A 72,089-nucleotide genomic window follows, 5' to 3' on the forward strand; every position below is an offset into this window, starting at 1 on the left:
CTGGGCTATCATCAAGATTCTTCCCTATCTTACGATGCAGTTCCTTTGGCTCTGGAGATTTAAATTTATTCAAAAAAGTAAATATTCCCTAAGCACGTTTCTGCCCATCTCTGGTTTCAGACTTTATCTTATTCTTCACAATTTCCTGGTGTTGTTGTTGTAGCACACTGAAGCAAAATAGCAATAGTGCTTAGACTTATATACCACTTCATAGTGATTTACACCCCTCTCTAAGTAGTTTACAGAGTCAGGCTATTACCCCCGACAATCAGGATCCTCATTTTACTGAGCTCAGAAGAATTGAAGGTTGAGTCAACCTTGAGCCAGCCAGGACTGAACTCCCAGCAGTGAGCAGAATCAGCCTGCAATACTGCATTCTAACCACTGCTCCACCACGGATGAACAGTTATGTCTGTTACCTGAGTGTTTGGTCCTCTCTACTGTGCAAATGGTATATTTATTATTATTATTTATTTCTGTTACTCTGAGCACACCTTAAGTCTTGTTTGTGGTTCTTAGCATCCTTCAGCTTATTCTGATAGCTTATTCTCAGATTTTGCTTCCTGATTACAGTTCCTCTCTAGATAATAGATGATAATAGTTAATAGTTAATAGATAAAAAGGTAAAGGTAAAGGTTCCCCCACACATGCGTGCTAGTCGTTTCCGACTCTAGGGGCCGGTGCTCATCTCCGTTTCAAAGCCGAAGAGCCAGCGCTTGTCCGAGGATGTCTCTGTGGTCATGTGGCCGGCATGACTAGACGCCAAAGGCGCACGGAACGCTGTTACCTTCCCACCGTAGTGGTCCCTATTTTCCTACTTGCAATGAGTAACAGGCGCTCACTCTGTTGCGTGGCACTCGGGATTCGACCCGCCAAACTGCTGACCTTCTGATTGACAAGCTCAGTGTCCTAACCCACTCAGCGTCCTAACCCACTGAGCCACTCCGTCTCTCAGTTAATAGATAGTAGATAGATAATGGATACCTCTTTCAGATTTTCGGTACTGGAGTTTTCCTTTATTCATTGGAATTGTTTGCAGTCCTGTTTTTTTTAGTAGGGCTTTTTGTCTGTCTGTCTGTCTGTCTGTCTCTTTACTTACTTATTTACTTACTTACTGTCCTACCTACCGACTTACTTACTTACTTTATAGTTTATTGCAGTGTTTCTTAAATTGTGATTCTAGGCTTACTGGGGGGTCCCCCAAAACAGACTTGGTGGTTCCCCCAAATCAAAATTATTTGCCAGTCTATGTTGAATATTGACTGATTGATTGATTGATTGATTACAGCCCATCAAGTTATTGTTGACTCCTAGCGACCACATCTCCAGGATGATCTGTCTCTAACCTGATCTGTCAGGTCTTCTAATGGTGCCACCATCAGCCCTGTAACTGAGACCATCCACTTTGCTGCTGGTTGTCCTCGCTCTTTTCTTCTATCTTTTTCCTACATAAGAGACTTCTGTAGAGAGTTGGGTCTTGGCCTATGTCCAAAGTTCCAATATCTATGGGGCTGCCACAAAGAAGAGGGAGCCAAGCTATTCTCCAAAGCACCTGAAAGCAGGACAAGAAGCAACGGATGGAAACTAGTCAAGGAGAGAAGCAACCTGGAACTAAGGAGAAACTTCCTGACAGTTAGAACAATTAATCAGTGGAACAACCTGCCTCCAGAAGTGGTGAATGCTCCAACACTGGAAGTTTTTAAGAAGAGACTGGACAGCCATTTGCCTGAAATGGTATAGGGTTTCCTGCCTGAGCAGGGGGTTGGACTAGATGACCTCCAAGGTCCCTTCCAACTTTATATTATTATTATTATTATTATTATTATTATTATTATTATTATTATTATTATTATTATTATTATTATTATTATTATTATTATTATTTTCGTCTCAAGCAAAGACTCTGGATTGATCCATTCGATAATTCATTGGTTGGTTTTCTTGGCTGTCCATAGTATCCTCAGGAGTATAAAATTATATAAACGACAAATCATGTAAAATCAATGAATTGATAAATAAACCTCATGGTTTCTTTTCTGCTGAACCATTATACTCACTGGTAGTTTACTCAGAGTGAAGGACCAGTGATGTCATAATACCCCAAAGATACTCATTTTCCAAACTGGACAGGGTCCAGTTGAGGATCAACTATTGTCAAGCTGTCTTTCCACTCTCTCTTTGAGGTGATTTCCCTTCCAGATTCTTCGCCGGTGACACGTTTTAGGCAGATCAGTGCATGAAAAATTGATTTTTTTCACTTTGTGCTTTAGCCTTTTGGTTGACCTTTACATAGACAATAAAGCACGAATGGAGCCAGGCACCTTTGCAAGCTGACTACTGCCTCTTACGATCAAATCTAACTGTATAATTTCAATAATATATTTTGGTTGGTCCCACAATCAGCCAGATGTTGCAACTGGATTCGGCATTTTTGTCCATCTATCGATTCCTTCCCAAGGATTGGGATAGGCAGATGTTGTTTCACGGTATTGATGGCATTGTCGCAGGATGTAAGCTGTTCCAAGTAAATGAAGGAGATGACCAGGCTCAGCTTGAGGGAGGGGTCAAATGCATCATCAGTCATGAGTCCCTTCATGCCCACAGGAGATCTAAGTCCAGCCTACCTTGAATTCCATTTATTCTTATCTACCGCCAATTTGCTTTGACCATTCTTTTTTTTTAATAAATATTTTATTAATTTTCCATTTTTACAATCAAGTACTTAATAGGCAACGTGTTGCCTGGGTCCATGAATAATTCGGTGGTGTATATTAACTTCTTCAATCTAGACCCAATATTGCACCATCAAATATTTCCTCTCTTCTTCGGGTAGTACCTGTTTTCCCACACTAAAGGTAAAGGTAAAGGTTCCCCCGCACATGCGTGCTAGTCGTTTCCGACTCTAGGGGCCGGTGCTCATCTCCGTTTCAAAGCCGAAGAGCCAGCGCTTGTCCGAGGACATCTCCGTGGTCATGTGGCCGGCATGACTAGACGCCAAAGGCGCACGGAACGCTGTTACCTTCCCACCGGAGTGGTCCCTATTTTTCTACTTGCATTTTTACGTGCTTTCGAACTGCTAGGTTGGCAGAAGCTGGGACGAGTAACAGGCGCTCACTCTGTTACGCGGCACTCGGGATTCGACCCGCCAAACTGCCGACCTTCCGATCGACAAGCTCAGCGTCCTAACCCACTGAGCCACCGCGTCCCTTATTCCCACACTAGGCAAATACAATTCTTATTGTTATTAACAAATGCAATTTAATATTTTTTAATTTGGTTTTTTAACTTTTGTATGGTGGATTTTTTAATTTCCTGTAAACCGCCCTGAGTCCTCAGGGAATAGGGCGGTATATAAATGTAACTAAATAAATAAATAAAAATAAATAAATATACAATTGAATGTCAACATCTCTGTTACATTTTTCTCATAATATCAATAATGTCAGTTTTTGATAACTTTCCTAACCAAAACATATCTTACTTGCATTTGCACTTAATATCCGCATGTTCAGTGTCCTGTTTTTGCTTTTTTTTTAAAAAAAATTGTAATTTCCCATCAGTGCTCAAAATGTCTCTACTTTTTATAATTTCAAAGTAAGTTATATTTGGGTAACCAAAAGCTTCCCTTACTCAAACTTCTTAGCATTTTCCTGCTTCCCTTCTCATACCAAAATCTAGTATTCTAATTACAAATCTTATCTTTCTAGTTATGATAATACTTCTATTTCTAGCAATTATCTATTCTCCAACAGGGCTTTTCATAGAACGCTGAGAACGGAGTTCCGGCACCTTTTTGGGATGGAACCTTGTAGGGTAGGCAAGGCGGGTTGTATGACATATGTGAGTTCCGGCACCTTTTTCTTTTACAAAAAAGCACTGTTCTCCACCATATTCAGATTCTTTACAACATGGTTGTAATGTAGTTCAAATTCTTGTAGAGCTCTTAAGCCTGCAATAAACCTGCATATTCAGTTGGTGGTGATTTTGTCAATGCTGATGGAATACAAGTAGTGCTCCAATTGTTTTGGGATTGCATCCCAGTTGTTTATTACTATTTGTACTATTTTCCTTGCTTTCGTCACAGCTGTTTTACTCCTGTTTGCAGTTCTTTGTATTTTGCAATCTCCTCCATTTTTTAAATCTCTTCTGTTCTGCTATTTCCAGATATTGCATTGTCCACTATTCAGACTTTTTTGTGTTTTTATTGTTGACAGTTGTTAAGTCTGAGGCGTTGACATGGCAGATGCTGTTCATTTCTGCTTAATTTGTCGCTCCCACACCCTCTGTTCTCTCTGTTTCATGGAATAAATTATTATTGTGAGCTCTGAATCAAAACATTTATTATTGCAACTGATTAAATCTCCCTTTTACTTATCCCTCCTCCCCTTCTGTTTATTTTTTGCATACAGATGCACGCTCAAACTTTTCCTGGTAATTACATTTTCCACTTTCCCCTCATTAGCATAATTTAGATGTAAAAGCCCTTCTGATCAATTTTTGACATGTGAACTCGGTACACAGAAGAAGAAAAAAAGATGAAAGTTCTTGCTATTTAGATAAAAATCCCTGTGCCCTTCAATTAAACATACTTCAACTAAGAAATTCAAATCGCTCAATTGCCCTGTTAATTTAGCCAACTATTTTCAATGTGAGTTTTGGTGGCTTGATCTCAAACATCAACATCTATAGCTATATCTGTCATCTATTATTTATTTCTCTATTTTCTGTCAATGTCCATCTTGGAAATAGACTAGTCTAAACAGTTCTTGAGAGATGACGCGCTGCATTTTTTTTCCTCCTGATAACTGTCAAGTTCCAGCTGAGAAGCCCAATGAAGCCAAAAGCCAGGGGCATTGCATTCTCTGACCTTAACTTTATTTATTTATTTATTTTATTTAATTTTTATACCACCCTTCTCCCGAAGGACTCAGGGCGGTGTACAGGGCAATACAATAAAATACAATATATAAAAATTAAAAGAAATATATTAAATACAATAGCACAATTTAATAAATTACAAAACATTAAAATACCCCTAAACCTATCAGACCAAGCCGGCTTATTCAAATAAATATGTTTTTAGGTCACGTCGGAAGGAGCGAAGGTCGGGAGCCGTCCGGAGCTCAACCGGTAAACGGTTCCACAGGTCTGGCGCGCCCACAGAGAATGCCCTCCCCCTGGGGGCCGCCAGTCGACACTCTTTCACTGACAGCACCCTAAGGAGGCCCTCTCTGTGGGAGCGCACTGGACGAAGGGAAGTTGATGCCAGCAGCAGATGTTCCCGTAAGTAACCCAGACCCATGCCATTTAGGGCTTTATAGGTCATAACCAGCACCTTGAATCTTACCCGGAGGACAACTGGAAGCCAATGCAGCTCACGGAGTAGAGGTGTTACATGGGAGTATCGGGAAACTCCCACCACCACTCGCGCGGCTGCATTCTGCACCAGCTGGAGCCTCTGAGTAGTCCTCAAGGGCAGCCCCATGTAGAGAGCATTGCAGTAGTCCAAACGGGAGGTCACGAGTGCATGAGTGACTGTGCGCAAGGCATCCTGGTCTAGATAGGGCCGCAACTGATGCACCAGGCGAACCTGAGCGAAGGCCCCCCTAGTCACAGCTCCTATATGATCATCCAAGGAGAGCTGTGAATCTAGGAGGACACCCAAGTTACGAGCCCTATCTACTTTGTGAGGAACGGTAGAGGACAGGAAGGCCTGGAGGAACATTGTCCATAGGGTCGCGATGGGTCGGACAGGACTTGGCAACTAACAACAACAACATAATAAAGTTAAAGCTAGCTCTGAGAAAATAGCAGGAAGTGTTTAATTAAAAGAATGAAACTTTCCCTTCCCCTCTGACAGTTCAGGTCACATTGCCCAAATATATTTTCCAGGAACTGTTATGAGAAGAAACTTCAGTTCCCAAAACAACTCTTCAACGGTTTCAGCTCTCACATTGATAAAGAACACCTGTGGACTCCAACTATCCCCCTCTTTCCCTCCCGCAGTGTTGGCAAGCTTTCTAGCAGGGGGTCCTAAAGACAGTAGGTTTCACAGCTTAATAATAAAATTACAGAGATAGTTTCCATTACTTTCCAATATTTTTTTCCCCAGCTACTCAGCCTAATCTGCATTCATGGCCTTGTTACACTTGTGCTCCCAAGGTTCAGCTTATTTTCATTGACTCGACACTCACATCTTTGGAAAACAGCCACATTCAAATCACTTACATGTTTAACACTGAATCACAAACGATTCTTCAGCATACATGAGACCAGTGGTGGGATTCAGCCGGTTTGCACCAGTTCACCAGAACCGGTAGCTAATTTTTTTGTTGCCCAGGCCCAGAAGGGACTTCCAGAAGTGGGATCCACACAGAGAACCGGTTGTTCACATATTTGAATCCCATGAGACCCAGTGAATTTAAAAATGACAGCAAAACTTTACTGGTTACAATGTAATATCTATTTTGTCTTTCACATATGTGTGTATGTGTGTGTGTGTGCGCGCGCACGCACACACACACACATCCACACTTATCCACATCCTCAACAGAGAGATGGAAGCTGCCAAGTCTGGATCCAAAGATGACTCAAAGAGTGGGTAGGCTTCAGGATCCCTTTTGCTCCCCAAATTCTTGCTTTGCTGATTCACAAAACTGGCAACTACACTTGCCTTGTTGACTTTCAAGTCTGATCTGTTGGTGGGATTTGGGGAGAGGTTTTCCCCCATTCTCAGACCCAACTTCTTTTGTCTGGTTCAGGTGATATTTTTCCTTTGTCTCTCCTGAAGGGATCTTCGAGACAAATTCCTGGCTCTTTATCTTCTTATGTGCCTTTTTCATCTTTAGGAACGGCGGTTTGAGCCTAGTAATAATAATAATAATAATAATAATAATAATAATAATAATAATAATAATAATAATAATAATAATAATAATAATAATAATAATAATAATAATAATAATAATAATAATAATAATAATAATAATAATAATAATAATAATAATAAGAAGAAGAAGAAGAAGAAGAAGAAGAAGAAGAAGAAGAAGAAGAAGAAGAAGAAGAAGAAGAAGAAGAAGAAGAAGAAGAAGAAGAAGAAGAAGAAGAAGAAGAAGAAGTAGTTGGAAGGGACCTTGGAGGTCATCTAGTCCAACCCCCTGCTCAGGCAGGAAACCCTATACCATTTCAGGCAAATGGCTGTCCAGTCTCTTCTTTAAAACTTCCAGTCTCATAGCCTCCCATCCTACTACTACCATAAATAGATCTGACTCCGTTTAACTTTTTTTTGAGATCAAGCCAGGTTGCCTAGATTGAACCTTCATCAGAGTGAGGTTTTCCTTCAAAGATTTGCAGAGTTAAACCTTTATAGCCTCTTTAGTGGTTAAATTCAAAATCAGATAAATATTAAAAGACGGACTTTGAAGCACCATATCTAAAGAGCCTTTTAAAAAAATAATAATAATAACCTGTTCAATAAGTCATACAATGTTTAAAGGCTTTATTTTCTCCATCTGTGTTTACAATAGAAGATACATTTACTTCTCTTTAATGCTTTAAACCACATCCTTATGACGTCATCTTGAGCAGATGGCTTGTAAAATACTTCTTTCCCATGCATATTTTATTTTCCAAACATCTGAGGAATGTCTGTCAATATTTGCTGTCTGAGCAAGATTTATTAAAATAAGGGCATGAACCTTGGTGATAGAAATCCATTTTCTTTAATAGTCTTGGGCAATGAAACTGAATTTATTCAAAATACGCAGAATTATTGTCTCTAATACGGAAGCCTTAGGACGACAACAGATTGCAAATACAGGAGTGTTAGAAATCGCTGTTGCTCAATCTAGATAAGAGACATTGAGTGTAACTCTGGACTGAATCAACATGTCTTCATTCTGGGCTTTTAGTTGAAATCCATACAGAGCAACACCATGGATTGGTTCAACAGATTTATCAATTATTACATTTTATAATATATTTTTAATATAATATAGAAAATTTATTAGTCCACCCAAAGATAGAGTTGAAAGACAATTATACTTCCTTCAAATTGGTGTAACAACTGTCTTAATGTATTTATACTGAGCTTGCAAATGAACTGCAACATACTGTATCTGCCTACCAAAATCTAGTCTTCTCAGAAACCTGAAGTGCATTGATCAGCTCAGGGGAGAAAAGCAGTACTAAAATGACAGTGTGCCATGGTTCTGACAGATGAAATTTTTCAAAAGAACTTCGAGGCATTGTTTATCTTATAGGATCTTTTATTCGAGTAGCATAATATCGGCACTTACATAATCAAAGCCAAAAACTGAATTCCCCTCCCCTGGGCACATAGTATCAAAGCACAATTCCCTCCTCCAATTAACAGTCATAAATCACATTCCCCAATTAGCTTGAAGCGCGGGCTTCCTCTCCAGCTCTCCAGCCCACCAATTCTTTTTCAGCTCTGGGCTCAGTAACCTTGATTCTCACGCTAGGCTTAGTTTGCAGTGAATGTACACACCTCTCAGGTCCAAGGAACCAAGAACAATACAGGAAGTTACTCCAGGGCAGTTCCTTTATTGTTGCTTGCCTACAGATAGAAATCTTGCCAGACAAAAGCATTTATCTACATAATTAACAGACTAATGGAAGGGATCTTGGAGTTATAATAATAACACGCGCACGCACACACACACACATCCACACTTATCCACATCCTCAACAGAGAGATGGAAGCTGCCAAGTCTGGATCCAAAGATGACTCAAAGAGTGGGTAGGCTTCAGGATCCCTTTTGCTCCCCAAATTCTTGCTTTGCTGATTCACAAAACTGGCAACTACACTTGCCTTGTTGACTTTCAAGTCTGATCTGTTGGTGGGATTTGGGGAGAGGTTTTCCCCCATTCTCAGACCCAACTTCTTTTGTCTGGTTCAGGTGATATTTTTCCTTTGTCTCTCCTGAAGGGATCTTCGAGACAAATTCCTGGCTCTTTATCTTCTTATGTGCCTTTTTCATCTTTAGGAACGGCGGTTTGAGCCTAGTAATAATAATAATAATAATAATAATAATAATAATAATAATAATAATAATAATAATAATAATAATAATAATAATAATAATAATAATAATAATAATAAGAAGAAGAAGAAGAAGAAGAAGAAGAAGAAGAAGAAGAAGAAGAAGAAGAAGAAGAAGAAGAAGAAGAAGAAGAAGAAGAAGAAGAAGAAGAAGAAGAAGAAGAAGAAGAAGTAGTTGGAGAAAAGCAGTACTAAAATGACAGTGTGCCATGGTTCTGACAGATGAAATTTTTCAAAAGAACTTCGAGGCATTGTTTATCTTATAGGATCTTTTATTCGAGTAGCATAATATCGGCACTTACATAATCAAAGCCAAAAACTGAATTCCCCTCCCCTGGGCACATAGTATCAAAGCACAATTCCCTCCTCCAATTAACAGTCATAAATCACATTCCCCAATTAGCTTGAAGCGCGGGCTTCCTCTCCAGCTCTCCAGCCCACCAATTCTTTTTCAGCTCTGGGCTCAGTAACCTTGATTCTCACGCTAGGCTTAGTTTGCAGTGAATGTACACACCTCTCAGGTCCAAGGAACCAAGAACAATACAGGAAGTTACTCCAGGGCAGTTCCTTTATTGTTGCTTGCCTACAGATAGAAATCTTGCCAGACAAAAGCATTTATCTACATAATTAACAGACTAATGGAAGGGATCTTGGAGTTATAATAATAACAAAGTTGGAAGGGACCTTGAAGGTCATCTAGCCCAACCCCCTGCTCAGGCAGGAGACTCTATACCATTTCAGACAAATGGCTGTCCAATCTCTTCTGAAAAATTTCCAGTGTTGGACCATTCACAGCTTCTGGAGGCAGGTCGTTCCACTGGTTAATTGTTCTCACTGTTAGGAAAATCCTCCTTAGTTCTAGGTTTCTTCTCTCTTTGATTGGTTTCTATCTGTTGCTTCTTGTTTCTGCCTTGAAGGAAAAAGAAGAAGTATTCAGGACAATAACTATTAGATATACCCTGTGACATGTTAGGATGGAGCCATCTTAGCTCTCTTCCTGCCTATCAGAGATTTCAAGCAACTGTATGTAGTCTCTTTGCTCCTTGCAACTCTGGACCACATTCCATCACAATCTCAGGAGAAAGTAGAGAAGAAAGAAAGAAAGTAGAGAAAGGAAGTAGAGGGTCAGCCATACTGGACTTAATTCTTACTAACGGAGATAAAATGATAGAAGATGTTGAAGTTATAAGAACTTTCTGGTGGCAATATTAGAATTCAACAAAGGATAAAAAAAAATCACACTAAAGTCTTGAGCAGGGGGTTGGACTAGATGACCTCCAAGGTCCCTTCCAACTTATTTATTTATTTATTTATTTATTTATTTATTTATTTATTTATTTATTTATTTATTTATTTATTTATTTATTTATTTATTATTTATTAAGAGAGCTGATTTCAAGGAACAGAGAGAGCTTGGGAAGTGTTCCTAGAGGAGAATCCTCAGGAGGAAAACAACCGCCCAAAACCTGGCAAACTTTGAAAACTGAGATTATAAAAGTCCAGTCTAGCACAAAGTGAATACAAATATGTGTGTACAGCTTGGAGACAGGGCCATGCAAACATATCCTCCATTTGTGCACCATTTGCCAATTTTTTTTCCCCAAATTGGTGCAACTTATTCAAAATCTTCTTTTAGGCAAATGTACATATCTTTCAGAACACTTACCAGTACGATCTTATTATTTGCAGGACATTTCAAGCATGTTCTCAGCGAGTCCATCCTAGTCCACCGGAGATTAAAGTAATGTGTATTTCATAAGTGAAATAGCTGGAAGAAGGGAAATGGCTTTATTGGATTTATCGGTAGACTATTTCACCCAGACGGTGCGCAATCTTGGCTCTGTGCTGAAAAGGATGAGATTACTGTTTAAATTAATGAACTGAAAAAAGAAAATTGAACAGCTGAATACTAAGTGCATCCACATGAAGTTCCTGAAGACAGGAACTGAACTGGGGATAACTAATGAGCAAATTTCTCCCAACAATTGGCCACGTAGCAATGGCATGCCATGAACAAGGGAGCAAAAATAGCACCAGAAGAAGCTTGATATACCAGGTCTGGGAGGGAAAGTGTGATTGTTACCTCCTTTGCATAGGTATAGTATAGGTGGCACCTTGCTCAATAGTAGTAACTGTGAGAGGGATCTCGGAGTCTTAGTAGACAATCACTTCAATATGAGCCAGCAGTGTGCTGCAGCTGCCAAAAAAGCCAACACAGTGCTAGGCTGCATTAACAGAGGGATAGAATCAAGATCAAGTGAAGTACTAATACCACTTTACAATGCTTTGGTAAGGCCACACCTGGAATACTGCATCCAGTTTTGGTCACCACGATGTAAAAAAGATGTCGAGACTCTAGAAAGGGTACAGAGAAGAGCAACCAAGATGATTAGGGGGCTGGAGGCTAAAATATATAGGGAACGGTTGCTGGAATTGGGTATGTGTAGTTTAATGAAGAGAAGGGTGAGGGGTGACATGATAGCAGTGTTCCAGTATCTCAGGGGCTGCCCCAAAGAAGAGAGAGTCAAGCTATTCTCCAAAGCACCTGAAAGCAGGACAAGAAGCAACGGATGGAAACTAGTCAAGGAGAGAAGCAACCTAGAACTAAGGAGAAACTTCCTGATAGTTAGAACAATTAACCAGTGGAACAACCTGCCTCCAGAGGTGGTGAATTCTCCAACACTGGAGGTTTTGAAGAAGAGACTGGACAGCCATTTGCCTGAAATGGTATAGGGTTTCCTGCCTGAGCAGGGGGTTGGACTAGATGACCTCCAAGGTCCCTTCCAACTTTATATTATTATTATTATTATTATTATTATTATTATTATTATTATTATTATTATTATTATTATTATTATTATTATTATTATTATTATTATTATTATTATTCTTCAACCTGAATGACTTTGAGCGGGCTGACATGAAGAAGTTAAGCTGAGATTCAAAGACCGAAACAGAGAAATGTATTGTCAACCATCCCACTGGTTGAGACGGCAAAGGAGACTGCTGGGACATCTTTTACAAGGAGAATAACTTTACTGAAAATTCCATGTAGGTACAGAAGTGGTCCTCCCACTGTCCATTGTCTAGCCCAGGGGTAGGCAACCTTGGCCCTTTTATGACTCCTGGACTTCAACTCCCAGAATTCCTGAGCATTCCCCTCAGCGTGGCTGGCTCAGGAATTCTGGGAGTTGAAGTCCATGTGAAGTAAAAGGGCCAAGGTTGCCTACCCCTGGGCTAGCCAATTGGTTACACTGGGGTTGTTTGGGGAATGTTCTCTCCGATTCGGACTTTCCCAGCCGATGACGTTGGGGTGTGTCTCAGGCTTCAGGTTGGCACACTTGCATTCCTTTACCCTCCCAAAAACCTCCCTTGCAGTCCAAGGTCTTCTCTCTCCCCTTCCATTGCTGATGTCTGGCTGTGAGCAGGGTTTGCATGGCAAGTCAACCATGACATATATGTGATTGTGCGTTGTTTTTTAAAAAAAGATTCCTTCCTTCCTTCCTTCCTTCCTTCCTTCCTTCCTCCCTCCCTCCCTCCCTCCCTCCCTTACTCCCTCCGTATTTACCTTTCTATGTCCCTCCTGTCCTCTCTCTCTCTCCTTCCCTCCCTCCCTCCCTTCCCTCCTTCCTTCCTTTCCTTCCTCCCTCCCTTCCTCCCTCCCTCCCTCCCTTTCTCCCTCCATATTTACCTTTCTATGTCCCTTCTGTCCTCTCTCTCTCTCCTTCCCTCCCTCCCTCCCTCCCTCCCTCCCTTCCTTCCTTCCCTCCTTCCTTCCTTTCCTTCCTCCCTCCCTTCCTCCCTCCCTTGCTCCCTCCGTATTTACCTTTCTATGACCCTTCTGTCCTCTCTCTCTCCTTCCCTCCCTCCCTCCCTCCTTCCTTCCTTTCCTTTCTCCCTCCCTTGCTCCCTCCCTCCCTCGCTCCCTCCCTATTTACCTTTCTCTCTCTCTCCCTCCTGTCCTCTCTCTCTCCTTCCCTCCCTCCCTCTCTCCCTCCCTATTTACCTGTCCATTTCTCTCCTGTCCTCCCTCTCTCCCACGTGACTATGGACCAAATAGTCACCTGGCTTTTTAAATCCCTTTTCCCATACCACTAGTAGTTTATGGAGCTGCTGCAAACACAGTGTCTTCCTTTGTGCAACTAAACTAAGATCATTTCAAAAGAATCTCTTTTCCATCTGATGGAGCCACAGGTTCAGAAAGAAACCATTCCCTTCCGTTTTATATTCCAGCTTTGATACTCATCTCCATTAAAAGTTACTGTAAAAGAAGTATGATTAACATAAGAGGCAGATAAAATTTGAAAACAGGTGGAGGCAACTTAGATGTAGACATGAACTGAGCAAGTGGGATCTGACCTTATAATGAAAATTGTATTGGAGTCTTTGTAGAAGACTAAACAAATCACTGGAAGATTACACACAGAGACACAGCTGTCCTATTAAAAACTGATCCAAGTAACACTGTGAAGCTGCATCTACTCTATGAAGCTATAGGCTGCCTTTTTGTTCTACAAAACCATGGTGGGCCTCTGTGGAGGGTTATTGAATTGAGACTTGTGTATTATGGATTCCCATCAAGGTAGACCAAGCTGATTTTTGGCATGTTGTAAACAAATGGTGTGAGCTGAAGATGTACACAGAAACAGTTTCTTCATTTCCTCAAACCTTCCAAAAGCATTTGAATATTTGGTCTGAATATGTCTGGAAAACGTTGTAGAAGAAGCAGAAAGAAAAAGAGGTTTTTATATTAATAGGCCTTCCTTCCTCCCTCCCTCCCTCCCTCCCTTACTTTTCTTCCTTCCTCCCTCCCTCCTTCCCTCCCTTCTTTCCTTCCTTTGTTCCATCCATCCATCCATGTCCTGGCTTTGCATAAGACATTGAACCATAAACCTAGCAAATGGTTTGGGATTTCCACAAAAAAAATGAACCAAGGTGTTTTTTTTTAACCTATACCAGGGATAGGCAACCTTGGCTCTCTTATGACTCATGGACTTCAACTCCAAGAATTCCTGAGCCAGCCTGGCTCAGCCTGGACACTCCTTTTTCCCTCAGCATGGCTGGGTCAGGAATTCTGGGAGTTGAAGTTCACGAGTCATAAAAGAGCCAAGGTTGCCTACCCCTGACCTATACAGTATTATTGAATGCTGTCAGTGCATCTCTTAGATCTTTAACTGCCCTAGTTACCAATGTTATATGACTGCAGTCACTGAGTTACAGTATATGCCTTGAATACTTTGATGTGAGCTCAGCAGTAAAGATAATAGATTGACTGGCTATAGACAATTTGAACTCCAGGATCTCATCCAGGAACATCTAACATCTGGGTCTTACCATATTTTCCGGCGTATAAGACGACTGGGCGTATAAGACGACCCCCCAACTTTTGAGATGATTTTCAAGATTTTTTGTCTTATACGCCGAAAAATCAGCGAGCCCGGGAAGGCACGCCCTCCCCTCTCACTGTGGAGGAAGCAGGGCAGGCAGGCTTCCCTCTTGAAGCAGCATCAGCGGAGCCATCCAGCATCGGGCGGGAGCCGGCAGGGCAGTCCTGCGCACGCGCGCGCTCCCCGGCTGTTAAGGAGCACTCCTTAGGAGCCGGGGAGCATGCACGTGCACAGGACTGCCCTGCCGGCTCCCACCTGATGCCGGACAGCTCTGCCGATGCTGCCTCAAGAGGGAAGAGCATGAGGTGCCTGCCATGGCTCCCCGAGGACTCCTTAGGAGCCGGGGAGCGCACGCGTGCGCAGGACTGCCCTGCCGGCTCCCGCCTGACACCAGCCTGCCCTGCTTCCTCCACAGTGAGAGGGGAGGGCGTGCCTTCCCGGGCTCGTTGACTTGCAGCCACACCAGAGCCGAAAGGGGCTTTTCCTTCCACCCACCCTTTGGAATAAACGCAAGAGCTCCCGGGGTCTGGCGTTTGCAAGGGGGAGGGGAAGGGGCTGAGAGGCTCTTGGGGGTGGGAAGGGAGAGTCACGTTGGAGGGGGGACTGGACTAAGGAGGCTTGAAGTTGCTTTGCAAGAACGGGGGCGCTCGATTGATTTATGTACTATTTTCCGGCGTATAAGACGACTGGGCGTATAAGACGACCCCCCCAACTTTTGAGATGATTTTCATGGGTTAAAAAGTCATCTTATATGCCGGAAAATACGGTATTTTGCACAGGAAAGCTTTTTTTTCCTCCCATTCACTATTTTTTAGATATCCAGACTAGCAGGTTTGGCTCCAAAGAGCTAAATATCACTTTGATCAGGGGCCTTCAAACTTGTCCCTTTTATGACTTGTGGACTTCAGCTCCCAGAATTCCTCAGGCAGGCATGTTGGCTGAGGAATTCTGGGAGTTGAAGTCCACAAGTCACAAAAGGGACAAGTTTGAAGACCCCTGACTTAGATGATAGTGAAAAGGTGGAGGGGGAAAAAATAAAAAAAACCCCTCTTCTTTTCACCTGCTGGCCATTTGGCAGCAGAGTTGAAGAAAGAGTTAGAGCAGGGGTGTCAAACTGGCGACCCGGGCCCACCCCATTGCTGGCAGTGGCAAAACTGTCCTGATGAATTGCGCAACGTCACATGACATCGCAAGTTTGACATCTCTGAGTTAGAGGGACTAACTCAGTCTTCACAAGACCAAGCATTAAGGGGAAAAATGCATAGAAAAAAGAAAGATCAGAAATGAGAAGAAAACAAATGCTATATATATATATATATATATATATATATATATATATATATATATATATATATATATATATATATATATATATATATATATATATATATATATATACACATATACATATACATATACATATACATATACATATACATATACATATACATATACATATACATATACATATACATATACATATACATATACATATACATATACATATACATATACATATACATATACATATACATATACATATACATATACATATACATATACATATACATATACATATACATATATGATGACGGGCCCAACCACTGGGCCTCTGAGAGATGGCCGGGCAGGGTCAGGGGCCTCCAGCATAAGCCCAACAAGAGGCCCCTGATTAAGTTCTTAGTTAAGTTTTTTGTGGGGTTAGGGAGGGGGGAGGGAGGAGACTATGGTTGCACGGGAAAGGCACGCCTTCCAGCCACCATAACGCATGCCAGGCCCACGGCCGTTCGCGACGGCGTACAACGAGGACCAGTCGCCGATAACACCCAGTGGCGTACTGACAAACGTCCCATCCCTAGGATGGTGGGGAATGGCAGAAGGTGCACAGACAGAGGGCCGTATCGTCACCGGGAGTGTCATCTCCGCTCTGTACAGGCGGTGAGACGCTCCGACCCTCTGTTCTCCCCCGGAGGACCCGGGAGCAAAGGTGCGCACCCTCCCATGCTAAGGCTGGTCTACCTGAATGCAAGGTCCGCAGCTAACAAAGCTCACCTCATTCGTGACCTAGTGGAGAGTGAGCATGCGGACCTGGCCTGCATCACGGAAACCTGGCTGGGCCCAGAGGGGGGTGTTCCTCTGGTTGACCTCTGCCCGCCAGGTTTCCAGGTACTGCACCAGCCCCGGGCTCATGGGAGGGGCGGGGGAGTGGCAGTTATCATCAGGGAATCCCTTAGCCCGCGAGAGACCACCGTCCCTCAGATGGTCGGGTGTGAGTCTCTCCTACTGAGATTCGGCCCAGGGGCGCAGTTGGGTCTGCTGCTGGCGTACCTACCACCTAATCGTGCAGCGGCGGCCCTACCCGAGCTACTCGATGTCCTCTCAGGGTTGGTGGTTGAATTCCCAAGACTCATGGTCTTGGGCGACTTTAATCTACCGTCCCTGGGAGGATCGTCCGAACTGGCTCGGGAGTTCATGGCTTCCATGACGGCCATGGACCTGTTGCAAATAATTTCTGGGCCGACTCATGAGAGAGGCCACAACCCAGACTTGGTGTTCTTGTCTGGACGGTGGCGTGATGATGTCGGTGGGGGTGCCACAACTATTACGCCCCTGTCATGGACCGATCACCACCTCCTGCGGCTAGACTTCCCCCTTGCCACCCCCCACCGTGGGTGCACGGTGCCAGTCAGATGGTACCGCCCTAGGCGCCTAATGGACCCTGATAAGTTCCAGGCAGCGCTTAGGGACTCGCATGCACCCCCTGCTCACAGCTCGGCGGAAGCCTTAGTGGAAGCCTGGGAAAAGGCAGCCACGGAGGCTCTGGACCGAGTTGTACCCTTGCGGCCTCTGACCCGGCGCAGATCCCAGCGAGCCCCATGGTTCACCGAGGAGCTCCGGGAGATGAAGCGTCGGAGACGGGGCCTAGAGAGCCGTTGGAGGTCCAGTCGATCCGAATCCGACCGATTGCGACTAAGAATCCTCACCAGGTCTTATCTCGCTGCGATAAGGGTGGCAAAATCCAACTACTTTTCCACCCTCATCGCGTCCGCAGATAATCGCCCGGCTGCCTTGTTCAGGGTGACTCGCTCCCTATTAAACCAAGAGGTGAGGGAGGAACCCTTGCAGGGTCGAGCCGAGGAATTTGGTCAATATCTGCTGGATAAAATCGCTCGGATTCGAACTGGTCTGGACTCCAACTGGGCTGAGATGGAAGAACAAGACATGGACAGTCTTGTCGACGTCATCTGGGAAGAATTTGATCCTGTAACTCCTAAGGAAGTGGACAGGATTATGAGAAGGTTGAGCTCCTCCACATGCTTACTGGACCCGTGCCCTTCCTGGCTGGCCTATGCAGCTCGAGAGGCGACACGAGGCTGGTTCCTAGCGGTCATCTCTGCTTCTCTGAGTGAGGGTCACTTCCCCACCGCCTTGAAGGAGGCGGTGGTGAGACCTCTCCTCAAGAAGCCCACCTTGGACCCATCCTCTTTGAATAACTTTCGTCCAGTCTCCAATCTTCGCTTCCTTGCGAAGGTTGTTGAGAGCGTGGTGGCGCACCAACTTCCTCAGATCCTGGATGAAGCGGTTTATCTAGACCCGTACCTATCGGGTTTCAGGCCGGGCTACAGCACGGAGACGGCATTGGTCGCTCTGATGAATGATCTCTGGAGAGCCCGGGACAGGGGCCATTCCTCTGTCCTAGTCTTATTAGACCTCTCGGCGGCTTTCGATACCATCGACCATGGTATCTTGCTGCGACGCCTCAGGGGACTGGGAGTGGGAGGCACGGTTCTGCGTTGGTTCTCCTCCTTTCTCCAGGGTCGCTCGCAGTCGGTGCTGACAGGGGGACAGAGGTCGACCCCGAGGCCTCTCGCTTGCGGAGTCCCTCAGGGGTCGGTCCTCTCGCCTCTCCTGTTCAACATCTACATGAAACCGCTGGGTGAGATCATTCGCAGTTTTGGAGTAGGGTACCATCAGTATGCTGATGACACCCAGCTTTTTATCTCAACTCCTAACAATATCAGTGATGCCCTAGACGTGATGTCCCGCTGCCTGAAAGCGGTCCGGGAATGGATGGGGAGAAACAGGCTTCAACTGAACCCGGACAAGACTGAATGGCTGTACGTACCGGCAAGCCAGGAGATTCAGAACGTCCCACTGCTTAACATTGGGGACAAGTTACTTCCCCCTGTTGATAGGGCCCGCAACCTGGGTGTCCTCCTAGACTCGCAGCTCTCCCTGGAAGACCAAGGGGGCCTTCTCCCGGGTTCGACTAGTTCGCCAACTACGGCCTTATCTGGACCTGGATTCCTTACGTACAGTCACCCATGCCCTTGTGACATCTCGCCTAGACTATTGTAACGCTCTCTACATGGGGCTGCCCTTGAGATCCACTCGGAAGCTTCAACTGGTGCAAAGTGCGGCGGCACGGACACTCTTGGGAGCCTCCCGATACTCCCATATCACACCTCTCCTCCGTGCGCTGCACTGGCTTCCGGTTGCCTTCCGTGTGAAGTTCAAGGTGCTAACAATGACATTCAAAGCCCTACATGGCATGGGTCCGGACTACCTACGGGAGCACCTTCTGCCGATGTCAGCACCCCACCGTCCTGTGCGCTCCCACAGAGAGGGCCTCCTCAGGGTGCCACCGCTCAAGGAATGTCGGCTGGTGGCCCCCAGGGGGAGGGCATTCTCAGTGGGTGCGCCAGCCCTCTGGAACACCTTACCAACCGAAATCCGGAGGGCCCCTGACCTCCGTACCTTCCGTCGCGACTTAAAAACTTTCCTGTTCCAGCAGGCTGGCCTGGCATGATAACGTTAATTGGGGTCCCAGTTTGTGTTCATTAGTGTTTCTTATTATTTTATTGTTCGGTCTGTATACCTTCCTTCCTCTGTACACCGCCCCGAGTCCCTCGGGAGAAGGGCGGTTTATAAAAACTAATAAATAAATAAATATATATATATATATATATATATATATATATATATATATATATATATATATATATATATATATATATATATATATATATATATATATATATATATATATATATATATATATATATTTGTTTTCGTAGATTCTCGCGGGTGTCTGTATGTGTAGGTCTAGAGTCTCGGGTTTCTTCCCGCGTTCCTTTCATCTTCAGAAAGTTGTGGCGACGTTTCGATGAAATCCCATCCGTCATCATCAGGCCGGAGTATTCCTCCTGCTGCTTTCAGGAGCAATGCGTGGTCTGTCTGTTCCTTTCCTTCCAACTCCGGCCTGATGATGACGGATGGGATTTCGTCGAAACGTCGCCACAACTTTCTGAAGATGAAAGGAACGCGGGAAGAAACCCGAGACTCTAGACCTACACACACACACACACACACACACACACACACACACACACACACACACATATATATATATATATATATATAGAAACAAACATCCTAGCAAAAGGTTTCAACTTCGCTGTTGCACCAAAGAAAATTCCCACAGAAACCATCATATGTGGAGTTGAAACCAGCTTAACTAAACTCAATGCAGATGAAGCAGACCAAGTCAGACATGAAGTCACCCACATCCTATGCACAAGCAAACCACCCAAAAGCAACCTAACAAGAGAAGAACAAGTAGCATTGCAAAACCTAAGAAAAGACAACAGCATAATCATACTACCAGCAGATAAAGGCAATGCTACAGTGGTAATGGACACATCAGACTATGAAGAGAAACTGTCCAACTTACTCAAAGAAACTACATACAAACCTATATATACAGATCCCACAACCTATCTAGAAAAGACCACCAAGAAAAAGATAAAATCAACTTCTATAAGCCAAGAAATCCAACAAACAATCATTCCTAGGGAGAAGTCATCCAGATGCCCAAAACTATATGGCCTCCCCAAAATACACAAAGATGGAATCCCACTAAGACCCATAGTAAGTTCTATAGGCTCACCACTACAAAACTTAGCTAAATACCTAGCAAAACAATTACAACCTCAAGCAGAAATGGCAGCTTCATATGTCCAAAACTCATACCACTTTATAGAATTAGTGAAAAATCTACAGATAGACCAAAAAGACTTGCTAGTCAGCTTCGATGTGGTATCACTATTCACCCAGGTGCCAGTCCAAGAAGCTCTATCAACAATAAGAAGCAAATACCAACCACCAAACCATATTATAGAACTAGCAGAACACTGCTTATCAAACACATACTTCATACACAGAGGCCAGAGATACAAACAAATAGAAGGCGCACCAATGGGATCCCCTCTATCACCAGTTATCGCCAACCTTTTCATGGAAGAATTTGAAACTAACGCTCTGGAAAAGACTACAAACAAACCAAAACTGTGGCTCAGATATGTGGATGACACCTTCGTGATCTGGCCCCACGGAAGAAAGGAGCTAGAAAACTTCCTTACACACCTGAACAGCCTACATCCCAAAATAAAATTCACCATGGAGATTGAAACAAACAACCAGTTACCTTTCCTGGATGTACTTATATACAAAAAACAGAACGGCACCCTAGGACACACAGTCTACCGAAAGAAAACACACACCAACCGTTACCTCAATGCGCAATCACATCATCACCCAGCACAAATAAATTCAGTAGCCAAAACACTAATAACAAGAACCAGACGCCTTGCAGATGAAACACATATACAAACAGAACTACACACCCTGACAGACATATTGACAGCAAACAAGTTCCAAAAAAACAAAATCACCAATATGATTCAGCAGGGGACTCCGAAACAGAAAAACATCCAAGAAGAAGAACAGAACAACGGACGAGCCATCTTGCCCTACATAAAAGGAACAACCGACAAAATCAGTAAAGTACTACGCAAACATAACATCAAAACCGCATTTAACACTGACAGAAAGATATCAACCATCCTGAGAAATCCCAAAGACAAAATAGAACTGGAAAACCAGGGCATATACCAAATCCCATGCGCCTCCTGTCCAGCAACATACATCGGACAGACTAACAGAAGAATAGAGGTACGTGTAGAAGAACATAAGAACTCAGTACAGAAGAAAGATCACACATCTTCACTAGTACAACACATAAACACTACGGGACACAACATCAATTTTGAAGGTACAAAAACAATTGCCAAAATAGAACATCTCAATAGCAGAATAATCAGAGAAGCCATTGAAATAGAAAAACACCCAGACAGTATGAACAAGCGAGACGACACCTCCCGCCTACATGCCATTTGGAAACCAGCATTGATAGAGAAACGAATTTCAGCAAACAAGGATTTAAAAAACCAACAAACAACCCCAAATGCCACCAGCCCCAGCAAGACTCATCCACACCCAGAACAAAAACTAACCCACACAGAAGACAGAACAAGTCAAGCAAAAGTGCCTTCACCCAAGCAGAAGAACGCACACACGAACCTGACTGACCCATACCAGAGATACATAGCAGGTCCTCGAACTCGGAGCCAAACCAAAGCTCTGGAGGCCACTACACAGCCCACTCCTCAAGACACCAAATCACAACACTCAGGATATTACAATACAACAAAAAACCCCACCCATTCAGAACACACCCCACCCAATCAGAAGACAGCCACGCATCCACCCAATCAGAAGACAACCACGCCTCCACTCAATCAGAAGACAACCACGCCTCCTCCCAATCGGAGGACACCCCCACCCAATCAGAAAGCAGCCACGCCTCCACCCAGTCAGAACACAGCCCCACCGGCAGTTGGAAGGAAAGGAACAGCCAGACCACGCATTGCTCCCGGAAGCAGCAGGAGGAAAACTCCGGCCTGATGATGACGGATGGGATTCCGTCGAAACGTCGCCACAACTTTCTGAAGATGAAAGGAACGCGGGAAGAAACCCGAGACTCTAGATCTACATATATATATATATATATATATATATATATATATATATATATATATATATATATAATAACATGACAAAGTATCCACAATGGTGCTGCATTGGAATAGCTGCAAGAAATAACCACTTGCCTGTAAGCAAGAACTGGCAAGACCACACTATAGAAACATAATAATAGAATAATAGAAAACAAAGAACTGAATTTGCTGTGGAACTTCAGAATTCAAGAATCTGCTACATAATACACTGCAGTTAACAATTGTTGCTAAGAAAGACAAAAAAAGTCTGGATATTGGAAATGGCAGTATGGAGGGGAGAGGAAGTGGAGAGGAGGGGGAAGGAAGAGGGGAGTGGTGGAGCAGAAAGGAGAGGAGAGGAGAGGAGAGGAGAGGAGAAGAGAAGAGAAGAGAAGAGAAGAGAAGAGAAGAGAAGAGAAGAGAAGAGAAGAGAAGAGAAGAGAAGAGAAGAGAAGAGAAGAGAAGAGAAGAGAAGAGAAGAGAAGAGAAGAGAAGAGAAGAGAAGAGAAGAGAAGAGAAGAGAAGAGAAGAGAAGAGAAGAGAAGAGAAGAGAAGAGAAGAGAAGAGAAGAGAAGAGAAGAGAAGAGAAGAGAAGAGAAGAGAAGAGAAGAGAAGAGAAGAGAAATTATGTGCAGAGGAGTACTGGAGAAAATCACAAAATGCAAAGACCTGCAAATAGAAGTAGAATGACTGTGGCAAAAGAAAGCAAAGATAGATACCAATAGTAATAGGAGCCTTCGGTGCAATCTCTAAAAATATCTGGAGCATCACTTGATAAAATCACCATCAGTCAATAGCAAAAGGCAGCTTTGCATGGAAGAGCTTACATCCTGTGGACGATACCTGTAACACCACAAAACCACAACATCTGCCTATCTCAGGTCCTTGCGAAGGATTCAATAGGTGGATAAAAAAGTGCCAAATTCAGTTTAAACATCTGGCTGACTATACAACTAACCGTAGTATTATGCATTTATTTTAAATGCCCCATTCCAAAAGCCTCTGGCTGGCTCTTAACATCCAAAAATACAATTAAAAACATAGCAATAGCGATTAACAGCCCAGAGAGCATAGCCCTGTAACAATAACATAAATTCATAAAATAAATTAATAGTGTGGGGAACATTGCAGAGAAAAATGACCCACGGCTTTCAGACTTTGGGGATGTATTTCTGAGTAGGACGTTTTGCCCATCTCTGAATTCCCCTTCCTACAAATATTTGAAGATAGTTTATGAATTGTTTGGGCATGACTATCACTGGTTCTAAATCTAAAGAACAATGGAGAGAATAAAATTCAAACACTGAACAGCTATTAAGGAATGAAACCATGGGCTGTTGCTATAGCAACAGACCACACAGGTTTTAATTTAATTGCAAATCATTTTAGCTTGAGCCAGCACACCCTTCATTGCTTCTTGGAGACCTAACTGGATGCCAGAGCAAAGACCTCTTCCCGTGTGTCTCCTCTGTAACAGCTATCCAAAATAATTCATAATGTGACATTATCAGAATTGGCTTTCTCTTGCCCTCTTCAAAAAAAAACAACATCCACTCATTGGAATGAAAACTGAGAAAATGATTGACTTTATTTATCTGAAATATTTCTGACCCATCCTGAGGGCCATTTATGGAATGGCTAATTAGCTCAGAAGGGAAGAAATTGAGAAAGCTACCAAGAACAAGCTCATTTTACAGAAGGTGAGACTGAAGACTAGAAACTGGAGATTTAGTTTCAATTCGCATGGGATGGAAAAGAAGGAGGATAAAATAAAAGTGGCAAAGGTGGAAATCTGGGAATTGATCTAAGCTAGCATATATAGAATACATACATAGAACATCAGTGTTGGAAGGAACCTTGGAGGTCTTCTAGTCCAACCCCCTGCTCAGGCAGGAAACCCTATACCATTTCAGACAAATGGCTGTCCAGTCTCTTCTTAAAAACTTCCAGTGTTGGAGCATCCACCACCTCTGGAGGCAGGTTGTTCCACTGGTTAGTTGTTCTAACTATCAGGAAGTTTCTCCTCAGTTCTAGGTTGCTTCTCTCCTTGATTAGTTTCCTGTCAATGCTGCTAACATCGAACATTCTTGCTTGACAAGAGATGAAGAAGAAGCTATTTCATATGTTAAACTTGTGTATTGCTTTAAGAGATAGGGTTAAGGCTGGGAGGAGCAAGGAGGAGGATTGTACCTCAAGGCCGTCTGAAATTAAAGAAGATAAGAACTTGGTGGGTTGTCTAACGGATGAGAAACTAATTCCTTAAATTAATTGGAGAATGTGATTAATGAGAAAAATAGAAAGGTGGAGAATTGTGTTTAATATATTGTGCATGGGCCATCCGTTAAGTTGCAGTTCAGAAGACTTATTGCTCAAGCCTATATATAAGAATAGGGATGCGGTGGCTCAGTGGGTTAGGACGCTGAGCTTGTCGATCAGAAGGTCGGCAGTTTGGCGGGTCAAATCCCGAGTGCCACGTGACAGAGTGAGCACCTGTTACTCATCCCAGCTTCTGCCAACCTAGCAGTTCGAAAGCACGTAAAAATGTAAGTAGAAAAATAGGGACCACTACAGTGGGAAGGTAACAACGCTCCATGCACCTTTGGCGTCTAGTCATGCCAGCCACATGACCACAGAGACGTCCTCGGACAAGCGCTGGCTCTTCGGCTTTGAAACGGAGATGAGCACCAGCCCCTAAAGTAGGAAACAACTAGCACGCATGTGCAGGGGAACCTTTACCTTTACCTTTAAGGTAAACAATGCCTCAGAGCAGTTGAAAAGCCCATACATCGGAAACTTGACATTTCCATCCGTTGCTTTTTGCCCTGCCTTCAGGTGCTTTGGAGAATAGTTCACCTCATTGGTGGGATTCAGCTGGTTTGCACCAGTTTGGCAGAACCGGTAGCTATTTTTTTGTTGCCCAGGCCCAGAATAGACTTTTGGAAGTGGCATCCAGAACTGGTTGTTCACATATTTGAATCCCACCACTGGTTCACTCCCTCTTCTTCGTGGCAACCCCTCAAATATTGAACTACTGCTATCATGTCACCCTTAACCCTTCTTTTCATAAAACTAGCCCGACCCAATTTTTGCAAACATTCTTCACATGTTTTAGTCTCCAGTCCCCTAATCATCTTTGTTGCTCTTCTCTGCACTCTTTCCAGAATCTCAACAACTAGAAACAGGAAAAAAAAAACATGGGTAGGGGTTAGATTGCATAGCTTAACTTTTCTTTTTTCAGACAGCCTTCTAAGAACCCCAGATGTTAATTGGATCTGGTCTACATGATGTGGCATATTTGAATGCCATAGAAGAAAAGCAAGTTGCAGGATTCCCTCTTCTGACCTATTCATTCCTCTTCATCCAATTGACTGCCTTCAGATAGCAAATGCCCATCTGGAGAACAGTGGCAGCAAGCCTAATTAATGTCTTTTGTGTCAATTTAACTTCTCCCTGAGAACTTTCTGCTTTGCTTCAGAGAAAGAGAGAGAGAGAGAGAGAGAGAGAGACAGACAGACAGACAGACAGACAGACAGACAGACAGACAGACAGACAGACAGAGAAGGGATATAATTGTTCTGCCTCCAGAATACAAGGCCGTGCTTTGGAATTTAATCTGTATAATCTATACCTTCTCAGATTCTAATGCAGTTATATGGTTATTAGAATGGTTGGGTAAGTAAATGGCAGCGAAGCTTTCTCACTATATAATTTCTGTCTCAAACTGTGGAACTATAGCAGTTACTTTTATTAGCAATAACCATTACTGGGCCTTTTAGCTTCGAGGTTCGAGATAAAGTAATGGCTTCTAATGATTCCTTAATGACAGACTTTACATCCATGTCATGGTGACATGAATAATGTTATTTATTTTAAGAGAAAGTGATTAGCCGTTCTTTGAGAAAAGGCTGGTAGAAGCTCCCTGAGAATCCAGCGTGAGCCCAAAAGCTCGGAGGACGAAACCTCTGGTCCCGGTGACCAACCCATATTGGTTCCTAAATGCTCATGGAATAAAATCACACTTGGGTGGCTTTTCCAGAGATCAGCGTTCCACAATTTTTAACAGAAATTCTGAAATTTATTGAATTGTATTTATGAAAATTTATGTGGCTGTCTAAACTCACTCTCAAGAAATTAAAAGATGCTTGCTCCTGGGGAGGAAAGCCATGGCAAATCTAGACAGCACACTAAAAAGCAGAGATATCACCCTGTCAACAAAAGTGCGTATAGTCAAGGCTATGGTCTTCCCAGTTGCAATGTATGGCTGTGAAAGCTGGACCATAAGAAAGGTTGAGTGCTAAAGAATTGAGGCCTTTGAACTATGGTGCTGGAGAAGACTCCTGCAAGTCCCTTGGATTGCAAGGCGATCAAACAGGTCAGTCCTAGAGGAGATCAACCCTGACTGCTCTTTAGAAGGCCAGATCCTGAAGCTAAAACTCAAATACTTTGGCCACCTAATGAGAAGGAAGGACTCACTGGAGAAGAGCCTAATGCTTGGAAAGGTTGAGGGCAAGAGAAGAAGGGGATGACAGAGAATGAGGTGGCTGGATGGAGTCACTGAAGCAGTAGGTATGAGCTTAAATGGACTCCAGAAGATGGTAGAGGACAGGAAGGCCTGGAGAAACGTTGTCCATAGGGTCACGATGGGTTGGACACGACTTTGCAGCTAACAACAACAAAACTCACTCTCAGTAACTCCGGATGACTTGCAGAGATAAATGTATATGTTTTGTGAAACGACTACCACCCAGATGAACATCCAGTGTGTTTGGACCTGAAAAGAAGGATCAATATTCCATATCAAACTTCAAATATTTGGAATTATACACATCCCAAATTCTGAAGAGCTTTCCGCTAGGCTCTGAGAAGTAGGAGGAACTAAAGACTTGTTTGTTGATTTAGTATTTCTTTCTAGCATTTTTTTACAGGTATTAGGAAGAAGAGAGGAGAGGGGAGGGGAGTGGGAGGAGAATGGAGGAGAGGGGAAGAGAGGAAAGGGGAGGAGAGGAGAGGAGATGGGAGGAGATGAAAGGGAAAGGGGAGGAGAGGAGAGGGGAAGAGAAGGGAGGAGAGGAAAAGGGAGGAGAGGAGAGAGAAGAAAAAATATGTAGAAGATAAGAAAGGCATTCATGCAAACAATATCTTCCTTGAGGTCACCTAAAACAATTGCACATATACCCAGGGCTTTTTTCCTCATAGAACGCTCAGAACGGAGTTCCGGCACCTTTTTTGGATGGAACCTTGTAGGGTAGGGCAAGGCGGGTTGTATGACGTGTATTAGTTCCGGCACCTTTTTCTTTTACAAAAGAAAGCACTGCATATACCATATAGACATTTCCGAGATAAATACAAAATGATGGAAAAAAACCAAGGATACAATACCCCAGGGAAAGTGTTTTGTTTGTTAGGGTAGAAACGTGTTGGGTATTTTACGCTATATAAATTAACCCTTGGGTGTATTGGAGAGAAAATGCTTAGCTGAGGTGTCCTTTTCACACATCGGCCTGTGTCAAAAGCTTTCTCAAATGTGAGGAGATAACTTTGATAACATCTCTGCAATCAAAATGCAGTTGCTGTTTCCATTGTGGCTCTCACCACTTGTAAGTTAAAGTGTCTTCATATCATCACCTAGCCCTCATTAGAGAAACATTATTGCCATTCTTTGGCACAATGGTGGATGTCTTCTTCTAAAAAGACCTTATAAGAAGTTCCTACTGAGGCAATGGCCACACAGAGATAGACACCCCTATCAGAAGGGCGGTATAAAAATTTAATTATTATTATTATTTTTATAAAAAAAATGATTAAGTTATACATTTACTGCATACCTAATCTGATGCAAACCCTGTGGAATGTAATAGAGCTTATTTCCTACTATTCTGATTATTGGGGGGAAATCCTACTTTTTGTTTGAAACTTTGTTTAAAACGCAAAGCATTAAGCCCAACAGTCCACAATACTTTCATAATTTTGGACACATTTCCCTTCAGTTTTATATTTAACTAACCAATAAATACACAGGTAAGGTATATAACACCTTTGTTTAATGGACCCTTTAGGGGATATCCATTAAATCTGAATGTCAAATTAAATCTAAAGGTCAATTTATATCAACGGTGTAATTGTGCAATTGATGCATATAGCATCTGTTTCATTAAAAGTTTGATTTAACAGACACACCCTTGGTTTATTAGACATTTGTCTGTTAAATGAGAATTTAATCCAAGTGAAAAAAGCTGTACTAAGATTCATTAATTTGAGAATTCTCTTTCTTTCTTTCTTTCTTTCTTTCTTTCTTTCTTTCTTTCTTTCTTTCTTTCTTTCTTTCTTTCTTTTCCTTCCTTCCTTCCTTCCTTCCTTCCTTCCTTCCTTCCTTCCTTCCTTCCTTCCTTCCTTCCTTCCTTCCTATCTATCTATCTATCTATCTATCTATCTATCTATCTATCTATCTATCTATCTATCTATCTATATCTATATCTATATCTATATCTATATCTATATCTATATCTATATCTATATCTATATCTATATCTATATCATCTATGTCAAATTTGGATTGTATATATAAATTTGGATTGACAAGCAGCCCAGGTTTGAATCTCAGAAAGGTATGGCTGGCTGATGAGAGCTAAGTAGCTCAAAATAGCTATACTAGTCTCCTTTTAACTCTTTGTTGGCAATATATACATTGGGAGGAAAGGAAGGATAAATGCATGTATTCCCAAATAGAATTTTATGCAAATGATTAAAGGGATCCTTAATCCATGACACCACCTATCCCCTGTTTACAACATAGTCCTTTCAATAGCTCCAAAAAGTTTCCACACCCATTTGCACTATTCCAGGTGAGGGCACAGATAAACCTCCAAGTAGCCTCTATGACTCTCAGAAAGAACGCTAATGACCAGATGACTGTAAGGAATATAAATCCTTCCATTCTCCACCATTCAGTCAGAAAAGAAGAAGCTTCTCAGATGAGAAGTGAAACATCTTCAAGGAAAAACAAAGAAAGTCCAGTTGCCTCTTGAAAAAGCACCTTTGGGACAATCATGACCTGGATGGCTGAGAATCTCCATAGACACTAGATTCTTATAAAGTTATTTCAAGAAATGTATATATATTCAGACAAAAGGGGGGGGAAACCCAAACCTTTGACTTGCATGGACCTTTTTTTTCCAGCTTTCACATGCACTCTGCATTTTTATTGTCACTGGACTGGGAACCCTCAGCAAAGCAATCTGAAAGGAAAAAAAAACACAGAGAAATAGCCAAAGATGTAGCTGTCATTCAACTGAGCACAGTGTCAAATTGTCAAAGGATATTAATGCTTCAACCTTTCAGCTGGATTCTGTTCCTTCCATTCCTTCAGATTTGACGATCTATTTTGCAAATAATGATGGGGCGACAGCCCTCTTTCCCCTACATATATATTTTCAGAGAACCTCAAGGATCTGAACAATGTTTGTTACATTTGTCTACCAAGTGCTTGGCTATCACTGGATAAAGTAAAACTAAAGTGAAGAGGAGATGGTATCAAAGGGAATGGGCTGACTTGCAAAAAGTGTCCAGTTTAAAATCCATTAACACTGTGGACTATTTCTTTTTTAAAAATTTTTATACAGGGAATGAAATATGGAACATAGAACAATAGAGTTGGAAGGGATTTTAGAGGTCTTCTAGTCCAGCCCCCTGCTCCAGAAGGAGACCATATACCAGAGGTCACCAAACTTTCTTGGTTGGCGGATTGGAGGGAAAGAGAGAGGGAATTATTTTAGGTGTGCACACATGCACGCACACATGGGGCCGCAAGCATGCGCATGATGCAAATGGGGCGGGGCTAGCACTTGTGTGATACTCACTAGACCTGCCCCATTCTTGTGCACAGCACCCTGTTTCTGTGCCCCAAGGCACTGCTTCGGCCTGTTTTCACACCCTGAGGTGTGGTGTTGGCCTGTCTTTGCGCCCCGAGGCGCGGCATTGACCCGTTTTTACATACTGTGGTGTTGTGGCATCCTGTTTTTGCATCCCATGGCATGTCAGCATCCTGTTTTCAGGTCCCGTGTCACAGTGGCATCCCGCTTCACACCCAGCGGCATGGTGGCATCCCATTTTTACGCCCCTAGGTGTGGCAGAGGCCTGCTTTTGAACCATGTGGCATGGCATCCTGTTTTCACAACACTAACACAAGTGGGGTGTGTGCTCACATGTGCGTGCACTGGGCAGCCTGTCCCGGTGGCCAGCAGCCCACAACCCACTACCGGGCTGCAGTGCACAGCTTGGGGACCCCTGCCTTATACTTTTTCAGACAAGTGGTTGTCCATTCTCCTTTTGAAATACATTAATGATGATAACTTTATTGTCACTTTGAATGTACACCAATCGGCATACATCAAAATGAAATTTCGTTGCATACAGCTCTCAAAGGGTCACCACCTCCGATATATATACTTCTTGTTCGTGGCCCGCTCAAATTTCACATTGTCCATTTTAGTCTCTAGGGAGTGAACGATGGCACACAGGACAGATGGAAATAGGGCTCCATGTGGATTAGCCCTCAAGTTAGCTTGTATTCTGACAACCTCGCCTTCTTTCCTTTTTCTGATCCTGACTCTTCTACCTTTTCCTTAAAGAGGCCTTGCTTCTTTTCGCCCCTGGAGCACGCTGCTGCCGCCGCCACCAACTCCTCCAAAAGCCTCTCTCTCTTCCTCTGGGCCTGCCGACAGCCTCATCCAGTTCCTTCGCCCCATAAGCTCCGGGTCCTCTCCTCCTCTGCCTCCTCTGGAAACAGCCCTGATTTGCAATACAATCCATCACTAGGCCAGCAGTCAGATCTTGCTGCTGGTAGAACAAATTCAAACAGCGCCAACGACTTTTAACGGTCTCACCAACAGTTCCAAAACAACTAGAAACTCGCCAGGCCAGCAAAGATTGTCGGTCATATGTCGTATTTTACCTTAGTTCCACCATGTTGCTCAAACACATTAAAATCTTCCTGATCATGTGGCCTATACTAGCCCTTACTATCCCTCCCAAAACTATTTGCCTTCAAGAGCCAATGCAGCCGCAGCCATTCCAGGCGCCGCCATCATAGATGGAGAATAATGTGAAGAGATTTCAGGCACAAAGAGGTTTCAGGGATAAGGACCACATAGAAAAATGGGGGATTCTCCACAAGGACAAAACATTTACTGTGAATGTAGCACTATTTAAACAACTGCCCATCTTTTTACAGTGTCCCCTGGTACCAACATGCACACAGAATGATTCCAGTGGACAGCAATATCCCTGCCATCAACGTGGCCCAGCACTGGTCAAGAACTAGATAAATTTATATTTTGATTAAAGTTTTTTTTTTAAAAAAAAATAATTAATTTTCCCCTTTCATTTCCAGCATTTCTGACACAAGGGGAGGCTTAAAGCCGGGTTTTAACCAGCATTTAGATTTTAAAAGACTTGAACTGTGTTCTATCTTTTCTTTATTCCTGCCTATGTAGTGTTCTATGTAGATAGTCCTTGACTTACAACTACAGTTGAGTCCAAAATTTCTGTTGGTAAGTGAGAGACTTGTTAAGTGAGTTTTCCTCTATTCTACAACCTTCTTTTGCCTCAGTTGTTCAGTGAATCACTGAAGTTGTTAAGGTTGTAACCCGGTTTTTAAGTGAATCTGGCTTCCCCATTAACTTTGCTTGTCTGAAGGTTTCAAACGGTGATCACATGACCCCGGGACACTGCGACTGCCATAAATATGAGTCACCAAGCATTCAAATTTTGATCACAGGACCAGGGGGATGCCGCAACAGTTGTAAGCGTGAACAATGGTCACCAGTCACTTTTTTTGTAGTGCTGTTGTAATTTTTAATGGTCACTCAATTAATTACTGTAAGTCAAGGACTACCTGGATTATGGAAGGATAAATTGCCCTGAAATAAGAAATTGTTACATGAGGCTATCAAAGTCATCTCTCTCCCCCCTCCCCCCCCCAAAAAAAATAACATTCCCATTTATTCTACAAGTTGGAAATGGCTAAAATGCTTGTAATTAATGTTTCATTAATTGTAACCTTTTGGGGGATTGCTTTGTTCTGCTTTACTAAGATGAACATGATAATACTTACCAAAAATACTTTGCAGTCTCTCTCTCTTTCTCTTTCTCTCTCTCCCTCCCTCCCCCCTCTCTCTTTTTCTCTCCAATGCAGTTTGGTCATGCAACCATTTGCAAACAAAAGAGGATGAGGATGAAGATTTAAACTCATTAGAATTGCTTGCAAACTGGCACTAGCATTAGGTTTCAAAACAACAAAAAACAACAAATCTCCCCTGGTCAATGGAACTGATATCACAAGTTGTGTTTCCTCCATGCAACTCCATGACCATCACATACTGGCTCTAGGCCCATGCAAAAGGCAAATCAGCAAGGCAGGATGGTTGTAGTTGAGATCAGGAGCCTGTGTAGACACCCTGAAAGAATTTTTAGGCTTTAGCAGCCCTCTAGGCCAGGGGTAGGCAACCTCGGCTCTTTTATGACTCATGGACTTCAACTCCCAAAATTCCTGAGTCAGCTATGCTGAGAATTCTGGGAGTTGAAGTCCTTGAGTCATAAAAGAGCCGAGGTTGCCTACCCCTGCTCTAGGCTTTTGAGACATTGTGGGTTGTCAGCCATACAATGAACTCAGCAGGCTGCATGCTGCCTACAGTATTTTTGCAGACTATCAAAGAGAGTGTTATGTGCTCCTGGACACTTTCCTTCATGACCAGAGGCAAGCTCGCCTGACCAATAACCAGCCAAGACACATGGAAGGCCCTTTGTTTTGTTTATTACAATAAGCGGGGAGAAAAGCTATCAAAGCTCTCTCCAAAGTTTCAACCCAAAATATTCCTTTCTTTATACAGCCTTGTCCTGGCCGCCACATCCTTCCTCTTTCCCCACTGACTGAGGTTACACTCTTTCCACCTGCCTCCTACCTATTTCCTGCTACATGCTAAATCACACATCACACGTACATTAATAATTTAAAATACTAGACATATTCAATTGTTGGTTTTGAGTTCTGAGCCCCTTAGGACAATAAGTTCTTTCCTGTATTTCAGTTTAGTCAAGTTTTCCTGGCTAGCCATTTCCTCTCACATATGTTGTTATAGCTTGTCTTCTTCCTTTCCCACTCTAAGACCCAGCTAATTTTTGCCTACGGGTTTATCTTACATCCTGCCTTCATGCTATCCTTTCCTGTTTCCCAGCCATTATAGTTTTTGGTAAGCTTGTTCATCCAGGCAGTAAGTTTCCACTGCAGCAAATTCAATTTTAAATTTCTCTTTCAGTATTAAATTTTGAAGACCTTTCCTTTACTTCTATCAAGAGGACTGTCGAATGAAAGTCAGGTCACTCGCACATTCTCTTTGGCTGCCGTTTCAACCAAGGGACTTCCACCGAAGCTCTTCTTTGAAAGGAAGGTCACATCTTCTTCCATCAGACTGAATGAGAACGAGTAGACAGAAAAAGGTGGAGAATTTGTCTTCATCGGACTACCTGTATTTGTTGATCAGAGCTGCCCATTAGCCATGTTTCTGTTTTATCTTCAGAAGAGAAAGAGATGCTAAGCAGCTTTCTTTCTTCTTCTCCCCTTTCCTAACTGCCACTATGTCTCCTCTGCCTCTCATGAGGACCACTCGGAGGCTCCAACTGGTACAGAATGCAGCCGCGAGAGTTGTGCTGGGAGTTTCCTGATACTCCCATGTTACACCTCTGCTCCATGAGCTGCATTGGCTACCAGTTGTCTTCCGGGTGAGATTCAAGGTGCTGGTAATGGTCTTTAAAGCCCTACATGGCATGGGTCCGGAGTACCTTAGGGATCACCTGCTGCCGGCATCAACTTCCCTCTGCCCTGTGCACTCCCACAGGGAGGGCCTCCTCAGGGTGCCTCCGATCAGAGAATGTCGACTGGTGGCCCCCAGGGGGAGGGCGTTCTCTGTGGGCGTGCCAGACTTGTGGAACCGCTTGCCGGTTGAGCTCCGGATGGCCCCCGACCTTCGCTCCTTCCGGCGGGATCTAAAAATTTATTTATTTGAGCAATCCGGCCTGGTCTGATGGGTTTGGGGTTGGGTTCTTAATATAGTTTTAACTATTGTTTAGATCAGGCATAAATTATTTAATTGTTTTTTAACTTTTGTACTTTGCTTTTTAATATTTATTGCCCTGTACACCGCCCTGAGTCCTTCGGGAGAAGGGCGGTATAAAAATTTAATAAATAAATAAATAAATAAATTTCCAGGGGACTAACTCCAATTAGAAACAACTGCCAAAATAGCATGAATTGTGTGCAAGATGTCAGCCTTCTCTCCTTGGAAGAAGAGGGAAATTGAGGCACACAAGCCAGTCCAAGGCTGACAGTTGGAAACAGCAATTGGATGGGGCCGTAAAAAAAATAACTACCAGAATCTTGGAACGTGGTCTATTTATTGAGATTCAAACTGAACTTCTCAATACCTTCTCAGAAGGACATTAATCACTTTGGTTAGAAAAGAGGTGTCAGGATACTGGCAGACTGCATATTAAGCCTTATTATTGGTGTCATTCATTAATATAACTCCTTGGAAAGGACGCTGATGCTGGGAAAGATGGAAGGCAAAAGGAGAAGGGGACAGCAGAGGATGATGTGGATAGATAGTGTCATTGATGTAATGAACATGGATTTGGGCAAACCCTGGGAGAGAGTGGAGGACAGGGGGCCTGGTGTACTATGATCTCTGTGGTAACGAAGAGTCAGATGTCAACACTGCTAACATTGGATGTTTTTGCATTGACAACAGATGGAAATGTAGCCATCTTTTCCCTTTCACTTTTAGAGTTAGATGATGCTGGGCAGGGGGATGTGAATGAGAGTCCAGCTAAATATAACAACACTAAACATAGTGTGTGAATCAAGGTTACTGAGCCCAGAGCTGATAAAGAATTGGCAAGCTGGAGAGCTGGAGAGGAAGCCCGGGCTTCAAGCTAATTGGTGAATGTGATTTATTATTGTTAATTGGAGGAGGGAATTGTGCTTTGATACTATGTGCCCAGAGGAAGGAAATTCAGTTTTTGGCTTTGATTATGCAGTGCTGATGTTATGCTGCTCAAATAAAAGATCCTTTAAGGTAAACAATGCCTCAAAGTTCTTTTGAAGAGTTTCATCTGTCAGAACCACGACATCGGACACAATGTGGAGACTGAACAACAATAACTAGTGTAATTATTTTTTGCTTACTTTTACCTCTACCATTTGCATCAGTCTCTCCAGATTTTATGTCAGAATAGAATGAAAACCAGTCCATATAATTTCCAATGATTATAGTCCGGAGTACCTTAGGGACCACCTGCTGCCGGCGTCAACTTCCCTCCGCCCTGTGCGTTCCCACAGAGAGGGCCTCCTCAGGGTGCCACTGGTCAGAGAATGTCGTCTGGTGGCCCCCAGGGGGAGATCCTTCTCTTTGGGCGCCCCGGATTTATGGAATCGTTTGCTGGTTGAGCTCCGGATGGCCCCCGACCTTCGCTCCTTCCGACGCGATCTGAAGACTTATTTGTTCGAACAAGCCGGCCTGGCCTGATGGGGGATGGGTTTGGATTTTATTGTTGTTTTAAATGTATTTTAATCTATTGTTGTAACTTGGGCATCTCGTTTAATTCTTTTTTAATTTTTGTATTCTTGTACTTTTATATTTTTGCCCTGTTCACCGCCCTGAGTCCTTCGGGAGAAGGGCGGTATACAAATAAAATTATTATTATTATTATTATTATTATTATTATTATTATTATTATTATTATTATTATTACTATTATTATTATTATTATTATTATTATTATTATTATTATTACAATAGAGAAGTGGTGGCTCAGTGGCTTAATGATGCTGAAAAGGGTCTCTGCTCCAGCAGTTTGAGTCCTAGCACAGTGTGTCAGGGTGAGCTCCCATCACTCGCCTCAGGTTCTGTCCAGCTAACAATTTGAAAGTATGTTCTATGCGAGTAGATAAATAGGTACCACTTTGGTGGGGGGACCAGCTGGTGCTTTGTGCAGGCGGTTACATTTCCTACCCTCTGAACCTTCCAGGTGCGGCACCCAGTTGCGAGGGGGCTCCAGGAAGGGAGGGGGTCTTGGATGACACTGCAGGAGGAACCGCTTGTCTTATTTTCTGGTGCAAAGCCAGCTCTGCCCTCTTGTGATGCACCAGGGAAAGTAGACGAGCATTTCCTACAACAGAGCTGGTATCTTTGCAGCCAAACTACTACTTTGCCATTGCATTGTAGTATCCTGGCTAATGTAACAATGCCACATAATAATAATAATAATAATAATAATAATAATAATAATAATAATAATAATAATAATAATAATAATAATAATAATAATAATAATAATAATAATAACAATAATAACAACAACAACAACAACAACAACAATAATAATAACAACAACAACTACAACAACAACAACAAAACAATAATAATAATAATTGCAGCAAAATCGCACAAACGGATTACAAAGCTAGACATGACCGAGTTGCTAAACTAATCCACTGAGCATTGTGTAAAAAATATGACATCATCATCATCATCATCATCATCATCATCATCATAAGTTGGAAGGGACCTTGGAGGTCATCTAGTCCAACCCCCTGCTAAGGCAGGAAACCCTATACCATTTTAGACAAATGGCTGTCCAGTCTCTTCTTAAAAACTTCCAGTGTTGGAGCATTCACCAATTCTGGAGGCAGGTTGTTCCACTGATTAATTGTTCTAACTGTCAGGAACTTGCCTGTGTCTGAAAAGTCATGGGAACATAGGGCGGAAAAAGTTGTTGAGAATGAGAGGGTGAAGATCTTGTGGGACTTCCAAATACAGACAGATCGCCATTTGGAACACAACACGCCATATATCGCAGTCATAGATGTAAATTTCAGAAAGCCATATCAGCTCAGATGTTTCCCAGGTTAACAAGGTCTGAGCTAGATGTTGGAGTTCCTGGGTAACTGGTGAAAAATGGGCTACAGGACTCAGGACTGTTGGCTGAGCAATCAGGGTCAGCAGCTGCAGAACTACCAGAAGAAAAGGTATTTACCTATCACAAATATACAGTGACTGAAAACAAAAAAAATGATTTGTTATTACAGATCGAGTCCAACAAGTTCTGGAAAGAACATCCAGAATCAGAAATAACAGAACAGAGACTAGCAGATCAATGTTGATTTATAATACAAAATAAAGTATTCACAGAAGCAGAATTGGAAGAACAGCAAAGGTTTACCCAGGGCAAAGAAATCAAAGCCTTGCCAGAAGTAATTCAGAGTATAGAGGCAAACCGCGGGGAATTGGCAGTAGAAAAATTCAGCAGAAAGATACAACTGTTTTCATTTGGAAACCAGGCACCTCTGCCTCAGGAAGAACAAAGCCCTCTAACTAAAAAAAAATAAAAGAATTGAAACAAAGAATAACTGAGCATCTAGAACAGCACAAAAACATCAGAATAAGGCTGCCTGCATTGAAACTTGTTCCAAAGAAACAGCTAGCACAAGCATTAAAAGATGCAAATATTGCTACATCAAATATAAGCACCAACTCACTGCAAGAAATAAACCAACTTATGTACAGCACATCTGCAGTTATAAATGAATACTTGGGATGCAAAATCAACAAAGAAGAGAACAAACAAACAAACAGTGCACCACAAAAATGGAAGATAAGACTGGAAAATAAGATCAGCAAGTTGAGATCAGATGCAAGCAAGCTAGAACAGATGAAAGAAACCAAGCTGAAGAACAAGAAGAATACCTAATCAAGAAATACCACTTAGAAACAAGGAAGACCAAGGAAGCACTGGAAATAAATAATAAAGCAGCAAATAACAGCTATAGCCAAGATCAGCAGATTCAAAGCTCGAAATGCAAATTAGAGGCAGAACCTCCAATTTCAATACAATCAGAAACGTTTCTATCAATCCATCAATGGAGAAACTGCAGTGAATCAGTCAGTACCTGACAAGGAAGAAAGAAGTGCAGTTCTGGATGCAGATATGGGACAAACCAAAGAAATAAGCAAGGATGCACTTAGTTAAAAGAGGTGCATGCAAATAAAAAAGAAGTTGAAATGAAAGAACTAGTAATAACAGCAAGAGAAAAGAGCAAGGAAGATCAAGAATTGGTCAGCACCAGGTGAAGATGAACTGCGTGTTTTTTGGTTGAAACATCTAATTGTTCTATACACATTCATTGCCAAGTAGTATGTACTATACTGTATAAGGGACGCGGTGGCTCAGTGGGTTAGGACGCTGAGCTTGTCGATCAGAAGGTCGGCAATTTGACGGGTTGAATCCCGAGTGCCACGTAACAGAGTGAGCGCCTGTTACTCATCCCAGCTTCTGCCAACCTAGCAGTTCTAAGGCACGTAAAAATGCAAGTAGAAAAATAGGGACCACTCCGGTGGGAAGGTAACAGCGTTCCGTGCGCCTTTGGCGTCTAGTCATGCCGGCCACATGACCACGGAGACATCCTCGGACAAACGCTGGCTCTTCGGCTTTGAAACGGAGATGAGCACTGGCCCCTAGAGTTGGAAACGACTAGCACGCATGTGCGGGGGAACCTTTACCTTTTACCTTTATGTACTATAGATACTACAAGGAGGAGAAATTGGCTAACAAGTGGGAAAACCTACCTGATAATGAAAGATCCAGCAAAAGGGGCAGCACCAGGCAACTACAGGCCAATTACCTGCTTACCAGCAGCTTTCAATTTGCTAACTAATATGGTAGCTGATTTAGTCCAATAGTATTTAGTTTACAGTAAATAGCCCAACCAAATAATCAGTAAGACCACCCCCACCCACACAGACAGGCAAGACACCACAATATAAACTGACAGCAAACAGCACTCCTTATAGCACTGATGATGTTACCTAGTTGGGTAATGAAACATCTGGAAAAACAAACAAACAAGGTCAGAGAGCCCCAAGGAATCATCATTTCAGTCCTGAGCTAAAATATTCTCCTTCATTTCTTCTTTCCCTCCCTCCTTTTTGAACAGTAAAATTGACCCAGTAGGCTTCCAATAGGCTTAATGTACTTATTTTGACTAAAATTCAAGCAAACACTAATCAGAGAGCCATAAATTCTACCTGGGCCCAGCCAGGTGCTCCTATCTTACTGCCAGTGGCCAAAGTGTGAGGTGGTAAAACAAATGTGGAGAAGGAGGTGGAACTTGTCTTTGAAAGGAAACCTACTGCATCTTACATTTAGGCAGGAAAAACCAAAGGCACAAATACAGAGTGGGTGAGACCTGGCTTAAAAACAGCAACTGTGAGAGGGACCTTGGAGTCCTAATGGACGATCACTTGACTATGAGCCAGCAGTGTACAGCAGCAGACAAAAAAGCTAATACAATCCTGGGTTGTATAAAGAGAGGCATAGAATCAAGATCACACAAAGTATTAGTACCACTTTATAAAACCCTAGTAAGACCACATCTGGAACACTGCAGCCAATTTTGGTCACCATATCACAGAAAAGATGTTGAGAGTTTGGAAAAAAAAATCAGAGAAGGGCAACGATCAAAGGCCTGGAGACTTATACATATGAAGCGCGGGTGCAGGACTTGGGTTTGGCTAGTCTAAAGAAAAGAAGAAACAGGGGTGACATGATAGCAGTCTTCCAGTATCTGAGGGGCTGCCACGAGGCAGAAGAGGTCAGCTTGTTCACCAGAGCACCAGAGGGAAGGACGAGAAACAATGGTTGGAAACTGGTCATGGAGAGAAGCAACCTGGAACTAAGGAGAAACTGCCTGACAGTGAGGACAATCAACCAGTGGAACAGCTTTGCCTCCAGAAATCGTGGGCGCACCATCACTGGAGATTTTTAAGAAGAGACTAGACATTCACCTGTCTGAGACGGTATAGGTTCTCCTGCTTTAGCAAGGGGCTGGACTAGAAGACCTCCAAGGTCCCTTCCAGCTGTATTCTATTCCATTCTATTCTATTCTATTCTATTCTATTCTATTCTATTCTATTCTATTCTATTCTATTCTATTCTATTCTATTCTATTCTATTCTATTCTATTCTATTCTATTCTATTCTATTCTATTCGTGCAACCCAGTTCAAATTTCTCCCTGACGTCCTGAAGCGAAGATCCCTGTTGTGACACGCGTGGTGACAGCCGATGGATTCAGAAGTGTCAGACTTGTGACTCCAAACACAGCTGCACGAACAGCTTCTGCTTCTGCCAGCAAAAGGCTGAGCAATCTGCTCTGAACACTTTTGCCTTTGCCAAGTTTACATGTTCCTCCTACGCAATCAACAAACCTGGTTGGGGCTTGTTTTCAACAGGTCTTCCTAAACCAAATGAGCCATTCCTGAAAAGGGTTTCTGGCTATCGCTTTCTGCATTGTCAAATTTCAGCATGGGGTTCCCTTCCTTTCCAGCTGAAAGGCGGTTTAGAAAAGTGGGTCGGCTAACTTGCTTAAAGGCTCTCCGTTTTCCTGCTGTGAAATGGGTATATTTTCTTGTATTGTCCCAATCGACCGCTCCCTTGTCTCCTTCGTTTCTCCCTCTGTCACAATATTTCCTAGGCAGTTATTTAAAAAAAAACAGCTAACCTAAGGAGCTCTGAGGTAATGAACAGAATCAATCTGTGAAAATAACACCAGAATCGTTAGCTGTGCACGTGATTATGACGATTGGAAAAGACTGCCCTAATTAACCAAAATCACACTCTGCAACAGTCAATGTAGGAAAAAGAAGAGCAGTGGATATTAGCACAGCAGCATTGGATGGGATTGTGTGTAGACGTGTGTCGAAAAAGGCAGGATGATAGTCATATATCATGACTATCATCCTGCCTGTTTCGACACACGTGCACACACATTCCCACCCAATGCTGCTGTGCTAATATCCACTGCTCTTCTTTTTCCTACATTGACTGAAGGACTAGGAGTGACATGACCGCAGAGTTTCAATATTTGAAGGCCTGTCATGAAGAAGAGAAGGTCAACCTGTTCTCCAAAGCACCTGAGGGCAGGACAAGAAACAATGGATGGAGACTAATCAAGGAGAGAATTAACCTAGAACCAAGGAGAAATTTCCTGACAGACAGAACAATTAATCAGTGGAACAACTTGCCTCCAGAAGCTGTGAATGCTCCAACAATGGAAGTTTTTAAGAAGAGACTGGACAGTTATTTGTCTGAAATGGTAAATGGCTTGAGCAGGGGGTTGAACTAGAAGATCTTCAAGGTTCCTTCTACTCTGTTATTGCGTTACTCTGTGATGTTGGTGAGTCTGAACTATTCACTTGTTGGCTATAGTCACACATGCACAAGGTGGGAAGGCATTGATCACACTGCCAGAACTGTCATCTTGCCTGTTTCTATTACCATAGTGGGTGGATAGTGCTTATTCTCAAGTAAACTGATACACAGAAGTCCTCAACTTACTAAGATAAATTTAGTGACTGTTCAAAGTTACAACAGCACTGGAAAAAAAATATTTCTGATCAGTTTCTACACTTATGACTTGCAGCATCCCCACAGTTACGTTGTCATGGCTGCTGCTAACTTCGGATGTTGTTGCTTTGACATATGGGATCAAACTGGGTATGTAGCAACAGGCATATACAGAAATCTGGGGCTCAATTTTAGTCATAAGTCAAGGACTCCCTGTATATTCCTACTTGCTTTCCAAGATGGGATGGTCTGCTATGGTTTGTTTCATGAATACTGAGGAGACAGTTTTCTGGACTTCTGAACTCTTTGATATCACCAAGTTGGGGCCAAGACCAAAGTCTGCCTGATAACAAGGAAGCATCTTTTAAATTGTTGAGTTAGTAATCACTCAATATTTATGAGTTGTATTCTCAATAACTGGTCTATAAAAATTTTTGCAGTTGGACTCTGCCCAGGCAGGACTAGTTGAGATACCCAAGACAGGTTTTGTGGAGTTACCTGGAGTAAGTTTTATTCTTTAATGTCCAAGGAAATGGATAGAGTTTCCCATTCTGTTAGTATAGTCATCTGTCTGCTACATCCAGGTCCTTCCTGGATGGTTAAACCAACACAGGATCTGATCGATGTGTTGGTCTGTGTGGTGGTGTTCACCTCTTTGCATGAGAAGGTGGCACTCTTGATCTTGAAGGAGGCAGTAGTGTGTCCATTCCTCAAGAGCTGATCACTGGGCCCAACAGTCCTAGACCGTCCAGTCTCCAATCTCCCCTTTTTAAGAAAGTAGTCTTCTTGGAGGAAGTGGATTACTTAGACCCATTTCAGTTGGTTTTAGGCGATCAGTGTTATGATCTATAATCATGATGCAAAGATCAGTAACTATGATAACGTGGTTCCCCCTAGTCTCAATATTAAGGGCTTTATTGTACTCCTCACCTACCTGAAGAAGAGCTTTTTCAGCTGCTACTCACATTGCTAATAGTCTATGTTCAACTCACAGGAGAGTCCTTGCTTAAGCCAGATATAACATTTTGTCCTCTTTGTGAGTGCCACCATTCCCTAATAGGGGAAGTTGAATCAATTGCACATGTACTTTTACGCTGTCACATTTATGTTACCTGACATGAGGATTTAATAACAACTTTAATAATCAATAGTCACAAAAGTTCAGAGGAAGAAATTCTTTTTTTCTCTCCTAGCTGACAGCTTGAGTGTAATTTCTAAGAGGCTTGCAAAATTCTGAAAAAAAAACAACAATTTGAAGACCCCCCCCTGCTCTATAGTGTCCAGTCAACAGAGATACCATACTAAGGTGGCCTCTTCTCCTTTTTCCACTGATCACTCTCAGCACAATTGACTTTTCAAGTGAGTTTAGCTTGTATGACATAGGCAAACTATGATAGCCTTTGTTTGGCGATCTTGGCTTCAAGTTATGTCTTTGTTGAGGTTCGGTTTCGACTTCTTTGTTTGCTATTTTTGCAGTCTATGGGATGTGTAGTAGTCCTCTCCAGCCCCAGAGTTCAAAGATATCCATCCTTCCCCTATCTGCCTTTTTCAGAGTCCAAGTCTTGTCACAACCTTAGAAATAAATCTGTGCTCCAACAATTTCATCACTAATTTTGTCTGGTTTTTCTATACAATGCAATGCAATGCTGTGCTGTGCTGTGCTATGCTATGCTATGCTATGCTACTATAGTATAGTACTGTACTGTACTGTACTATACTATACTACTATAGTACTGTACTATACTATACTATACTATACTATACTATACTATACTATACTATACTATACTATACTATACTATACTATACTATACTACACTACACTACACTACACTACACTACACTACACTACACTATACTATACTATACTATACTATTTCAGTACTATAAAATGCATTTGGATTTTGAATCAAAGATGTTCTTGGAATTACTATTACTATGGCTGATTCTGCAGTCAGGCAGATGTTGAGACTATTTTCTCACCTATCGAGTCCTTTCCAAGGATTTGGAATAGGCAGATGTTGTCCAATGGTGTTAAAGGTATCATTACAGGATGTAAGCCATTTTGGGTAAAGCTATTATTATGGTTCATTATACCATCAGCCAGATGTTTAAATTGTAGTTGGCATTTTTATCCACCTATTGAGTCCTTCCCAAGGATCTGAGGTAGGCAGAGGTTGTTTGATGGTGTTAAAGGTATGGTTGCAGAATTTAAGGTACTATCGTTGGTTGCACAGCCAGCCAGATGTTTGGACTGGAATTGACATTTTTACCCACCTATTGAGTCCTTCCCAAGAATCTGAGATAGGCAGATGTTGTTGTTTCATAATATTGAAATTATTGTCACAGGATGTAAGCTGTTCATACCATTCTTTGGGTTATGATTTGTCATACAGCCAGCTATTTTGACTGGATGTGGCATTTTTTATCTACCTGTGGAGTCCTTCCCACAGACTATTGTAATTATTATTCCTATTGCTATTACTTAAGATAGAAATGCTTTAAATAAATTAACTCTGGCCAAATAATAGAAACTGGGTCCATGTCTTCAGTATCACCAGCGTATAAGCAGAGGAATGCTTGCCCTTGCTCGCTTAATTAATGTCATTTTAAATGAAGCTGACAGCAAGAACTCCAGGGAAATCTTCCCTACTGAGCAAGCTTGCAGTGCACTGTTATTGTTTAAGGGAGCAGAAGAAGAATTTAGTCTAATACTACCAGAGGAATGGACTGTTCACACCATAAAGCACCAGTGAGCATATTTAACCGATATGTTCACACCAATGATCTCGGTTCTCTTCCTCTCCCTGCCTCTTTCTCCAGATCAATGGAAGAGAAAGAACATTGCTGTACATCAGACTGTGGGAATGCACAGTCTCCAGAAACTGAATCATCTTAAATTTACAACAACCCATTTGGAGTTCAAAATAATTGTCTCTGGTGGAGCACATTTGAGGTTGCTTGTCTGAGACCTTCTAAGTGGGAGCCTCAGCAACGGATGGAAACTAATCAAGGAGAGAAGCAACCTAGAACTAAGGAGAAATTTTCTGACAGTTAGAACAATTAACCAGTGGAACAACCTGCCTCCAGAAGTGGTGAATGTTCCAACATTGGAGCACAATAAGGTTTTGATGTTCCTTTAAATTTACTAGGTCTCCATATATTCCAAACAATCTGATGTGCCACAGTGTTTGGTTGAACACAAATAATTAGGGACACACCCAAAGTGATTTGTGAGTCCCTGATTATTTTCCGGCTGTTGACCAGGGCTGTGTGTCTGTCTGCTCCAGGCACACCTATCTGAAAAACCCAGCCAGAAATCAAGGAGTGGTTACAAGATCCAAGTGCTTTAACGGGCTGTATGTAACCGTAAGCCAAACCTGGAAGCTGTATGATAGGGGTGTCAAACTGCCGGCCCACGGGCCAGTTGTATCATAGGGAGGCCGTGCCCACCTCAGCTCCGGCAATGCAAAAAAATGTCATGATACATCACAACATGTCATGTGACATTGCAGGTTTGACACCTGTGCTGTAGGAGAAGAAGTGGCAGAACCTAGGAGCGGAATCAAAAGAGGGACCAGCCTAGAATCCCTACATAGTCACACGTGAAGTAAGTTCACCCTCCCTTGAATTCTGTGGATGTTTATATAACTCCAAGCAATCAATTTAATTGAACCATCATGTGTGGACCTGGTCTTTTACACCTGACAGGAGCACATATAACAGAACATCGGTGATCTAGAGCTGTGGAAATTAACATTTTAGGAACAGCTGTTCATCTTTCCCTCCCTTTTGACAGACTTCTCTGCTTCCAAATGTCTTATTATTTACAGTTCTATCTATGTGGGAACCACATTTTTAATCTGCCCCACAGCTTATGCAGGGTGTAAACATCTGTTAAACATATCCAATAGAAAACCAATGTACAGCAGTTAAGATGGCCGCAATACAGAAGATAAAAATAGCCAAAGTGAAGTCACTATCAACAATAAATATTGTCAAATAAAATTGCAATAAAAGCAGCTGCAAAACAGTGTTTAATAACTGCAAGTGATTTCCTGGAGTGCCTGGAAAATTAACAACAAGATTTACTTGGCACCAAGACACCTTTCTGTAGGAGATCTCTCTCTTGTCCTCTATGTTAGGTCTTTATAAGTATGTCAAATTGCATCAATAATTCTGTAAGGTCTGTATATCTGTCCCTTATGTCCAGATGGTGGAATCCTGCAGATAACCTCTATCTCAGCCTCATCAACTTCCAGTCTTTTCCTATGTTTTGGATATTATCAGCAAAGACCCTGATTTTTGCAGGATCCAATCTGAGTTGGTCACTGGTACCAGAAGTTTAGTCTTCCAGGCTTTTGGATTCATGTGCCAACACTGCAAATGAACCTGGCTGAAGCCATTTCCTCTTCGTTTTCAGTTGCCACAGAGTTGGGAGTGGGGTGGGGGGGAGAGTGAGCATTTCTTACTTTGGACAAAACAATAAATTGTTCTGTGGGAACCAAGGTCACTGCTGCTTGAGTTTTGGCTGGCTGAAGCTTTCGTTAGAAAGCCCGCCAAAGTAGTTCAGTGGGGAATGTGATCTATGACATTTTACTGGGGTGGGAAAACTAACTTTGTAATATTGTAACCTTTGGGGGGGGGAAATTCAGTCTTGGTTTCACTTTTGAACATGCTGATATTTTGTATCCCCATCACTATCCAACTCAGGCTCCCAGCACAGTTTCTCAGCCCGAGCGTGAGTAGAGGAGCCATGCTCCTTGTCTGACCATAAGTCTTGGAGCTCCTCAGAGCCTTCCTCTGACTCTAATGTTACTCCAGGCCCCTCCTCCTCATCTGAGACTCAGCTGCTGGATCCACTGGCTGGTGAGGAATCACAACAATGATCAAGTCTAGAATTGATAAAGGGTTATAAAAAGGAAGGCAAACAGCAGACACTAATTAAGAGCAAGATAGCTCGCATGGTTTGGAAGCTCGGTTGGAGGATAACAAGTCCTCTTTAGAGACCTGAGTATTGCTATGGGGTGGGGATGAGCTCCCGTCCTTTGCTCCAGCTCCTGCCAGGGATATGAATGGAGTCCACAACTGGGCATCCCTCAAGCAACAGTGAATTCATCGGCTAATTCTTTCAACTGGGCAGCACCTCAGTGCTTGCAACATGACTGCGATGTGAGTCTAGAAGTGGAACCCGCTTCAGCCAACATTGCAGAGTAGAAAGAGAAGTGCCTTCTCCAACAAATAGCACTTGGCCAAAGTGGTTCAAACCACCTGCACTGCTTTGATAAGGTGAATTAGTTGGACTTTTTACTTCAACGAAGCAAATCCTCTCACTTTCGTGCCTTTAACTGTGTTGTCAAAGTGAATTTATGTCACAGACCTAGTGTAGTGTGAGGGCCAGGAAAATTTTCACGGGGAACAAATGTACTTCAAATCCCACAGACCTTTGCTCTTGGTATATCACAAAGAAAGGGGCAGAAAAGCTATGAATTTTAAAACCATTGGAGGTGAATATTTTATTATACCTCAGTGTCATTTTTACCGGCATTGCTATGTATATATTATTGTTGTCTCAAAATAGCAGATACCATCAGCCAGTATTTACCTGGCCTTATCGAGTGGATTTTTATATTCTAAATTTCATGTGTCTTGTTGCTTGCTCCATTTTCATAATGTGTATTTGATTTGCCTAATGAAGTGTTCTGGAGAATGTGAAAGCTTAAACATACTGTTCTGTTAACTTGATTGGCACTAATTAAAGATATTGCTAAGCTCTTCTATTACTTCTCCATAGAGCAGTACCTTCATAATTGCTGTTAATGTGCCCTGGAATATTTTTTTTTTTTATTCAGCCATCCAGGGTAAAAGTTATTTCAAGAGAAAGGTGACTTTTTCACCTTTTTCTGAGGGAAGGCTTGTTCCCAGATAGTCATCGACTTACAACAGTTCATTTAGTGACTGTTCAAAGTTGCAATGGCACTAAAAAAGTGAGTTATGACACTTAAAACCCATGCAGTATCCCCCTTGGTCACATGATCAATATTCAGACACTTGGCAACTGACTCATATTTATGATGGTTGCAGTGTCCCTGGGTCATGTTATCACCTCTTATTTATTTATTTATTTATTTATTTATTTATTTATTTATTTATTTATTTATTCATTTTATTTATTTATTTATTTAATTTATTTTATTTATTAAATTTATATACCGCCCTTCTCCCGAAGGACTCAGGGCGGTGAACAGGGCATATATAAACAGAAAGTACAAAAATTAAAAGAGAATTAAATAATCGCCCAGATAAAACAGTAACAATATAAAAACCCATTAAAAAACCCTAACATCCCCCATCAGGCCAGGCCAGCTTGTTCAAATAAATGGGTCTTCAGACCACGCCGGAAGGAGCGAAGGTCCGGTGCTGTCTGGAGCTCGACCAGCAACCGATTCCATAAATCCGGGGCGCCCACAGAGAAGGCCCTCCCCCTGGGGGCCACCAGCCGACATTCTCTGACCGGAGGCACCCTGAGGAGGCCCTCTCTGTGGGAACGCACAGGGCGGAGGGAAGTTGACGCCGGCAGCAGGTGGTCCCCGAGGTACTCCAGACCCATGCCATGTAAGGACTTAAAGACCATAACCAAAACCTTGAATCTCACCCGGAAGACAACTGGTAACCAATGCAGCTCGCGGAGCAAAGGTGTAACCTGACAAGCAAAGTCAACAGGAAAAAACAGATTCACTATATCAATCCTGTTACTAACTTACCAACTGCATGATTCACTTAACAATAGCGGCAAGAAACATTGTAAAACAGAGCAAAATTGACTCAGCCTTCCATCCTTCCATCCTTCCATCCTTCCATCCTTCCATCCTTCCATCCTTCCGAGGTAGGTAAAATGAGGACCCAGATTGTTGGGGGCAATTAAGCTGACTTTGTAATAATGCCGCTTGGGGTGTGTGTGAAAGCCCTAATAAGCAGGCATATACATAGAATGAAGGCTACTGCTAAGCTTGTAAGCCACCCTGAGTCTTCGGAGAAGGGCGGGATATAAATGGAATTAAAATAAAAAAAATAAAAAAAATTCACAAATGTTTTGCTTAGTAACATAATGTCAAGGATGAAACTTTGGCAGCTATGTGCCTCTGCATTTCAATTAAGGGGGGGAGATGTTACTTTAACATGGATTAGAGGAATGAAACTTCTACGATTCAGCTGAAGACCATGAGAACCTGAAGCCCTTTCAAGGACACCAGAACAGGTGTTGATTTGAAGCAGACGGTTTCCATAACAAAGTGAACTTGTTTATATGGATTACATAAGACGTTGGGGATTTGGCTAGGAAAATTATTGTTTAAGTCTATGAATTGGTGTTGAAACCTCAGAGATAGTTTTGCTTTGAAATTACCATGTTGTGTATACAGTAAACAACAAGATTTTCAGAGATGGAATGAACCTGGAGGTTTATTTGGATTCTCGAGCTGGATATTGACACATACATTTTGGGCTCAATTGTGGTCATAATTTGAGGATTACCTGTATAATATTTCATTGACCCAGCTTGTACAAGAATCAACCTTACTTATTGATTCAAGAGCTAACAAGTTGTGTCACTGCTCTGTGCTGATCGTGGCTGATTCTAAAAGCTAATTACGTTAGGATTTGCTTAATATTTGGATAGGAAATCATCAAAAGATTCCAGGGCAGTTCACAAAGTCAAAAGCCAAAGGAGACCATTCTTTTTTATACACAAATAAAACTTTTTTTAAGACAATTTTTGTAGCTCAGAGTTGAAATGTGGGGTTGTTGATGCTCTCTGTCCTTGGTTGTTGTTGTTTTTTACAGATATTTTATTACTAAACTAGGTAGCTTCATCCATGCTAGTTAGAAAGTCAGGTTTTCATATCCTACTCCCTTACTAACACTGATAATGTTACGTAGTTTGCTAATGAAATGTCTGCAAGAAAACAAACTCAGAATCACCAAGGACTCCACACAATAGGCCTAAAGGTCTGCCTAAGCTAGGGATAAAGCCCGCAGCTCTCTGAATTTAAGTAGTCAAAGCAAAAAAAAAAAAATATTCTTACTTGTTTGTTCCCTAAATTTAATATACAACATATTTACTACAAATACCAATAATGTGTTTTATGAGGGGGCAGAGAAAATCAACATATTTAAATTGAAAACCTCATGACCAGTTCTGTGATAGAAGAAAAAGGGAATGTAATTATGAATCTCATTATAGCTACATGTAAGCACATGCAGAATTTCAAAGAGTTCATTTTTTAATGATTTGACCAAAGCAAAGCAAAAATAAAAAATAAAAAAATGTACACAGTGGGGGGGGAAAAAGGTTTGTATTGGGATAGGTGGGTAGGATGCAGAGATGAGAAATGAATTAAGCCTGAGCAGTCATGAATTAATTCCCTTAATTCAAATAAAAGCAGAGGAGGAGAAAAGATGCCCGGAGTAAAATCTAGGACAGTCAATATAACGTAGAAGCATAGGTCAAGAAGCAATAAATGCAATGGATATTGACCACTAACACCATCAGCTCGATCAGTGGATTGACCTTTGAACTAGATGTGGCCGTTCAGGATGATGGTCCATGTGAGGCTCAATGAACTGAACTGAAATGAAATGAACCTTTATTGTCAAAGTACAACTATGTGTACATTGAGATTAGCTGATCCTCCCTTTGTGCTCCCACCCCCCAACACACAGTGACAACAAACCCTCCATCTTACTACACCATGTGAACCAACTACACCACACACTGGCCTCCCAAGTCAATTCTGCATAAAATTCACAAAAGTTCACAAAAGTTATTTCTCATTCAAAAGCCTAACAGCCCATGGAAGGAAGATTTGCATTTAGTTCTACATGAGCTCCTCTGAGAGTTTAAGAAGCCTTACATTAGCTAACATGTCTGATCTGCCAAAAAAGTAACTCTAGTGGTTGCCCAGACTTTTTTCAGCCCATGTATGATATTTTATTTATTTATAAAAAGTACTAGCCGTCCATCTTACCGTAGGGTAACTCTGGGCAGCTTACAATTGCACCTTAGTTAGAACAAAAAATGTTAAAATCAAACCTTAAAACCAAAGACATTTGGGGAGGGTGGGGGTGGATTGGGGTGGGAGGTGGGATCTGTCATTACTCAATCAAACACCTCCATTGCGCTGCCAACTGGCAGAGCTGGGTCTTAAGGCTCTGATGAAAAGATAGGAAGATTGGGGCTTACCTCACATTGAGAGGGGGAAGATGTTTCAGAGGGCAGGAGCAAAAGCAGAGAAGGCCCTCATCTTGGACCCCACCAGCCAGAAGTCCTAAACTAACTGTCAGGTCCACCATGCAGGGTGTCTTGCCCTTCGGTTTGAGGGAGGGGGAGAAAAGCTTCTGGCATTCGTTCATGCTTTTGCTGTAACTGCTTGGGAATTAAGGAGGGAGACTGTCTTTGAAGAAGAAACAAACTCCTTCCCAGTCAGTTCCAGCCTGGCTCCAAGGCTGTGGTGCCCTGAAAGTGATCCGTTATCTACTCAGCACCTCAGTGTTCTCATAATATCTCTATAGTATCATATTACCTGCTGGTGGACTAGTCAGGGGGGTTGGGTTTGGGGGAAAGATGAAAGAATTGTTTTGCGCTTCTTTCAGATTCCGCCTGACTTTTCTGCTTCCATTATCTCTCAGTAAAAGTTCTTTTGATTAACCCTAATGGAGTCAAGAGTTTTGCTTTCTTGAGGGAGCAGCTGGGACAGGTCCTTACACTAACAGGAAGATCATTGTAGGAGATGACCAGGCTGAGAACAAGGAAGGGGTCAAACATGTTATCAGTCCCAAATCCATTTGCACCCACAAGAGATCTAAGTCCAGCCCACTTGAATTCCATTGACTCTTATTCACTACCAATCAGCTTTGACCATTAGTAGTTCAGATTCTTGTAGAGAACATTAGCATCCATTATATCTAGACTCCTGATTTCCTGCACTTGACAATCACAAGTCTTACATTACTTACGGAAGCACCTGCTGCTGGCATCAACTTCCCTTCGTCTAGTGCGCTCCCACAGAGAGGGCCTCCTCAGGGTGCCGTCAGTCAGAGAGTGTTGGCTGGTGGCCCCCAGGGGGAGGGCATTCTCTGTGGGCGCACCAGACCTTTGGAATCATTTACCAGTTGAGCTCCGGATGGCTCCTGACCATCGCTCCTTCCGCCGTGACCTGAAAACTCACCTATTTGAACAAGCCGGCCTGGTCTGATGGGTTTGGGGTATTTTAATTGTAATTTTAATTAACTTTTACTGTAATTGGGCTATTCTATTTAATTTTTATCTTAACTTTTGTATATTGTATTTTTATTGCATTTTATTGCCCTGTACACCGCCCTGAGTCCTTCGGGAGAAGGGCGGTATAGAAATTAAATAAAATAAAATAAATAAATAAATAAATATTATATTACATTTCATGGAAGCCATTCGGTGAGGAAGATGGAGAGGGACTGGCTTAAAATATCAAACCGGTTGAAACTTCCCAAGCTCCAAATATAAGAATAATGCTTCTTTGTAAATTACCACTCATGCTTGATCTAAAGCAGGGTATCCAACTTTGGCAACTTGAAGACTTTGTGGACTTCATCTCCCAGATTTCCCCAACAAGTCATGCTGGTTGGGGAATTCTGGGAGTTAAAGTTCAGAAGTCATAAAGTCCACAAGTCTTCAAGTTGCCAGGTTGGACACATGTGATCTGAAGAGAAGAAAACAACTTCGCAATAGTTCTCCTTCAAGATCGAACATCTGCAGCTACAATTTGATCAGGTGAGCAAATGATCTCTGTTGGGACTGACATGTTATTAGCAAAGATCCAAGCCAAGCTAACAATTTGGGCTCCTGCAAAGTCCTGCTAAGGATTTCCAGAATAATTGATACTAATTCAGAAAGTCTATGGGAGTTCCAGAGATGAAACAAGCTCTGTGAATGAACAGAAACATCACCTAGTTTATTGAATTTGGCTTCTTGGAATTCAAGGCTCGTAGGATAAAACAACAAGAACATCTGTGTGGGATAACATTTGCTTTATTGCAATTTATTCCAAAGCACTTTTGATTCATTTTATTAAAAGCAGCAGGGGGAAATTGGGGAGAGTTGTGAAAGAGGGAGTGGGTGGGCAAGGGAGAGAGAAGCAGAAAGCAATAATATAATCAGCACACTTCAGTACAAGGACAAATGATCTCATTGGAAAACTGCACAGACTGATTGTACCTGCCGAGCTTAATTTCCAAATTTTCTGCTTCCATTAGGAACCAAGATATTTCTTTTCATATTTTCTCAATACATCTCATTGCCCTCTTCAGTCAGAAGTAGACAGGAACTTCTACAAGATTGTCAATCTCCTGGGATTTCTGTTGAGGACAATCCAGTTCTTCGCTTTCTACCCAATACTTTAGCCATTATCAGAGAAATGTACTGGTCAGAGTAAACAGCTATTTTAGGAATTAAAAACTGTCCCCTTAAGGGATAGCCTTTTGGGTAATGTAGTTTTAAGTTACTTGGTCACATCTGTGTTTCAGATTGGCCATTGGGAGGGACTTCTGATTGGCTACCTGGGATTACTGGCTACGTGCAGGCCAGCGTGGGTTTTATGAATTCCAGCCACGGGAGCTGTTTGCTCCTTCATTATGGTAGATACTACCTCTTTTCACCTACGTGTTGGGTCCAGATTATGAAATGTGCTTCAGAAGAATCTCTCCAGTAACTGTGAGTTAATGTTTAGAGAATGCCTGATGAATTAAAGTAATCTGCATGAAGCCCTTTCTGTGAAGTTTATGTGCCTGTATCAAGCAATAGTAGCCCCCTTTGCTTGAGATAGAACAAGAAGGTAAGAAGGATGGAGGAAGAACTATATCACGGTGAATGAACTGATCCACAATAATTGTGTACTTCCATGAAATACATTTAAGCTCACAATTTCATCCATGACCTTGTTATTGGGGGTGATGTCTCAAGCAATTGGTTACTCCCATATGTGGTGTCCTTGGTGCTCTTTAAGCTTGGTTGTTTTCTTGCAGATGTTTCATTACCCAACTGGGTAATCAGTGCACTGCAAGAAAACAACCAAGTCTAGAGAGCACTAAGGACCCATCATTTTAACTCTGAGCTACAAATTTTCTCCCAAACATTTAGCTTGAAGATTGACCCATCTCATTTTGCTGTCTGAATGATATGAAACCCCTTCCATTACATGAGCATTTGATTAATGGCCAAAACCTTTCCTTAATAGGAATTTTGCGTGGAATATCTCTGCCCCTAAAGATAGCACAGCTGGTTACATGGACCATACCTCTCACCAGAAAACATTTCTCTGCCATCCGCCAAAATCTGTTGCTCGAGACAGCTCTCTCCCATTGTGTAATGTTAGGAATAGTACTGTCTGGTATTTGTATATGGGCATCTGACATAACTGGTGTGGTAATAGTCATCACATTATCAAAAAGATGTTGAGACTTTGGAAAAAGTGCAGAGAAGAGCAACTAAGGTAATTAAGGGCCTGGAGATTAAAACATATGAAGAACTGTTGCAGGAATTGGATATGGCTAGTGGGTTAGGATGCTGAGCTTGTCGATCAGAAGGTCGGCAGTTTGGCGGGTCGAATCCCGAGTGCTGCGTAGCAGAGTGAGTGCCTGTTACTCGTCCCAGCTTCTGCCAACCTAGCAGTTCGAAAGCACGTAAAAATGCAAGTAGAAAAATAGGGACCACTACGGTGGGAAGGTAACAGCGTTCCGTGCGCCTTTGGCGTCCAGTCATGACGGCCACATGACCACAGAGACGTCCTCGGACAAGCGCTGGCTCTTCAGCTTTGAGACGGAGATGAGCACCGGCCCCTAGAGTTGGAAACGATTAGCATGCATGTGCGAGGGAACCTTTACCTTTACCTTACCTTAGTCTAGAGAAGAAAAAGACTAGGGGTGACAGGATAGCAGTGTTCCAATAATTGAGGGTCTTCCACAAAGAAGAGAGGGACAACCTATTTTCCAAAGCACCAGAAGGCAAGAAAAGAAACAACGGATAGAAACTAATCAAGCAGAGAAGCCACCAGGAATTAAGCAGAAATTTCTTTACAGTGAGAACAATCAATCAGTGGAACCACTTGCCTTCAGACATTGTGGGTGCTCCATCGCTGCAGGCTTTTAAGAAGAGACTGGACAGCCACTTGTCTGAAATGGTGTAAGGTCTCCTGCTTGAGGTTGGACTAGAAGACCTCCAAGGTCCCTTCCAACTCTATTATTCTGTATTCTGTGTACATAGCTGAGACATGTCCCAGATATTTGCAGATGATCCCAGTAAACATATCATAAACCATCTAAATTATAGGAAACCTCGTAGTACATTTCAGTGGGTTTCAGCAAGAGGAGCCAGTCAATCCAGTTTTAGCGTGGCTTCCTGCAAACCCTGGTAAGTCGTCACATGGTGCTATCAGCTGCACTGTGAAGCGTCATTCAAGCAAAGCATGGGACTTGATTGGTTGCAGGCCTCTGTCGCTCCCACAGCCTATCCTTTAACTGGATCGAATGAAATAGGCCACGTCTGTAACACAACCTGTCTTTTTAGCAGTGGCTAATTCTGCCTATAAATTTACTTACACATTCAGGTTACATGGCAGGTCACAGCTACATATCGATTTTGCTCCACTAAAATAGATGGGTTTTGTTTAACGCTGGGGGAAAAAAAAAAAAAGGGGGGGGGGAAACGTGCAGCATTTCCCTGACACCCAACCACTTCTTTAATAGTCTTGGAATAATCTATATTTCATTAAAATGATGACTTACTGCACCCCGAGTATTCCCCTGTCTTTTTAACTATTGATTTAAAGCAGTTTAACACTTGTACAGCATATAATAAATTGGCTTAGACTGGCAGGTCTTTGGGATGAAGCCATTGCTTGGCTTATAAATGGCATACTGGCAGGTATTACTCAAGGTTGCTTCCAAGAGAAGAGGAGGATTGAGGGGGCAATCTGGCTGGCGTTCTCAAATGCAAGATGCACGAAACCTTTCGGTAGGGAATGGAGCGTGATGCATATTCAAAGTTTGATTTACGGAAGGACTGAGCTTTGCACAAAAATCCAATTGTAAAAATCCTTCTACCTCTGAAACCATTGAGTGAACTCATCCATCATGGGGATTTATTTTAAAATGGAGGAGGGTGTAATGATGCTGAGAAGTCAAGTGTTTGTGAACCGTTCCCATTAACAGGGCAGCTGTTAAGAACATTGTAAGAGCCAATTATTCAATCTTGGCTAAGCATTTTACCCTTTTAATAATAATAAAACCAAAACCAAAACCAGTGACTCCTTGTATTCAAATTATGCCCTGGCACTTCAGCAAAAACCAGCTGAAGCAGATATGGTAGGATGAATCTTGAAGGATAAATGAGAAAATTAAATAAGTGGAAATCCAGGGGTGATCTGGTTCGGGAAAGTAGGCGACACACCAGGACACATTCTCTGAAACTTGACTATTCAAAAAAGTTAAGATAGGATTACAGGAAGAAACAATTCTTCCTTGTTGCAAGTACCAGTTGCAGTGAAATGGAACTCACTGGTGAGAAGTAATTGAGCATTCATGGAATGTTGGAACAGCCAGTCAAGTACATCAAAAGCATACAGAATACACTGTGCTATATGGGTGAGTATGGATGGATGGGTGCTGTGTGTGTGACAAATATTGCATCCAGTTCTGGTTGCCACATTATTTTTTTTTTTTTTAAATGTTGAGACTTTGGAAAGAGTGCAGAGAAGAACAATTAAGAGTCTGGAGACTAAAACATATGAAGAACGGTTGCAGGAATTGGGTATGGCTAGTCTGGAGAAAAGAAGGACTAGGGGTGACATGATAGCAGTGTTGCAATATTTGAGGGGCTGCCAGAAAGAAGATGGGGTCAACCTAGTTTCCAAAGCACCAGAAGGCAGGACAAGAAGCAACGGATGGAAACTAATCAAGGAGAGAAGCAACCTGGGATTAAAGAGAAGCTTCCTAACAGTGAGAACAATTAAACAATGAAACAGCTTGCCTCCAGACATTGTGGGTGCTCCATCACTGGAGGTTTTTAAGAAGAGACGGGACAGCCATTTGTCTGAAATGGTATAGGGTATAGGGTCTCCTCCTTGAGCAGGCGGTTGGACTAGAAGACCTCCAAGGCCCCTTCCAACTCTATTATTATTTTGCATGTTTGTGTGAGTGTATGTTGAGCCTGTGTTTGTGTATAAGTAAATGTTTCTCCTTAGTGTAAAGCACAGGGTAGAAGCAATGCTTATTATTGGCCTTTTCTCACCTTTGTCACAAAAGACTTAGGTCCAGCCCCTTGTGAATTTTGTTGACCTTTATCTAGTGCCAATTTAGAGTTGACTGTTAGTTGATGAGAATCTTGTACTAGACGCAGCAATAATAAACTCTTCTGTACTTCAAACTCAACTATCTTTGAACTCTTCCATCTTTTAGAGCCTGATGGACAATATACATTAAACTGAGGTTATTCTACCCCCTCTGCTTCCTTTATGGTTTCAGCTAGCCTGAGAAGGGCAGATGCTGACAAGCCATTTAACTCTTCTTGCCCTTCATCCCACCTGCCTCAGAACAAATAAGTTGTGAAGCATGCAACTGGATTTCATTAGGAAAACAAACACATTTGGTTGAATTCTGCTTTAAAATTGTATCCCTAAATAGCTAAAGGTTTTTCTTCTTTCTAGGATCAAAATGACAGCAGCTCTATTTTTCTGCCGGAAATGAGGGCCACTGAGTGGCAACAGAGCATTTCCATTCATACAAAAAAAAATTGTCATTTGTTCAGCTTATCACATTTGATTGCCTCTTCCCTGGAATCTAGAGTTGGACAATTGGTGCAACATTAGAGTGCAGCATTGCTTGCTAACTCTGCTCACCACCAGGAGTTCAATCCTGACCGGCTCAAGGATGACTCATCCTTCCATCTTTCCACAGTCAGTAAAATGAGGACCCAGATTGTTGGGGGGCAAAATACCGACTCTGTAAACCACTTAGAGAGTGCTATAAAAGCACTAAGGAGCGGTATATAAGTCTAATGCTACCGTTCAAGAATTCTGCTGACATTTAAGGAATAATAATAATAATAATAATAATAATAATAATAATAATAATAATAATAATAATAATAATAATAATAATAATAATAATAAAGGTAACATTTCTTTACCAATTAACTTATTTCAATTCTTGGGAACTGCCAATCTGGATAGGCTGATGTTCAATTCACCCAAGAGATGGTAGTCTTTCGAAAACTCATCAGCCTATGTTGTAATACTGTGCATGAGTCTGTCCCTTGTCCTGAAATTCCATGCTTAAATTCTTCACGGCTTTTGACTTCTCCAAGATTGGAAAGAAGTTTTAAAAAGAAGGAGGAGGAGAAAGAGGAGGAAAGATGAACCTCAATGGCCCATTTTCAAGGGCTTTTCTGCTTCAGCTTCTCAGCATAACAGTGTACTCCCCCAGCATTCGCCTGACAACTTATATATATATATAATCAATCAAAGCATTGTACGCTATCCAAAGACATTAAGGCAAACAGCGGAGATAGTGGGGCAGTGACAAAGACAAGCTCTCCCCATTTGAGAAAGGCAGAGTTATTTGCAAAGAAGAGTAGAAAGGGGAAAAAAATAGAATGATTGAAAGCAAACGACCGGCTTGACTTTTCTCAAGGACAGCCAGCTAGTGGTTCCTATAAAAAACTATGATGTCTAAGGAAGATGTTCCACAGAGTTGGCTATTAGTGACCCATGGAATCAAAGCATTCTCCAACAGTACTATCCTTACTGGTCTCAATGGAATTTAGGTTTTCGTTCCGAAAAGTGAATGCTTTTAGTTGCAAGTGAAGGAAAATGCACAATTGTTCTCTTTGTTTCATCCTATCCTGCAGGTGACCCCAGCTCCCCAAGCAACTATTGTACAAAAAAAGCGGTGACAAAGACAGAATGAATATAACTCAAGGCAAGCCCGGCATTTTCCCATTACATCAAGCAACTTCTGTTGTCACGGAAGAGGTTGTCCCCTTCAAGTTAAAATGAAGCCTCCTGTTGGATGTGGTCTTGTGTGAATTAAATTTATTTTATTTTATTTCATTTTATTTTTTTTATTTTTATTAAATTTATATCCCGCCCTTCTCCGAAGACTCAGGGCGGCTTACAAGCTTAGCAGTAGCCTTCATTCTATGTATATGCCTGCTTATTAGGGCTTTCACACACACCCCAAGTGGCATTATTACAAAGTCAGCTTAATTGCCCCCAACAATCTGGGTCCTCATTTTACCTACCTGGGAAGGATGGAAGGCTGAGTCAACCTTGAGCCTGGTGGGACGCGAACCTGCACTAATTGCAGGCAGCTGGTGTTACTTAAGGAGGCATTAGCCCACTGCTCCACCAAGGCTCCATGTTACCTAGTTTGGATAACGAAATGTCTGCAAGAAAACCACCAAGCTCAGAGAACACCAAGGACCCCTCAGTTCAAGCCTGAGCTACGTATAAATTCTCTTTTATTGGCATTGGCCGCTTCCAACGGGTCTTCCTCACAGACAGGGGGGGAACTCTTAACCCCGCCGCTTCCAAATTGTATTGCAAGATGCTACATTCCATCCATCCAATGTACTGAAAGTCCCTAGAGAGCCTCTGGCAGTTTCTTAAATCTCCCTGTTCCTTTGGCAATACAGAAAAATCCAAGGGACCAAATGTGTTTTGTTTTTGTTTTTTTTTTCCTCCAAAAGGCAACTGGACTTCCTTATTTTATTTTATTTTTTTCCTTTGAAAATATTTTGCTTCTCATCCAAGAAGCTTCTTCAATTCCTTCAATTCAGTTCAAGTTTTTTTTTTTAACATCAGACATGTTATCCAGAATGTATAAAGGTTTTTCAAATGAATGTGGGAAATGTAAATGTGAAGAAGGGACTTTTTTGATCATTGACGGTGGACATGTGTTCAAGCAAAGAAAGATCGGAGTAGGATTCATACTTTAATACAGAAAATTCTTGAAGTGAACATAAAGATAAAACCAGAAACTTTTTTTGTTGGGTTTAATGGGAAAAAAAGACTTGGGGAAAAAAAATGAGACCTTTGATGTTATATATGTTGACGGCAGCATGACTACTTTATGCACAAAAATGGAAGGACATTTCGATCCCCACAATGGACAAATGGCTGCAAAAGTTGATGGAGTTAGCAGAGATGACAACGTTGATCAAAGTAAAAAAAAATAAAATAAAAAGAGAAGTTCTTTTGTTTCTACTTGGAAACCGCTTCTGAGCGTTGTGCTTGAGATGGGAAAAAAAAAGAAACTTTAATTTTGGGTTTTACTGATTAGATAAATTTGTTGTTATCGAAATAGACTAGTTTAAACTATTTTGTTAAAGTAAAAAAAGTTGAGGTTTGATGTTACTATTTTTTTTTTCCTACTGCACCAAAGGGAGTTGGAAGTCAACACCTTTTTTTTTCTTGTCTTCGTTCTTTTCTACACTTCTTTTTTTCCCCTTTCCCTCTCTCTTTTTCCCCCCTACCGTTTGCTTTTGCATTTTTTGTGTTTTATGTCATCAATTAATAAAAACTGTCAAATTGGAAAGCTTCCTGGATGAGAAGCGAAATGTTTTCAAAGAAAAACAAATGAACGAACGAAGAAAAAAGTCCAGTTGCCTTTTGGAAAAAGCAACTTTGGGACAAGCCATGAGCTGGATGATTGAGAATCTCCATAGACAACTAAGACACCATCATTTTATTATTTATTTATTTATTTATTTATTTATTTATTTATTTATTTATTTATTTATTTATTTATTTTTGGGACTTATATGCCGCCCTATCTCCCGAAGGACTCAGGGCGGCTAACAACAATAAAAATAACAATACAAAAATTAAAAAAAAGAATTAAATAACAGCCCCAAAATAAATTAACTACACAGTTAAAAATTAAAACGTTTTAAAAACCCATCGTCAATCCAGGTCAGCCTGATGGAAAAGGAAAGTTTTGAGGTCGCGGCGAAAGGACCGGAGATCCGGGGCCATCCGGAGCTCAAGGGGGAGCTGTTTCCAAAGGGCTGGCGCTCCCACAGAGAAGGCCCTCCCCCTGGGGGTCGCCAGCCAACATTGTCTGGCCGATGGCACCCTGAGGAGGCCCTCTCTGTGTGAGCGCACTGGGCGATGGGAAGTTGTCCCCGGCAGCAGATGGTCCTGCAAATATCCCAGGCCTAAGCCATGTAGGGCTTTAAAGGTAAGTACCAGCACCTTAAATCTCACCCGGAAGACAGATTTCTTCAAGCTGTTCCATGCTCTCTTTCTCCGTATCTTGCAAGGAGAATGACTTTGATCAGATGATTTATATCTCAGTAAAGGATCAGTCCAAGAAATAACCTGGTGGTACAGTGGTTAAAGTGCAACATTGCAGGTAAAATCTGCCCACAGCCTGGAGTTCAATCCTAATGGGACTCTAGGTTGACTCAGCCTTCCACCCTTCTGAGGTCGGTAAAATGAGGACCTGGTTTGTTGGGGGCCATAGCAAATAATGCTTACATTATAAATCTCCCAGAGAATGCTGTAAAGCATTATGGGATTGTATACAAGCCTCAATGCTGCCAATATTGCTAAACTTCAAAGAGAGGCTTATATTCTATAAAAATAGAGAATAAAGGGAACACCTGCTGCCAACATTAACTCCCCATCGTCCTTGTGCGCTCCCACAGGGAGGGCCTTCTTAGGGTACCACCGGTGAAGGATTGCCGGCAGGTGACTCCCAGAGAGAGGGCCTTCTCTGTGGGTGCACCTGCCCTTTGGAACCAACTTCCTATGGAACTTAGGACTGCCCCCGACCTCCGTTCATTTCGCTGGGACCTAAAAACTTGGCTCTTTGAGCTGTCTGGCCTAGACTGAGGGGTTTTTAATTGGGTTTTAAAGTTTTAACTTTTGGGCTTAAATTTAATTAATTGTTTAAAATTTATTTTAACTTTTGTATTGTATGGTTTTAATTGCCCTGTAAACCGCCCTGAGTCCTATGGGAATAGGGTGGTATATAAGTCAAATAAATAATAATAATAATAATAAATAATAATATGGAGCACAATATTAATAGGGAAGCTTTGTTGTCCTTAATGTTTATTATTAACTATTTGTGAGTATGGCTTGAGGATACAGCTAAATCTAATACATGCAATAACAGAACAATTATATTCTGGCAAAAAAAAAATATCCAAGCTATTAAATAAGAACCAATGGATGCCAAACTAATCAAGGAGAGAAGCAATCTAGAACTAAGGAGCAATTTCCTGACAGTGAGAACAATTAATCAGTGGGACGGCTTGTCTCCAGAAGCTGTGGGTGCTCCAACACTGGAGGTTTTCCAGAAGAGACTAAACAGTCACTTGTCTGAAATGGTATAGGCTCTCCTACTTGAGCAGCCAGTTGGACTAGATGACCTCCAAAGTCCCTTCCAACTCTGTCATTCTATGTTCTCTGTTCTGATACAATTTCACTAGCCCAGTGGTGGCAAACTTATCGCACATGTGCCAGAGGCAGCACTCAGAGCCCTCTGTGTGGGCACACATGCCATCGCCACAGCCTCCCCCCGCAGACTCCTCCCCACAAGCAGCCCCCCCTGGAGGAGAATTGTTCCTCAGGCACAGCCCATGTGCAGCAGCACATCCAAGCACATTGCAGCCGGGCAGGAGGGATAAGACTCTGCCCTCATGCCCCAGAAGATGCTGTGGGGTGCGGGCAGAGGGCATGGCCACCATGATGCTGCAGGGTTGCCTGGGCGATCTGCGATGGGCCAGGGAGGTAGTGGATGGCCCTGCAGGCAGGTGGGGTGGGGCAGGGCAGTGGGTGGAGCAAGGGTAGGCAGGGTGGGGGGCAGAGTGGGTGGGGCAGAGTGGGTGCAGGGCGGGGCAGTTTTTGGGCACTCAGTCTCTAAAAGGTTCGCCATGACTGCACTAGCCTCTAGAAATGGTTGAGAATGGATGTCTCCAAGGCATTGGGCTTTTTGTAATTGGAAAACTCTAGTTTCAAACTCTCCAGAAGGCTCTAGTTTCAAGGTAGAAAAGTACATGTGTTTATGTGTATATGCATCCGCATATCATCTGGGCCATCAAAGGTGCACAGAATGTTGCTTCCTTCCCACTAAAGTGGTACCTATTAATCTACTTGCATTTGCATGCTTTCACTGCGGAAATGGTCACGGACGTGCAGAGCCCAGCAACCAGATAAGAGGAATGTTGTAGAAGAGCAGGCAGAGATGGAGGGTGGAGTTAAGTGCAACATCAATTTAGTGTCATTACATTGCCACAAATGATCCATGTTCAACTCCCCCTTGAATTCCATTGACCCTTATTTGGTGCCAATTTAGTATTGAACTTTACTTGATTACATTCTTATATATAGGTAAAGGTTCCCCCGCACATGCGTGCTAGTCGTTTCCGACTCTAGGGGCCGGTGGTCATCTCCATTTCAAAGCCGAAGAGCCAGTGCTTGTCCAAGGACATCTCTGTGGTCATGTGGCCTGCATGACTAGATGCCAAAGGTGCACGGAACGCTGTTACCTTCCCACCGTAGTGGTCCCTATTTTTCTACTTGCATTTTTACATGCTTTCGAACTGCTAGGTTGGCAGAAGCTGGGACAAGAAACAGGTGCTCACTCTGTTACGTGGATCTCAGGATTTGACCCACCAAACTGCCGACCTTCTGATCGACAAGCTCAGCATCCTAACCCACTGAGCCACCACGTCCCTATTCTTTTTTTTATTGAAAAGTTTTAAAATACATTTTATCTTTAACAATCCCCTCTCCCCCTCCCCTACCTATCCCTCCCTACCCCTCCCCTCCTTTCCCCCCTCCCCCCCCGACTTCCCAGAGCTAAGTACAGGGTATAAAAACAAAGAACAATCATAAATATCCATATGCTACCAACAATAAATTCTTAAATCTATCACTCTCTAGCTCATATATGATAACTACAAACAATACTAATATTTCATATAGGGGGAAAAAAGAAATAGAAAGGAAGACTTATTCAAATGCTAAATGAAACTTTTTAGTCCCATATTTCTTCTGGATATATTCAATCCATTTTTTCCACTCCATAATATAGCGTTCTTGCGAATGATCTTTCAAATAAGCCGAGATCTTTGCCATTTCTGCCAGGTCAGAAACCTTTAAAGTCCATTCCTCTATAGTCGGCAGTTCCTCCTTCTTCCAATATTGACCTATTAAAAGTCTTGCTGCTGTAATTAAATTCAACATCAACTTAGTGTCCACAACAGTAGCTTCTGAAATTATACCCAACAAAAAGAATTGCGGACAAAACTTTATCTTTTGCTTGAAGATCTTCTGCATATTCCACCAAATTTTTATCCAAAAAGCCTTAACCTTTTTACAAGTCCACCATATGTGAAAATATGTTGCATCTTCACCACCACACCTCCAGCATTTTGGCTGATAGTTCGGATACATACTTGCAAGCTTTTTAGGATCTACCGGTAAATGCCATCTATAAAACATTTTATAAAAGTTCTCTCTTAAGTTTTGAGCTTGTGTAAATTTTACGTTCCTCACCCAGATCTTTTCCCACGTGTCCATTGTAATAACTTCTTGGATGTTCTGGGCCCATTTTATCATACAATCTTTAACAAGTTCTGTTTCTGAGTCAATTTCTATCAATGCAAGATATATCCGTTTGATATGTGCTGGACCCTGATTTCTAATTTGCTTTATCAAATTTTCATCAGTCATTGCAAAACCAATTTTCTGATCTTCTTTCCACCTGGCCCGTAACTGAGTATATTGAAACCAGGTTTGAACAATCTTCTCATCTCGCAAGAGATTATACGATTTTAAACACCATACACTTCTTTCCAAGCTTAGAATCTCCTTATACGTGGTCACGTCATGTTTGAAACCAACATTTATGTTTTCTATTGTGTGTTTTGGAATTGCCCACAATGGCATCTTACAGTCTAACTTCTTCCAAACTCTCAACAATGCCTGTCTTATATATAGGCTTGAGCAATAAGTCTTCTGAACTGCAACTTAACGGATGGCCCTGATCTTTTACACCTGATGGTGCAAATGGTCCCAGAGCAGATTTGTGTGTGTGTGTGTCTGTGTCTGTGTGTCTGTGTGTTCAAGTACAGCCCAGTTGACTTCTGAAGTCTCCTTCCCCGCCATTACAGGGAAGAAAAAAGATATCCAGTTTCCTGAGTCAAATAAAACTGGCTGTGTTTACACGACAAGATCAGTAATAAGTGTAGTGGTCGTTTTTGTACAACATGATAAACTCATTGACTTTACCCGTAAACATTCTGGGATTGATAAAGTGATTGATTTTCCTTTGTATCTGAACAACAACAACAACAACAACAACAACAACAACAAAACCCTGTAGTTTAGAAAGCTTTCAAGCCAAGATGGCAAAACAGGACATGTTTATTTTATTTCAAGCACTAGTTTGAAGGACCTTTCAAAATCATCATTTTTGATTCAGAAATAGTGGCAAAATGACTTGTGGAAATATGACCAGTTATTACCAGTTCAGGAGGCAAGGGAAAATAAACAATTGCAGTTGATATTTTTTTTCTCTAAACCCCCAGATTTCTGGAACGTCCATCCATTTGCAATCTCTCCTAAGGTAATGCAAGATTTTCCTCTAGCGATGTCCTTATAAAATTGCAACCTCTGTAAAATTGCAACCAGGTCTGAACTTTCTAACGCCAAGGGAAGAGAGAAAAGTAAACTCCTCCGTTCCCTAATCAGATGTTTCAGAGTTACCCTTCCTGCTACGTAAACTGAGGAGAGCAAGGGAAAACAGCCAAATCAAAGCTGTTTACTGATATGATGGACTCTGACAGCTCTTTTCAAGCCATTACAAGCTCTTGTGCCAGAAGGAGCTTTGGGAATATTTGTTTTATTGACCTGATGGAATGTAACATTTCCTGTAAAATATCAGTCAGACCTCTAAGAAGAAGGTTCTCTAACTTTTCAGCAGAAAAAATAATGAAGCGAGGACACATTCAATTGCCAATGTTGTGAGACAGGAGGAGTTTTAATTCCAAATTTGGAATGCTGACTACGTCTTAAAATTGTCGCTTCAGAATTTGTGCTTTTCCCAAAAATGAATACATTTTATTTTCAAGAAATATTCAGTGACGGAACCCAAGATCGCTGGCTCAATAATTAACAGCGATGAACATTCCACCCGGATCAAACTGTTAATTAATTTATTGATTGTAACAGACAGCCATCTTACATGTTGAAAGTAGGGCAAGTCTACAATTAAGCAGGAATGAGGGACATGTCTCAGCACCAAGCATTTACTTCTTTTTTTAAAAAAATCTCTATAGATGTTCACTTTTACAAAACAGAGTTGTGTAACATGTAGCCTGTCCTGTAACACACAGTTCCCCAACCTTTCCAGTTTTGCACCCTGGGGGGGGAAAGGATAGTTCTGCATGAGAAGTGGGCATGCACACTTGCTGTTTGTGCAAATGAGATTAGATTGTCATTTTTTATTGTCATTTTTATTGTCATTTTTTCCCCTGTGGTTACAATGGCACAGATTAAAAAGGACATTTAGTTGCTTCTTTTCAAAGAATACACATATATAACACACTTAAAACATACTATGTGCAACATGTGCATAGACCTACACCCTTACATATAAGTAACATATAAATATTAATCACTGTCCATCTTGAATACATAACAGAAGGAGGAAGCTTGAGAGTTCACAAGGTTAATACTGTATGGAACAAAGCTGTGACTGAATCTGGATGTTCTGCTTCGGGTAACATGGAGCCTCCTCCTCTCAGAAGGCAACAGAGAAAAAATGTTGTGAAGAGGATATGTAGCATCCCAGACAATCCTGTAAAGGTAAAGGTTCCCCCACACATGCGTGCTAGTCATTTCCGACTCTAGGGGCCGGTGCTCATCTCTGTTTCAAAGCCGAAGAGCCAGCGCTTGTCCGAGGACGTCTCCGTGGTCATGTGGCCGGCAAGACTAGATGCCAAAGGCGCACAGAACGCTGTTACCTTCCCACCGTAGTGGTCCCTATTTTTCTACTTGCATTTTTACGTGCTTTTGAACTGCTAGGTTGGCAGAAGCTGGGATGAGTAACAGGCGCTCACTCTGTTACGTGGCACTCGGGATTCGACCCGCCAAACTGCCGACCTTCTGATCGACAAGCTCAGCGTCTTAACCCACTGAGCCACCGTGTCCTGTTTACCCTGCTAAAGCATCACTTATGTGCTATGTCCTGGATGGAAGGGAGGGAACTGCCAATGGAGTACATGCACGCACACTCACTTGCTGCTTGTGTCAATGCTGCAAACATTGACATGTTTTTGCACTGACAATATAAGAGGCAGCCTTTTGTTTAAACTGCTTCGCTTTGAATCACAGAAGGGAGGGAAATGTCAAATGGCTATTTTGAGAAGATAAGAAATAGCCGTGCAGAGAAAGGGAAGTGAAATCTCATATGTAAAACTAATTAGATAATGTGATTTATGACGTGTAAATAAAGGTGGGAATTGCATATGATACGATGGGCTTCACGGAGGAGATTTCAAATTCTGGCATCCATGCATGAGTGCCGATGCTGCATTACATTATTAAGACTTTTTAGATTAAAAAATGCCTGAATTTTGTTTGAACTGTCTCATTAATCGGAACCATGACAGCTTATTTAAGTGTGGATATGTGTGCTCATGCATTCTCACCTGCCATTAGTGGCCACAACCTGGGAACTGAGGATCCCTCCTGTAATGAACATTAGCCTGCTACCATTTCCACTCTTTCTTGAAATGAAGGAACTCTTCCTGGATTGATGTAACAATAATCTTCAACTCATTCAATACAAGCTTCTTTTTTTAAAACTGTTTCCTCTAAACCAATTTAACTTCTGGTATTTCATTAGCTGCAGGATACCAGCAAAGCATTTATGGGGAGAACTGTTTACCTTTCTGGTGTGAAAAAACATAAAAATAAAACCCTATCCAGAAGCAAGAAAGACAATTGTTTCTAATTGAAAACATGAGAATGAAGGCACAATCGTAACCTAGTTTTGGATTTGGAGCATAGGATAAAAGCAATTTGTAAACAAAATGTTTTCATGGAAATATATGAGACTTATAAAACATTGTCTTTCTGTCATCTATCTATTTGTCATCTAATCTGTAGGGATTCCAATGTTATATTTATTGTTTTTTTTTATAATGTTCTTATTGTGTAGTCAACTGTCCAGAGCTGCTGGCACAGAGGTTACAATGCAGTATTGCAGGCTAATTCAGCCCACAGTCTAGAGTTCAATCCTGACCAGCTCAACGTTGACCCGGCCTTCCATCCTTCTGAGGTCTGTAAAATGAGGACCCAGATTGTTGTAAACTGCTTAGAGAGGGCTGTAAAGGACTATGGAGTGGTATTTAAGTAAGTGCTATTGCTGTTGCTATTATCTGTCTGTTGTCTGTCTACCTACCTATCACCCATCATCTTCAAATTCCTTCTGTATCTGCAACAATGAGATAACGAACCTTTTGCTTCCAGAAGGTCCATCCTGTATCAGATGTGCCTGAGAGATACTATGGGGACATCAGAGACATGAGGATATCATCATACAAGGGACATCAAATACGTAATTGGTGACAGTTGTGACGCGGTTTACATCAGGAGAAATCATGGGGATAGTACGCATTTATTTATTTATTTATTAAACGTATATGCCTCCAGCGTTGCTATCACTTGATTCTGGATGGCTGACAACATAATAAAAATTTATATATCTATATATCTATATCTATATCTATATCTATATCTATATCTATATCTATATCTATATATCTCTATCTCTATCTCTATCTATCTATCTATCTATCTATCTATCTATCTATCTATCTATCTATCTATAAATCTAAAAAAAATTACACAAATATGAGTTGTCACTGTTGTGACTACTGCCTGTCGATGGCCTTTGGTTAGGCTGAAACAGGAAATAAAGATTTGTCCCAATTTGGGGCCTAGCAAGGTAATCTAAATAGTTAACAAGCATATAAGGGACGCGGTGGCTCAGTGGGTTAGGACGCTGAGATTGTCGATCAGAAGGTCGGCAGTTTGGCGAGTCGAATCCCAAGTGCCGCATAACAGAATGAGCGCCTGTTACTCGTCCCAGCTACTGCCAACCTAGCAGTTCAAAAGCACATAAAAATGCAAGTAGAAAAATAGGGACCACTACGGTGGGAAGGTAACAGCGTTCCGTGTGCCTCTCTAGTCATACCGACCACATGACCACGGAGATGTCCTCGGACAAGCGCTGGTTCTTCGGCTTTGAAACAGAGATGAGCACTGGCCCCTAGAGTCAGAAACAACTAGCACACATGTGCCGGGGAACCTTTACCTTTATTATTATTATTATTATTATTATTATTATTATTATTATTATTATTATTATTATTATTATTATTATTATTATTATTTATTCGTTTTATATACCGCCCTTCTCCCGGAGGACTCAGGGCGTTGTACAGAGCAAAGTAAGTATACAATAAACCAACAATAAAACAAATAAAACCCCAGATCTACAAATAAAACCCCAAATCTATCAGGCCAGGCCGGCTTGCTGGAATAGATAGGTTTTTAAATCTCGCCGAAAGGTGCGAAGGTCGGGGGCCATCCGGATTTCGGCTGGTAAGCGGTTCCAGAGGATTGGCGCACCCACCGAGAATGCTCTCCCCCTGGGAGTCACCAGCCGGCATTCTCTGACCAGTGGCACCCTGAGGAGGCCCTCTCTGTGGGAGCGCACAGGACGGAGGGGTGTTGACGCTGGCAGTAGGTGCTCCCGTAGGTATTCCGGACCCATGCCATGTAGGGCTTTGTATGTCATCACTAGCACCTTGAATTTCACCCGGAAGGCAACTGGAAGCCAGTGCAGCTCACGAAGCAGAGGTGTAATATGGGAGTATCGGGGAGCCCCCAAAAGCGTCCGTGCAGCTGCACTCTGTACCATCTGAAGCTTCCGAGTGATTCTCAAGGGCAGCCCCATGTAAAGAGCGTTGCAGTAGTCAAGACGAGAGGTCACAAGTGCATGGGTGACTGTACGTAAGGCATCCAGGTCCAGATAGGGTCGTAGCTGGCGCACCAGACGAACCTGAGTGAAAGCCCCCCTAGTCACAGCTCCTATGTGATCTTCTAAGGAGAGCTGTGAATCTAGGAGGACACCCAGGTTGCGAGCCCTATCTACAGGGGGCAGTAACTCGCCCCCAATATTAAGGGATGGAATACTCTGAATATCCTGACATGCCGGTATGTACAGCCATTCAGTCTTGTCCGGGTTGAGTTGAAGCCTGTTCCTCCCCATCCATTCCCGGACTGCTTCCAGGCAATGGGACATCACGTCAAGGGCATCACTGATGTGGTTTGGGGTCAAGATGAAAAGCTGGGTGTCATCAGCATACTGATGATAACCCACTCCAAAACCACGGATGATCTCACCTAGCGGCTTCATATAGATGTTAAACAGGAGAGGTGAGAGGACCGACCCCTGAGGAACTCCATAAATGAGAGGCCTCGGGGTCGATCTCTGGTCACCCGCCAACACCCACTGTGAACATTCCAGAAGGTAGGAGGAGAACCACTGAAGAACAGTGCCTCCCACTCCCAATCTCCTGAGACGCCGAAGTAAGATACCATGGTCGATGGTATCAAAAGCCGCAGAGAGGTCTAATAGGACCAGGACAGAGGAATGACCCCTGTCCCGAGCCCGCCAGAGATCATTCAACAGAGCGACCAATGCCGTCTCCGTGCTGTGTCCGGGCCTGAAACCCGATTGGTACGGGTCTAGATAATCAGTATCTTCTAGGAACAGAGGAAGCTGATGCGCCACTACGCTCTCAACAACCTTCGCAAGAAAGCGAAGGTTGGAAACCGGGCGAAAGTTGTTTAAAACAGCTGGGTCCAGGGAAGGCTTTTTGAGGAGGGGTCTCACCACCGCTTCTTTCAAGGCTGCAGGGAAACTGCCCTCTTTCAATGAAGCAGTTACCACTGCATGGATCCAGCCTCGTGTCCCATCCCGAGCCGAATAAACCAGCCAAGAGGGGCACAGGTCCAATAAGGATGTAGTGGAGCTTAGCTTCCTCATGATCCTTTCTACCTCGTCCAGAGTCACAGGATCGAACTCTTCCCAGATAACATCAACAAGACTGTCCATGTTCTCATCGTCAGACTCTGCCCAGTTGGAATCCAGACTGGTCCGGATCCGAGCGATTTTGTCCAGCAGATGTTGGCTAAATTCCTCAGCACGACCCTGCAAGGGATCCTCCTTCACCTCTAGATTAAGGAGGGAGTGGGTCACCTTAAACAGGGCGGTCGGGCGATTATCTGCGGACGCGATAAGGGCAGCAAAGTAATTAGACCTTGCCCTCCTTAGCGCCACGAGATAAGACCTCGTAAAGGACCTTAGTCGCGATCGGTCGGATTCGGATCGGCTGGATCTCCAACAGCTCTCTAGGCCCCGTCTCTGCCGTTTCATCTCCCGGAGCTCCGTAGAAAACCATGGAGCCCACTGGGATCTGCAACGGGTCAGGGGCCGCATGGGTACAACTCGGTCGAGTGCTTCTGTGGCTGCCTTTTCCCAGGCTTCCACCATGGCACTGGGTGAGCTATGAGCAAAGGAGGCAGGTGGGGGCCAAGCGCTGTTTGGAACCGCCCAGGGTCCATAAGCCGCCTAGGGCGGTACCATTACATTGGTTCAGTAACCCCACGACGGGGAGTGGCAAAGCGGAAGGTCAGCCGCAGGAGATATCTATATCTATATCTATATCTATATCTATATCTATATCTATATCTATATCTATATCTATATCTATATCTATATCTATATCTATATCTATATCTATATCTATATCTATATCTATATCTATATCTATATCTACATCTATATCTACATCTACATCTACATCTACATCTACATCTATATCTATATCATCTATATCTATATCTATATCTATATCTATATCTATATCTATATCTATATCTATATCTATATCTATATCTATATCTATATCTATATCTATATCTACATCTACATCTACATCTACATCTACATCTACATCTACATCTACATCTATATCTATATCTATATCTATATGTATATCATCTATATCTATATCTATATCTATATATCTATATCTATATCTATATCTATATCTATATCTATATCTATATCTATATCTATATCTATATCTATATCTATATCATCT

Source organism: Vipera berus (genome assembly GCF_964194415.1).
Source record: "Vipera berus genome assembly, chromosome: 3".
Taxonomy (NCBI): domain Eukaryota; kingdom Metazoa; phylum Chordata; class Lepidosauria; order Squamata; family Viperidae; genus Vipera; species Vipera berus.